This window comes from Glycine soja, chromosome 20, assembly GCF_004193775.1.
Source record: "Glycine soja cultivar W05 chromosome 20, ASM419377v2, whole genome shotgun sequence".
In the NCBI taxonomy this organism is placed as follows: domain Eukaryota; kingdom Viridiplantae; phylum Streptophyta; class Magnoliopsida; order Fabales; family Fabaceae; genus Glycine; species Glycine soja.
This window is the reverse complement of record NC_041021.1, coordinates 41172907-41233854: the sequence shown is the minus strand read 5'-3', so window position 1 is coordinate 41233854 and position 60948 is coordinate 41172907. Positions and strand designations below refer to the sequence as shown.

General features: G+C 31.0%; 4 protein-coding genes across 6 annotated transcripts in view; 1 reads left to right on the top strand and 3 right to left on the bottom strand.

The window, feature by feature from the left end:
* Positions 1-804: 804 nt before the first annotated feature.
* LOC114403434 (probable ATP-dependent DNA helicase CHR12) lies at positions 805-13207 on the bottom strand. Of its 2 annotated transcripts, XM_028366405.1 has the most exons (12): positions 12927-13207; positions 12393-12546; positions 11177-11241; positions 10500-10688; positions 9760-9909; positions 5417-5812; positions 4732-4991; positions 4375-4593; positions 3483-3690; positions 3254-3407; positions 2131-2736; positions 805-1703 (listed from the first exon to the last, which is right to left on the bottom strand). In XM_028366405.1, exons 1-12 carry the CDS (start codon positions 13047-13049, stop codon positions 1006-1008), a joined length of 3222 nt encoding a protein of 1073 aa, XP_028222206.1. In that variant the 5' UTR covers positions 13050-13207; the 3' UTR covers positions 805-1005. The 2 variants fall into 2 exon arrangements, with proteins under 2 accessions (XP_028222206.1, XP_028222207.1); XM_028366406.1 differs by lacking the exons at positions 12393-12546; positions 12927-13207 and having other exon boundaries at positions 10500-10705.
* Positions 13208-14550: 1343 nt separating this feature from the next.
* LOC114402245 (putative methyltransferase C9orf114) lies at positions 14551-19480 on the bottom strand. Of its 2 annotated transcripts, none has more exons than XM_028364749.1 (11): positions 19204-19480; positions 19057-19104; positions 18742-18906; positions 18546-18612; positions 17656-17720; positions 17132-17210; positions 16360-16475; positions 16192-16271; positions 15532-15601; positions 15013-15090; positions 14551-14891 (listed from the first exon to the last, which is right to left on the bottom strand). In XM_028364749.1, exons 1-11 carry the CDS (start codon positions 19399-19401, stop codon positions 14853-14855), a joined length of 1005 nt encoding a protein of 334 aa, XP_028220550.1. In that variant the 5' UTR covers positions 19402-19480; the 3' UTR covers positions 14551-14852. The 2 variants fall into 2 exon arrangements, with proteins under 2 accessions (XP_028220550.1, XP_028220549.1); XM_028364748.1 differs by having other exon boundaries at positions 14551-14915; positions 19204-19479.
* Positions 19481-35115: 15635 nt separating this feature from the next.
* Positions 35116-36477, top strand: LOC114402586 (protein FANTASTIC FOUR 3-like). The gene has a single exon (XM_028365216.1). The coding sequence runs from the start codon at positions 35414-35416 to the stop codon at positions 36392-36394; it is 981 nt and encodes a 326-aa protein (XP_028221017.1). The 5' UTR covers positions 35116-35413; the 3' UTR covers positions 36395-36477.
* A 17207-nt stretch (positions 36478-53684) lies between these two features.
* The window catches only part of LOC114402436 (mitogen-activated protein kinase kinase kinase NPK1-like), an 8702-nt gene continuing 1438 nt past the window's right edge, over positions 53685-60948 (bottom strand). The window contains exons 7-17 of the mRNA XM_028365003.1: positions 60852-60934; positions 59405-59489; positions 59163-59263; positions 58950-58989; positions 57000-57059; positions 56871-56917; positions 56585-56792; positions 56322-56489; positions 55840-56177; positions 55684-55751; positions 53685-54070 (exon numbers count right to left, since the gene is read on the bottom strand). Of these exons, the coding sequence (XP_028220804.1) occupies positions 54000-54070; positions 55684-55751; positions 55840-56177; positions 56322-56489; positions 56585-56792; positions 56871-56917; positions 57000-57059; positions 58950-58989; positions 59163-59263; positions 59405-59489; positions 60852-60934 (1269 nt within the window). The 3' untranslated portion in view covers positions 53685-53999. The remainder of the gene's footprint in view (positions 54071-55683; positions 55752-55839; positions 56178-56321; positions 56490-56584; positions 56793-56870; positions 56918-56999; positions 57060-58949; positions 58990-59162; positions 59264-59404; positions 59490-60851; positions 60935-60948) is intronic.

The following is a 60948-nucleotide window of genomic DNA, read 5'->3' as shown; positions in this document are numbered from 1 at the left end:
TCTGACAAAAACTTGTCGCTTTAAAAACAAAAACAAAAAAAGAAAGAAAAACTTGTCCCCGTAACCTTTGCAGTTAATGCATGGGATAGAAAAATTAATCATAAGAAATAAAGTAAAATCATGTTAATGAAGAGGAAAAATATGAATGACTAAAAACCAATAGTTTTTGCTGAAGTTGAATATTATTTTTTGAAAAGGATATTTTTAAACCCTATTTAGGAATAATAAAATAATAAAGCACTTTTTTTTCGGGGGATGAATAATTTTTTAAATCAAGGAGTGTTTATCTATAACTTGTAATTATGACAATAAATTATGAGTTTGCAAATATGATGATAAACGAATATATGACAATGCGATTTTTTTAATCAATTAGATGAAATTTTATTAATTTTTGTAATTAAATATTGGATAAACTATAATACCTTCCTCTTAATTTTAAACATTACACACCATTCCTTTAAGAAATGAAATTTGTTACTCTACAATTTATTTCAATCTATATAAATCTCTTAATCATTGTGAACTAACTGTAATCGAGCCTTATAGAAGAAAATTTTCCTTTCTATGCAACTTCTAACATTAGTGGCAGTTATTTTTAAACACTATATTGTTAATTTTAAGAAATTAGACAATGAAATAATGTTTTAATTTCTATGCATCATGAAAATTTGAATCATTTTTTCTAAATGTGAAGCAAAACCAAATACACCTTAACATACATGATAATTTGTAATTTAATGACAGTTGCATAGACTATTTTCTCAAGAAAAAATAGTGTAATTTAAACATCTAACAAGAAAATAGAGTATAACTTAACCTTGAATATTTTCTTTCATTAATTTTTTTAAGTCAAATATTGATGTTGCATACTTCAGAGAAGACTCTAGCATAATACATGAAAGTTCCTTATCATTTTTTTTTGTTAGAAGAGCTTCATGCAGAATCATATTCAATAGTGTGCAAAATTCTGGCACCCATTGGCCATGACAAATTAAACTCAAATCAGTTCCAGTTTGCTCTTCCATTTGAAGAATGCCCTCTAGTTTCAGATAATGAACCTTGGCCAAGAAAGCTTGACCTTTTCTTTTTGTGAGTATTCCATGATAACAAATGGTGATTCAAACCACTTCCAACATCCTCGTATGTCTGTTTCAGGAATGTTCCTTCAGGATTGAATCTCTTTGCGGGAGGGGTCACATGGAAACTATCTTCACTTGTTCGCTCATTTTCCATGGGAACACTTTCAGTCTTCAACTCTAAACTTTCTTCTGCTCCTGTATTATCACTGGCTTGTGCAATGCTGTCAGATGAGTGGTGGTCTCTTCTTTTTCCTTTACCTGAAAACTTTGATATGTCTTCCCCATTCTCCACAGCCTTCATCCATTGCAGATCACTTAATGTATCTGCATATACCACTTCTTTTCTTTTCCGCTTTCCAGTAACACCACTGTTGAAATCTTTGGCCTTATCATCTTTGTTCATTGGAGAATACACCCAATCTGGCAATTCATGCTCTTCCATGAGACGAGATCTGTAGTTCTCCTTTTGTCTTCTCTCTTCATCCATCTTCTCAAACAGCCAAAATTCCTCATCTGATCGAGCAGCAAGGCGGTTAATTTCTCTCTCACTAGGCACATCTGTCCCAAGTGAGCTTGTACCTCTACGCATAATCTCTTCTAACATTTCTCTTCTGTCCTGGGCTGCACAAATCAAACGACAAGTTTAAATAGTCTTCATTATTTAGCAATAGGACCCAAGGAGCATGGACATGGTAAAAAAGCAGTGGCGTGGAATATTTTAACTTTCCAATCAAAATTTTAAATCTTCTAACTTTTTACATGTAATAAATGGGATTTTCAAATAAATGGATTATAAGATCAAGGACCACTTATCCATATAATTAGCTCATTGCTCTAGTGACAGTTTGGCACGTATATGTAAAGAATTGTAGGATGAAGGTTATAAAAAATAGGCAGCAATTTGCTGGAATAAATATAATGCTTCTTCAAAAGTGGTGAAAAAATAAACCTCCCCTGCCGGCCTGCCCTCCTCTTTCCACCTTTAGCCAAAAAATAACTGTTGGTAGATATTCCTAGGACAAGACACAAATATAAAAAAACTACAAACCTGTTGAAGTTGTGTTGAAAAGACCTGCCTGGATGACTTTGGCATCAATGCCCATCTTTTGTTTTGCACGCTCTAAAATCACCTCTTCAATTGATCCTACACTAACCAATACAAAAACCCTGACTTCCTTTTTTTGTCCAATGCGATGGGCTCGGTCCTCGGCTTGTTGATCCATTTGTGGGTTCCAATCGCTATCAAAGATTATAACAGTATCTGCTGTTTGTAAATTCAAACCAAGACCTCCAGCACGGGTGCTCAAAAGAAACATGAAGTACGGGGAGTCAGGAGCATTAAATTTTCGTAGAAGGTTGCCTCTTTCCTCAGTTTTTGTTGAGCCATCAAGTCTAAGATACTTAAAATCATGAAGTCGCAAGTAGACTTCGAGAGTGTCCATAAGTCTAGTCATTTGTGAGAAAAGGAGGACTCTGTGACCAGCTCTGCGAAGTTTTGGGAGCAAACGGTCAAGAAGTTCAAACTTACCTGATGCTCTGACAATCTCCTCCTTACGTCTATACATATCATAATCGCCCACGAAGAGGTAGGGATGGTTACAACACTTTCTGAGTTGCATTGTTAAGTTTTGTAAACTTTTTGATTTTCCAGAACCTGTAAAATGCATATTTGGTAAAAAAAAAATTGTTAGCAAGTTCTAAGAAATCAAGCAGTCATACAGGGATCTAAAACAAGTAATGTTACCAGGCTAGGTACATTCTTTTAATAAAAGGAAGATAGCAAGACACCAATAACAGGCAATTGCAAGCCACATTTATGCTGAAGTAGCAAATAGTCATATTTCACCAATTCATAACAAAGTTGCAACTGGTAAAAACATATTAATAAGGGATATATATGCAACTGGGGGGGGGGGGGGGAGATAGGCCGATGACTTATTTCCTGAAAGATGGGCGAAACTTATTCACAAGCATATTGAAAATACAACTGAATTCATGGGTTGAAAACCAGTGAACAAGGCAACAACAGTACAAGATGGGAAAAATGAATAACTTCAGCATATTCAATATTCAAAATCAAAGAAAGTATTTGAGAAAAAAAAGTTGCATTTTATGTGGTTAAAGGAGAAGTGGGTTAGGAAATAATTGGAAAACAAGAAATAGACACATACCATTGTCCAAGCCAACTCTGCCTACATCAGTAACTTGTTGATAATATACTTTCTGCCAGGCTGACATATCACATTTGAGTATGACCTGAGATTTCACAGGAAGAAATTTTTCCACCTCATCTTTTTTCCTTCTTAATATGAAGGGCCTTATTACCTAAGATGGAATGAAACACATCAGAAAGAAGTTGAAAAGAGCAAGAGAATTACAAACTAGAAGAGAGAAATGCACTTGATGTAGACGCCGGATGATCAATAGTTGTTCCTCATCTGTGAGAGAGACATCAACTCGATCTGCAAAGGGGGCATTAAACCAGTCCTCGAAATTCTGAACTGAGTTAAAAATGTTTGGAAGGAGAAAATTAAGCAAAGACCACAACTCCTGCAAACTGTTCTGAATTGGGGTACCAGTCAACAGAAGTCTTCGTTGGATGTGATATCTGCACACAAAAAAATCGAAGAATTAGAGAAGAGAGGATCTAAACCACCTGAAGTGTGGCACCACACTATCCTCTAATGAATTGTGATAACCATTGAACACTTTGGCCGTGCTATATGTTCTGAAATCAATCCACTTTTCTTCATTATATCCTTTTCTTTAGTTCAGTACAGCTGTAGGCTGTTTAAAGTTGTTCTAAATAAAATAAAGGGTTAACTAAGTTTTTAGTTCCTAAACAAAAGTTTGATTGGTCAAGGCCCCTTAACTTTTTTCTATTAAAGTTTTTAGTCCATATACTTTTGTTTGACCAGTCAAGGTCCCTAAACTTTTAGAAATTTCAGTTTTTAGTCCCTAAACAAAAGTTTGAATCCATTATTTTTATTTATTGAATGAGATTTCAGGGACTAAAAACCAAATTTTTCAAAAGTTTAGGAACTAAAAACCTTAATGAAAAAAAGATGAGGGACCTTGACCAGTCAAACTTTTGTTTAAAGACTAAAAATCAAATTTCGAAAAAGTTGAGAGACCTTGACCGGACAAACTTTTGTTTAAGGACTAAAAATCGAATTTCAAAAAAGTTTAGGGACTAAAAACTTAGTTAACCTAAAATAAATGGATATCAACCAAGAATTTAGGGAAGTAAACATATTAATTAATCTGTGTCATCAATAGTGTAGAATCATACCCATTGTCCAAGGTTCTTGCCAGAGCAGACTCATGATTTTTCAACCGATGCCCTTCATCCACAATCAAGTACTGCCATTGAATTTTCTTGAGAAATGCTTTATCTCTCATTATAAGATCATAGTGCGTTAATAGAACATTAAATTTCCCCTCCCCTGACAACTCTTCCTTCATTGCTTTCCTCTCATCCAGCCGTCCATCATAAAGAATAGCAGTGATGCTGAATCAGAAAGAAAAGGAATATGTTTGAAAATTAAAAGCAAATATGATGTGCAGAGTTCACAAACAGAATTATATCCCCTCTCCCCACAAAGGAAGAAGGAGACAAAATAATTTACAATGTCTGCTCTGGGCATACCTAGGAGCCCATGTTGTGAATTCATTGACCCAATTTGGCAGCACAGCCTTTGGAGCAACAATCAAGTGGGGACCAGTAACACCCTTGTGTTCCATAAGATGTGCTATCAGCGAAATTGTTTGTATTGTCTTCCCAAGTCCCATTTCATCAGCCAAAATTCCATTTAAGTTGTTATTAAACAAAGAAAGCATCCATTGGAGCCCCTCTATCTGGTATGGTCTTAATTCTCCACCTTGAAGCATAGACGGTTGCTCAGTTACCTGTAAACAACTAAGTTGGTTATATTTCCAGTGTGCTACAACTTTTATTCAGAAACAACTAATAAGGAGTGAATTTTTTATTTTCTTTTCCTTGATAAAATAAGAACCTCATAAAAACAGAAAATAATACAACAATGCATTTGGAGGATGAGGAATCCTCCTACACATAAGAGAGAAAAACCACAAAGCAAGTAAAAGATATCAATGGAGCAAGGCTGCCATTTCCTCAACATGTGTAAAAGGAAACCCCCTTGAAAGACAAAACGCTTTACACCAAATAGAAGCGAAATATCTAATTCCCCAAATCAGCTTTTATGGTAAACATCTAATAAGGAATAATTTTAACAGAGCCTACAAATTGTGTACAAAAACTTCATTGCATTTTTTCTCCAAGAGGTGCAATAAAGTGATTCACGGATACTTGCCTTTTCTTGAATTGAATGTATGGCAGAGTTGTATTGCCTCTGACCTTCAAGTAAATCACTAGAATCACCATTATGATCAGAATCTATCAAATCTATATCTTCATCAAGAGGTGATTCCTTAGAAACTCCATTCTTAGAAGCATCTGACTCCAGTAAATCAGCTTCAGAATCTTCCAAGGGTTCAATACCATTTGAATATTTGTTGTCCTTTTGACGTTGAACAGCTGCTCCTAAATTTACCAGTAGTTTATTTGTTTCTTCAAGAAGCAAAGTTAATCTCTCATTCTTACTCTCTTTCACCATTCTCATGTAGGCTTCTTGATCATCAGCCTTCAAGGCTTGGAATCTCAATTTCTCTGCCCGAGTTGCCCGTTGCCTTTGCCTTCCATGCCATGCCTGCAAAAGTATTTGAGAAAAATAAGCCACACTAATCATTGGTAACTGATAAGTTATATTTCAATCCACAACGAAGAGCAAAAAATTAATCTAAAATCACGCAGAACTCTCCAAGAAATGAAAAAGACAGCAATAAATTAAATTTTTTTTCATATTTCAGAAATAAACAAGGTTCTGACGAGGAGTAAGAACTTAGCAACAAAACCCAATTATATAACTTGGCAATTAAGTGAGATAAGTGTGTGTGTATGGGAAAGTGATAGGACTCAATCTGATATCCAGAAGTAATAAAACAGTAAAATAACAATTTTAAGATGAAAATGGGAGATATTATTGATGTAAATCAAGTTAGAGTTCAAATGGGATCTAACTTGTGAATTACAATGGATGAACAATGGAAATGAAAAATGCAGAAAACAGGCTAAGCATTTCGAGCTGCTTAGAAAACTCCCATGCAGTTTCTAACTGAATCCATACATGCCCCACTACTGATTATTCCCTCAGCATATAACGTTACAGCCCTCCTTTCTCTCTCTGCCACCTGTCCCATCACACATTCCCCACTAAGTTAGTTACTCCTCTAGTGGGATGATCCCCTACACTTCCCTTACCATGTTTCCTCGTGTATACTATCTGTTGCTTATCAGAAAGGTTATCTGTACAACAACTTATACAACAAATTTTAGAACTGATAAGTGCCAAATATATTTATCCTTTAATCCTATAATTTGGCACTTATCTCACTTTTTCTCTTGCTTTTAACACTTGTTTGGCCTTAATTTTGTTAATAATTGACTCTTTAGACTTAGGTTGTTGCTTTTCAACTATTAGATAAAATTCGTTAAGTTTTGGTCTTCGTTTGTAGGAAAATATGAAGAAAGGAAGTGAAGTTTTGAAGAGGTGAAGAGTTTGGAGCCGTGTCAGTGCAAAAGTGATTCACGTTAGCACAATGATGCCAGAGAGTTTCTGAGAGAAGATTTGACCTTGGCCTATTCCATGTTTAGTACACTCTCATTCCACGCTTAGCAAGGAACCACATGGAAGCCTATACTTGTTTGAAGAACCACGCTTAGTGTGGAAGCCCCTGGAGCTTCTGGAGTCTTTAAAAGTTTGCACTTAGCATGCCACTTATGACCTGACATCTATAAAAGGGAATTCTGCATACTTTATCTGATACTTCATGCACTCCAAGTACAATTCTAGGCAAAAAAAGCTTTGAAAAGGACACGTGGACCTATCACATGGCTTCTCCATCTTCATCCACCATTTCTCCATGGATTTTCTTCATTTTTATGGCAAGGAGTAGCTAGATTCGTAGTTGTTGGGGTTGGATCTAGTGAAACTAACTCATGTACTTCTTGTAAAACCCTAACTATGTTCTCATATTAATACACTACTATATTTCTAAGTTTAATTCTTGTGTATGGCTTGATCATATCCATTTACATGTTTCATGAGTTGATTTGTGGTTGGAAAACACATTTTGATACTAGATCTGAAATAGAGACTTCAATAGATCTAAGATTTATGAACGGATCTTGATTTATTGATCATATTTTATGAATTCCTGTGCTTGATAGAAATTTCCTTATTAAAGCTGTAAGGAATTAGGGATTTAATGAGGAAATTTAACCTCAATCTACCTAAGGAATTAGAGATTGAGAATTGGATGTGAATTTTAGTATATTGATGTGAGTAAATTGTTATGTGTTTGAGAATACATGAGGATTTGTGTTTCATGAAATCCGACCCTGACAATATTTACCATATTGATTTTCAATCATTTCACCACATTCCACATGTTCGATAAAAATCCTAAAAATCTTTAGTTCAATACCTTTACTCTTAATTTTAGTTTTAATTGCTTCTACTTTAATTAGTGTTAAATCATCAAATTCTTTAACCTTCGTTAGCAATTAGTGTCAAATTGACCTAATATTGTGCAAGTCCTTGAGGAGAGGACTTTTGAATACTTATTTTCACTTATACGATTTGGTCCACTTGCCAAATATTGTGAACAACTAAGAGAGAAAAAGAGAGAAGTATGAGATGTAATAAATGATGTATGGACAGAGAAACAAAAAGTGTCATTGTATAAATTGTCGTACGAGTTATTGTATGAATAACACAACACTGTGTGTGTGTGTCTGTCTGTGTGAGAAATACCAGACAGTGTTGAAAATATTGTTGCTATTCTCAAAATTTACTTCTGCAACCCTCATTTACCGCTTTCTATTTCCATTTCCTAACCTCTTCCCCATAAAATCCTTCCAATGTTTTAATCGCTAGCATTTTACAATTTCAACTAGAATCATTATGTCCAAACCATAACTTGCCTTGAATGCTCTCTATGCATTGTTTCCTCCTTGAGATTTCTCTTTAACTTGCCTCTAACCACATGTATACATCTCTCAACAAAGATAGATCATAGATGTGTTGCAAATTACTATTCAATTTAATTCTACAAATTAATTACCAAGAAGAGCATAGTTTGCTATTATTGACTTGTGTTACAACACTAAGGCACTATCTCAATGAATTCTGACAGGTAAGATCCAGCTCTCTGATTTATAATCAAAATTTAAAAAAACTTCAATATTCACTTGATCCAGAATTGTACCCCAACAAGGTAACAAAACAGTTTAGGAGAAATTCAGGAAGAGAGAAGTCAAATATGAAACTAGCACTTGTGGAATCAAATTTCACTAGGTGAAAGTTAATACAAGGCTCACCATGAATAATGTTAGAATAAATGAAAAACATCCAATTGTATCTCAATTATATGTTAAGATTAGTTCCATATTTCATTATTATCTGAATTACCTCCCAGGATTGGCTTTCATATTTCCTTATTATTGACAAGAACCAAGAGAGAACCAATCCACAAAAACTAGCCATTGCAGTTGGAGAGCCCAAGGCCTTTTTAAATTCACACTCAAATCCCATATTTGCAATGTGGGACTCCAGCCCCATACCTTGCAATTGGATTCTAACAATTATCTCATGATTTGTTTCCTATTTAATTAGGATTATGATAGATTATTACTATAAATAAAAGTTAGTGCTTTATGTTTTATATTATATTGTAACATATCATATAAAATCAAGTCAACATCAATCTCAATGTATTCAATCACTTTTATCTCCTTTTTCTCATTTTATACTTAAAACCATATAATTTCAACCATAGTTATTAATTGTGCCCGGTAGTGCCACAATCATGCTGGAGTGAAGCAGAGTGGCACCCTGCCACTCCTCCAAGGGCAGTTGCGTCACACCTGGCTGCTGCAGCCAAAATCATGGCAAAAAGCAAGCGCTACAGCTAGGAAGTGCTGAAAGTCAAGTTTTCCCCTGAAACCAGTGTCGTTTCAGGGATATCTTGGGGGCAAATTTGAAAAATCCACAGCCTAATAAATCTGATGCATTTTATGTAATGAGAGATTCCAAAAGTAGTGAGAAGTTGAGTTAAGGACAGAAACTCCCCCCCCCCCCCCCCCCATTAGTTTGTAAAGTGTTAATTTTTGTTTAGTTGAAGTTCAGCCATAGCTTTAAATTGTTTAAAGATGGTCAGTGTTTCAAATTTTTGTTTAATAACTTAGAGGGAGAGAGAGAGAGAGAGAGAAGAGAATCAACAAGAGAATATTATTGAGTAATTTGATAATTGATACAGTATGTTGAATTGTAGTCTCTAATACAGAGATTGTTATTTATACAACAATGAGACTTCTCTACGAAGCCACCTGGACTAACCAACTCTAACTAACCTACATCTGTCATAACAGACTATGACAGCTTTATGACTGACTGTGTGCACTATATCACATAGGAACACGTACTTCTAATTCTAACACGCCAAAAGCTACATTACACCTAAAGTTAGAAATTTATTTCCCACATAAGTATATATGATTTATAATAAATGAAAAACAAGGTAAGAAATAGTGTACCTGGACACCATCATTCCTCTGTTTTCTCCTCTTCACAGAAGCTTGAATTTGTAATTGGAACTCACGGACAGTATTGAGTATTTCGGCAAAAAATTTTCTTGTTCTAGTCTCTATATGATTTTTCTCCTTTTCTTCTAATCTTGATAGTCTCTACATTTAAGGATCTATATGAGATGAGCAATATAGAGTAGTTTCATTTCATGTTCAGAAACTGGAAAACCATACATACATCAGGAAATAGAAACTGAATCACTACACTACATGTCATGTATATTTAACTAGTACAACTGTCCAAGTATGGCAGATCATCTATAACAGTGTGAATGTGTGAATTTATATTTCCTTGTCTCTCCATATGCATGGATGTGTGAATGTATTCACATGTGTTAGTCTGTCTTTTCAATATGTCAGTCACACTGTTATTGTTTATTTGGAGAAAGAATTGATAAATAACTAACATTATAAAGTTTTTAATTGAAGAAAGACAGTTGCATCCTTTCTTATATTTACAATAAGATAATAATGGTTTTTTCAAGCCAAAGCATAAGAGAAAACCACATAGGAGGCTTCTACCAATTCAAGGAATCAGTGCGTGAATAAGTGAATATAAACTCATTGCATCAATGAAGCCTTAACATCTGCAGATGTAACTATAATCTATGATATCCATGATACGAAAACCAAGTCCAAACCCACAAAAGGGGAGAGGGGAAATACTTATTACTGAAAAAGAAAATTACCTCAGCCTCTCGTTTCTTCCTTAATTGATCATCAGCATCCACAGCAAATGGATCTCCAACACCATACAATGGACGGCGCAACCTCATCATGCCCCAATCAAACAATTGCCTGTCAGGATATGCACACTTAGCATTGAGCCAGTATTCAGAACTCACATCAGACCGAACCTTCATCTGCAACTCTGCCAGCTGCCAGAAAAGAAGTCCTTGCCAACAAGGACACAGTTATTGTCATTTCTCGGTTGCAGTTGATAACAAACAAATGTAAAAAAATCAACTAATTTCCTTACTACAAATTATTTTCAGCTGTTCCCTTCATTATAATAATGAGTAAGCTACCAAGGTGTTGCATATTTTTGGCTTATTATACCAGTCAAACTTGGTCATACTTCAGGGGGCAACAGAAAGAGAGGGGGAAAACAGAAGGGCAAGTTTTTTCTGTCTTGTATCTCAAACAGAAAGCAATTCTGTCTAGCTTCTAATAAAAGAAAGAAACCTATTTACAAAAGTAGACATGCCATGACTTACAATAAGTAAAGGACAATTACATGTAGTACTTATAGTATAAACAATTTAGCAATCAATTTGTGAAAGTTAGACGAGGCTTGCTATAAGCATTGAAGTTAGACATAACTCGCTAACTAAGAATTGAAGAAAGGTTCCAGAATCAATTTTACCTTTAGTCCATAAAGTTCAAGCAAGCACTTGGTCTGCAGGTCCTCTCCCCTGCTTGAAGGCAATTCTGGATCAACACAGTAACACAGATCTTCAGTAAAATTGTCAGAACTCCAACTTAGAGACCACTCCCACTTAATGGATATGGTATGAAAAGACATGTTCAGAAATATCTTAAAGCCACTTGGAAATGCTTCAATGAAGTTTCAAGAGATAACTTTACTTCAGAAGGATACTTTATCCTATTAACCCTCACTAACAAGCTTATCAAAATATAAGGGGAAATTTAAGTGTTGCTATGAAGTGGTTGATGTGTCTTTCTAGGTGCTGAGGTGTAGTCAGTTGTTTGATGCCAAAGTGAATCTGACTATCCTCCTTGGTGCCGCTGATAACCGATACAACCACATCATCCAAATTTGGCAAGTTGACTCAATTATATTATCTAAAAACACTCAATAGGTGATGAGTATATAATCTAAACGAATCTGAAGCAAATATAAACAATGAGATACTTATGGTTTAGCAACATCAAACTTGAATTTCAAGCCATAAATATTTTTAAACTATACTCTACAGTTTATACACACTGATTTGAATTGTTTATAACTTAATGGAAGATTCACAGCAAGAGAAACACACTAGAGCGTAAGAATTTGTAAGATCTCTGGTACCAAATACAATCAGGCAATTGAATTTTTTAATGATTGATGGCATGCAAATGATTCTGTCCCAATAGAATTGATGATTGTGACGAATGTTTGCTTAATGGTCCAGAAAAGAATTCGATTGAATGGTTTGAGGACTTGCTGCCTCAACCCACCTTCCTCTTCTTGATGACACTAATATATGCACGTCATAATTCTAGTTAGTTCAGTAAATGGGCTTGCATAAGCCATACCTCTAAAGCTGATTAGTGGTATAACAACATTATGCAAGCACATCAATCACTGGTAACAAAAATGAAGGAACCATACAACAACAACAACAACAGCCTTATCCCACTAATGAAGTCGGATACATGGATTGCACATTGTCATTGTGCTCAATTAAAGACCAAATCCTCAGATCTTATCTATTAATGACTCTGCACATGGTGTGAGTGTTGTCCACACTAAGGTAAACAAAACAATCACCAAGGAACCACGCAAAAAAAAAATCCAAATTCCAAACCAAGTCAAAACAGAAACAAACATAAACATTTTAACTAGAATCATTGACCTTGAAGCTCATTTAACCGATGCTGAACCTGACTCCGATACCGATTATCCCTTGCTTGCTCCAATTTGAAACCAGACACACAATTTGGACGCTGCTTTGACAGTGCATCTTCAAGATCCGTCATCAAATCCTCTCTGGAAATCCCCCCATCACCCTGCACAACGATTAACAAACAACAGAAACGTCATCATCATCGCACAATTTCAACAAGAGCTCGTAAACAGTAGTGGCATACAATGCAACTAACTTATTCAAACAATCTAGAACCAAACAACAACAACAGAAGTCCGCGGTTAGGTAAACACTAAACAACAACACTAACTTGAGTTGAGTACGCGAATAACGACGAATCCGAAAAGAAAATCAGCGTTACGCAGTGATTAAACGAGTTTCAACAAAGCTGGCGAGTGCATCAAATTCAAATCATATACGAAAAAAAGAAGCGGTGAAATCTAACGGAATTCATCGAGATTAAACGGAATCGGCGAGAAACAACGAAAGAATGAAAGAGGACGAGAGAAAAAGAAGAGGTACATGTTTGTTGCGGTAGATGGAAGAGACGGAATTGAGGATGTGAGGGGGGAGAGGTAGGTCGCGCGAGAGAAGGTTGAGGGCACAGATGAGTGTCTTGGCGTGGAGCTCATTCTCCTTCTCCATGGCGCGAGCAAGTCCCAACGGTCCCTTATTCTTTTTTTCTTAACCAATATTTGAAATTCCCAATTACTCTCTGACTTTCACTCTCACTCACAACACAGACAAAACACGCTCACGCCGCGAGACAAAAACCCTCTCTTCGCCTTCTTTGGTTTGGGTCTGAACGTATTTGGGGACGAATTATATTATATACTACCAACGGGGGCACTCCTTTTTTCCTTTTCTCCAAACGTGCCTCTATATTTCGATGAAAAGACCTTTTCACCCTCTCGTTTTTACATTACCTCTTATATTTTGGAACTTAAACTTTTTTTAAAAAAAACCTGCAATATACGCCGTCTGTTTAAGTATGTTTTACAAAATCATTTTAATAATTAATAATATATATATATATATATATATAAAGTCATTTATTTTTTATAGATTTTGTTTAGTTATAATTATTAAGAATATTTTCATTTTAAAAAGTTTATAAATTTTTTTAAACTACATATATATTTTAGTAGATATAGAAGTTATAAGTTTAACTTAGTGGTAAAAGAAGAAAAAGAAAAAAAAATCATGGATTCAATTCTCCGTTTAAGAAAATATTAGCAATTAACACTTGTCCAAAAAAAAATATTTCAGTAGAGATAATTATGTATATGGTTAGAGTTTCTTTTAAAAGATTCACTAAATAAAAATAATTTATTAACGGATGGTTAATTTATGTGATACATGTCTGGTTTGCATTAAGAAATATATCAAAGTTCGAACCAAGAAAAAACCTTAAATTAAGAAAATTAGTGTCACCATTTTATGATATTATCATATTATTAACAATAACAAAATTACTTTACGGGGAATGTTTCTGTGGTTTTAGACTAAAAATAAAAGAAAAAAAAATCCAATAAGTACAAAATGGTTTTCGTAAAGCTGGCTTGTGTTTTTCGTCAAACACTCTTAATTTTTAATTAAAGTTTATTTAAAAATAAGATACTAGTCCACAATCCGCATTATCAATTCGTGGATTTCCTTTTTTTCGGAAAAAATGCTGAAAATATAAATAGTTTCTCAATAATAAGAGTTTTTTTTTCAAATTTCATTTTCGTTTCCAAAAGATTAAGCAAGCATTATAAAAAAATTAAAAGTGATTTTTTAAAAACAAAAAGTAGTTTTCAAGAGAAAAACAGTTTTTTAAAAATCCTAAAATTTTCTAAGTTGGTTAATAAATGAAATAACAATTAGAAAATGTGTCTCCATGTAAAATTATGTTTGATTTGTTTTGTCAAGTATATCTTAAAATTTGAAATAAGATTCGTGATAAAATAAAATTTTCATCATAAAGCAGCACTTTGTAGTTGTTTTTACCTAAGTACAGGGGATCCTGATCCGTCCATACAGTTCGACTAAATATGCCGTTTGTTGCTTTCTTCGAAGTATGCATCTTTCCATCAAGAGATGCACGTTCAAATTCATATCTGACTCAATTTTAGTTTGAACTATCTTTATAAGGCTCCAAACATAAGGAAAACGCAGAGTGATCGTGAAGCTTAACACAATCGTACAAAACGTTGACATCTATTCCTTCCGATGTAACATGTATTGATGGAACACTACTCTATTTGCATGTTTTACAATCAAGGTAAACAACAGATAGTGTTACAACTTCCAAAAGAGTCTGGAAAAGAATCCTGCCACATAATGGCCACTTTGGGATGAGGCAGAAGAACAATTTCTAATTTGTTTTGAACTAATGCCTTCGTCTCAGTTTCAGCCAGAATTTGGAGAATCAATGCCATATGAATTTTAAGACTTCAACAATGTTCAACACTGGAATGCTCGGCTGATTGGTTCTTGGAAGTACTGAAGAGAGATAAAAATAGCTTCCTATTCAAAAAGATGAAAATTAAGCAGCGACTTAAAACAGGTACACAGTAATTTAATATAAGCAAATTGACTAGGGAAAGAATTAAACAGATAGTACCTCTGTTCGAATTGTTCGGCTCCCCTGATGTGGACATGTATTTAAATATAAATTGAATGCATCCTGTGCCTTTTTTCCCTGCAAATTTTAGGGAATAGAGCATCAAGAAAACTAGTATTCAATACCATAGTTCTTTTTTCCTATGTAAACTCTAAAAAGAGTACATACATTATGAAGATATCCAATATTACTCAATATTACAATCCATGTACAAGTTTGTTAATGCTGAATTAGAATGAAATTAGTACATAAATCATGGTATTAGAACCTAAGAAAGACAAGCATCTCATTGAAAGATGAGCCTGAACAAGTAGAAGGAAACTCTCAACTCTTGATGATATTCAGGATTATGACCTATACAGTATTCCACTTCTTTTTAGTATATCAAACAGATGTGTAACAACAGAAAAAGGCATGTGCTCAAAGATTCTGGCAAATTTATGGAATCTCTGATTGGTAGCAGTCTCACAATCACAGGTTACAACCATGTATAAATAACTAAAAGAAACTATGTAATACCTTTAAGTTGTCATCTTCTTCAATACTCTCTTCCAAGCCAGCCAGTCCACCAAAGGCAATCAATAAATGTCTACCAATTTAGAGAAACAAGCAATTTATAAATGAATTCAAATAAAAAACCTTGCATCATCAGACATAATTCTTTTAAACTTTATATTTCAAATTTAGTCAGTTAGTGAAGCTCAATACAAGTAGGAAGTTACACAGATAAGAAAACCACTTCATACAGAAGCCAAATTTATAATTGCAAAAGTCAATATTATGATAATAAGATGCCATTTTCACAAATTATCGAAGAACCCAATCCTATAGCATTTCCTGGTCATATTGATCCAGATTCCAGATTCCTATATCAATGAAATTTTAAAAAAGAAACAAAATGCCTGAAGGCTGTTATTTAATTGTTGACTTAAAATAACTTTATTGCCATGTGTCTTAGGAGCAAGCCATAGTTTCCAATCCTTACCCCCATTTGGAAAATTATCATTTTAGAAATATATAATGAACAAAAAGAAAACAAATTTGTAGGAAGGGATTTCAAAACGCATATCTTAGAATTATAAGCTCTTTCACTTAAAACAGCAATGAAAAGAAAATTTAAAACCTGCAACTAAGCAATCTAACATTAATTATTTTGCAGCTGATGTTAAAACACAATACCTGAAAGAAGGTATTTCAAGATCAGATGACTTAATAATCTGACCATGCTCAGAGGTACCAATTATAAAATCATATCCACGCTGTCACAATAGAGTTAGGGTGGAACAACAAATATTAGAATAGGGATATTATAAGCCATATTTGTCTGTTTAGGAGAGGGGAAGATACCTTATATGCACAATCCTTAAATACTGCGCTGATATTATGTGCATAACGCACTTGGTATCCCCAATATGTTCCTTCTTCCCTAGGCTTAGATGATGAGATGACCTGGCGTGGTAAATCTAGATGAAGTACAACATTGCAAATCAGCTTAACATATATTGAAGATGTTGAATGCAGTTGGCACTCATAAATGTAATTTCTTCATTAATAGTTTAATATGTAATCAAGGTGCAGAGATTCTTTTTAGGTTCATATTTAACTGAATGAACATGGCAACTTTTTATATTTAAATGTATCTCACATGGATATTTAGTGATCCTCTAGCAATAATACGGGCATCACATGCTAAGCTTAGCAAACTTGAAATAAAAAAAAATGGAGAAATTATGTAATGGATTTTAATTGTAAGAAATATCTTTCAAAACAAAAGGCCTAAATTACCATTTGAGCTAGCACAAGGGACACAAATGAATACTTCAAGATGATAATTGATAAGGATGGGTGGAAAACCAACCCCCCAACAAAAAAAAAAAAAAGTGTCACTCAAATTGAAATTGTTTTTTCAATCAAGAAGAAAATGATATTTTAATTTGACTAACATGAGAGAGCAATACATTGCTGGAGCAAGGGTATGGCATTATGACAATCAGGACAACAGTCAAGTTTGCACAAACAGAAAGTATGGCACTGTATAGTACAATTTTCATCAAGAAAAGATCATCAAACATCTTAAGCAGAACTAAATAAAAAAGACAAGCAAAGATCAATTTATTACCAGAATCCAAATTGCGGTCAGTTCCCATGGCAACAGTAACTCTTCTTCCTGGTTCAAATATTTGGTCAACTATTACATTCTGCATATGTTGTGTACTGAATCAGATCATACACAAACAAACTGAAGCCTACTTAATAGCCATATTAAAAGAACAGAAACCAACCAAAGTGATTTAATCTACAAAATAAAATTAACAATCAACAAACATTACAACTTGCAAATTAAAATGAAAGATAAGGAAAGGAAAAAGTAAGAGAAAAAGGAAATGTCGTGATGGTATTTCTAGACATCATTGTTGAACTTGTGGTCAAATGCCAAAATCCAAACAACTACGTGCCAAGCATGAATCAAAATGCAGATAAAAGGATACATCTTCAGGGAGGATGTCATAAGAAAAATGAAGGAAATAAGGAAGAAGAGAATTGAAAGGGACTAATTTTCCCTCCCCTGCGCTAAATAATAACAAAAGTATTTTAAAAAAGGTAAGCTTCGGGCAAAGTAATCTACAACATGTATGCCCATACCTTCACTAACCCAACATCAACTAGCGTTGCCCCAGAGTTTGAGTCTCTTTCTTTTACTGTGACACCTATGAAGTTATTGCAATATATCAAAACCTGGCCATAGTAACAATGGAGCAGAATAACAAACATGTAATAGCAATGCCAATGATAAAAATGTTTCAGCTTTAACATTTTTTTTTTGTGCGTGAACAGCAAAAAAAAAGTTCGAATAAAGAGGACAAAATGTCCTTTTAAAGTATTCAGAAGGCACCAATACAATAAACATCACCAACAATCTACATACCCATTAGAGAGAGCCAACAACACCGATAACCAAGCATCATCCCACCAAGTGAGATAGAATAATGGATTATTTGTCACCATTGAACTCCATCAAAGACCAAATTTGCAGTTAGAGTAAGGTCCTTCTTAATGGTTTCTCCTAAATTTTTCTTCTACCCTTTCTAAGTGAACTTTCTCACCAGAGCCTTACTTCTCACATGAGAAACCACCTTAGATGAACTCCTTTCATACTCTCCTTATTAGGCATGCTAATACACCTATCTCCCAAATAAATTCATTCCTAAATTTATCTTTTCCTTGTAAGTATTCTCATTTAGCTCAGCATTCTTGTCTCTACTGCACTTATTTTTGCTTGTTAGTGATTCATTGCCAACCATTCACTGTCATAGAACATTTGTAGTCTTATAATTGATTGGTTGAAAATAGAAATATCCTACAGGTTTAATATGTAATCTGCAATCACAAATTACAACCAGCTTGAATGCTATGTGTCACTCAAATTAAAGAACTCAACCAATCCCTGCATAAACCATATATATCAAATCCTTCCATATCTACTGATTACTCCATATAACAGTTAGAAATTATCCTAGAATGCAAAGGCCTACCTTCTCGATATGGAAACCATTCATGTTTGCGCAAATGGTGTGGAGCATCAAGGGGTGGCAACAGGCCCTGCAAACAAAGACAAAGTGCAATACAAACAACTAAAGTCAAGCATGGACTAACACTAACAGTCAACAAAACTAACAAACTTCAGAAAATGCAAGGGAAGAAATAATCCAGTTAATGAATTGTTCCAACCACAAATCTTAGGCTGTTATGCATTGGAAAGAGAGCCTTCCTCAAATACTGAGGTGTCTCAAGATACTGCAGGATTCTCATCAGAAAAGCAGCACCACTTTCATCACCCACATTATCCAGCACGGAATCATTATCTGGGTTACTTTTATTGTCAAACACAACCACCTATGTACACAAATGACAATTAAAACTATATCAGCAAAAAAAATCGCAATAATAATAAGAACTAAAAGATTATTATTATTATTATTATTGTCATTATTATTATTATTAAGCAAGATGTGAAAATGTAGAGAACACAGAAGCTTTAGCAACCTCGTTGATTCGGAAAATGGTTGCGGCACGAGCGATTTGACCAGCCAACTGAAAAGGGAAAATAATATTGGAAAAAGAAGAAGGGGATGAGAAAATGGAAAAAAAAAAAAAGGGCGTCTTTAATTGAAGAGTAGCCTACTACAGTACCCGGGTAGCGAGCTCGAGAGTTGGAACGTTGTCAATGATGGAAGCAGGCACGGCTATGCTAACTGTGGGTATTTTCTTCCTCATTCTCTTTTTCTTAAGTTTCTTCTTATTGTGAGAATCATCGTTTTCGCCATTTTTGGTGTTGAGTTCAGGTTCCACCTCGGCATCTCTTGTCTGCTTCTTGTTCTTCTTCGCCATTCCTAGAACCGGCCTTGCCTTCGATGGAGTTAGAGACTTGTTAGAAAGGTTTTCGGAGCTCCTTTTTGCTTGTATTCACTTTTTAAATATTTATAGTAAATGATAAGTGATTTCTCACTGTTTTAACTGTTACATTATAAGAGGAAAGTTTAATGGTAGATTTTAAATTAGTATCTTAGATTACTTTTTGGTGTACTCTATAATGTTACTTAGAATTGAGAATTTGTTTCATTTTTTTTAGTGATAGATCTCATTTTGAGATTTTAGATAAATTTTTTTTTGTCTCACATGAATCTTATTTTTAAATATTTTATTTAATAATTTGTTAAATTAAATACAATTAATTGAGTAATTAATTTTAATGAAACAATGAAGAAAAAAAATTATAAATATTAAGAAATAGGAAAATGAACATAAATTTAATTTTTATTTATGACTAAATGTTAAAGAAATGAAAAATACATGAACTAGATAATAATAAAAAATTGAAAAGCATTAATGTCAAAGAAAAATTAAATTTCATTATTAGTGTGATTGTAACGTTCCCAAATATCATTTTCTAGATGAATATAATCAACATCAACATTACCATTGAACGTATCTCATTCTTCTTTGACAATCATGTTATGCAATATAATACATGTCAACATTATATTCTTCATTGTATCTATGTTTTACGCACACGATGAACCACATATAATTGCGATGAACCACATATAATTGCGAATCAAGATTTGAGCACACCAAATGCTCGTTTCACATCCTTTTTTTGTTGCTTCTTGACATTTTGTAAATAATTTTCTTCTGAGACCTTGTAGCATTGGTATGATCTTCACAAATGTGGCTCAACCTGGTTGAATACTATATGCAAGATAATACCCAATATTATATGGAGTTTCATTAATTAAATAGCAAATTGTACAATGAATAGTTTCACAAATTAACAAAAATTGAAAAAAAATTAAAATACGATTAAAATAAATAACAAGTCAAGCACGACTCCTAAAATACAAATTAAAACTACCTAGCAAATTAATACTAGATTCCTAGTTTATTCTGATTTTTTTTATAGAAAGGCTTAATGATCTTTGAGTTGACTTTCAGATATTATAGAAATGTCTTAGAATGTCATAATACTCATTTTCCAATTCTTTCTCCCTTAAGGTTACTAGTTTGGCATTGAGAACATTTATTTCCCTCATTGCTTCCTCCACACTAGTCAAATCCACATAATTGGTATATTTTCCTACTCCTTTCCCCCTGCTCTTCCTTTTGGTTGCATTTTGCCCCCATTGGACGAACAATTGAAAATGGTGTGTCAGCTGCAGCATCTTCGAGGTGTTTTTAGATTAGATGATGAAGAATATGTCCTAAATGCAGAAATCTTCGTCCTTTTAGAGCAATTTTCAGTAAACTGCTCTAACCATCTTGGTTGATCTTTCTAAAGTCGCCAAACATGTTTCAAAACAAAATTGGTTCCTTCATTTTCCTTCCAAATGGCATATGCATTAAGCATGACATCGTTATCTGTGCAATCACTTTTCTTCAATGATACCGCTTGCTTGTAATGACCCTTGAATTTTTGCACGGCCAGATTAATTTTTTGACATCGTGATTTCAATTTATTAACTGTTTTTCATGGAGTTTACCTCGAAATTTGTTGTAATTTTCCATGACTCTAAACCAAAACGCTTCTTTCCTTGACTAATACCAACAATTGGGTCGGTTGAGATGTTAAGCCATGAACTAATGAGGTGTATATCTACTTCAACTACAAAGGCAACTCAAGGCTTCCTTTTTGTCGAAGACCCTCCTATTTCCTCAACGACAATCTCGTCTAGCCCAACTTGGGTAGAAAATTGTGGAAATTGCGAACCAACGTCATCATTTGAAACCATCGTAGGATTGTTTGCGAACTTTGATAATTAACGGTAGAAGGGGTATGAGTGTTTGACATAAAATAATTTGGTGGTGGTAGTAAAAAAGGAGGACGATTTTGTGAATTTTGGATCGAAGGAGACATGTTGTAATTTTGTAAATATATATATATATATAAGTTTACCAATCAAATTGATTTGGATTCATTTGAAAAAAAAATAACTGAGTTTGAATTTGGAGAGACAAAAAATTAACTAAGCTTGAATTTGGAATATAGAGGTTCACAACTGGAATACAAGAATGACAATTAGGTGTACAAATTGGTACTGTTTCAACAAATTTACATTATCCCGACTAATTTCGAACATTTGCACTGTACTTTCCAGTTTTTTCTTACTGTTCGCGCTTCCTCCATTCAATTTTTCAAACGTTATTGTGTACACAATAACGATTATTGTGTACATAGTGATCTTCTCCTTCCCCAACATCGTACTTCCTCTCTCTTTTGCCTCTCTCCACCTTCTCCACTTCCTAACACATCCACTTTCTCCTCCTCCCTCTCTCCTGCCTGTTCTACTTTCTTCTGCCCCTCCCCCTCCCCTTTCTTCCTCCTCCCACGGTCTCCCTTCCACCTTCTTCCTCCCTCCTCTTGCGATCCCCTTCCTTTCCACCTTCTTCCTCCCTCCCCCTCTTGAGACTTCCATTGAACTCAAGGTATGTTGTTTTTTTCATTCTTCCTCTTCTGTAAAATTGTTTTCATTGCATTTTTTTCCTTCTTCCATTTTTTTTCTTCTCGCAGGTTGATCTGTTGGTAATTTGTTTTAAGCTTGTGCAGAAATCTTCAGGGTTTTTCTACAATAATTCATTCTCCACCCTGAAGATCTCTACATTACCTTTACTGCAAGATCTATACAAGACCAGATCTTAAGCTCAAGATCATTCTTCAAGATCTGACATTAAAGATGCTCTAAGAGCATATTTATTGATTTAGAACCACTAAGTCATGTAAATCTCATCACATTGTGTCTCTAACTTTTTTATGATTAATTTTATAAGATTCAAACTCGAAATTTCATTCAATGGAATTGGTCTCAATTTTACTTTGACCATCGACTTGTTGATTATTGATCGTGTTTTATTACTCTAAATAATTTCTCGTATTTCTCAATGTTTTCTTTTTTTATTTTTTATTCTACATAATTTTATATAGAATATGATTTTTATTTATTCAATTATTAAAATATAGTAATAATAACATTATATTTATTTGGTAATTATTAAAGCATAATTAAAAAGATTTTTTTTATCTATAATAAAATTTATATTTCGGATTACTCAATTCAAACTTATGATTCTCAAATTCCTCCTTTGTTTTCATTTCACCATGGTCATGCTGTTCATCATCGACTCCTACATTGTTGTGTGTGTCCCTTTTGTTGCTTTCTCTCATGTCGCCCTTGTTGGACTTTCGCTAAGCTCCCACATTATGTGGGCCTTAGGCTAAGACCCATCGCCACCACGAGAAGGTGCAATGCGGTAAAGAAGAGGATGGAGAGAGAAGAGAGTAAGCGAGGGAAGAAAGGTAAGATGGAAACTTTACAATCTTTGGGAGTGCACAAAGTAAAAGCGAAATGCATAAAGCAATTGCCAAAGTCTTAAAGTTGTTGGTGCTCAACCCGAAATGAAGCCCGTAAACTCCTCATTCCCCAACAATCACCGGTTACAAAGATAATGATATACAAGAGGCTCTTTATTTTAAATACCATTCATTAATATCTCTTATTTTTTATATTTTTTTCTATCACATAATAAATTTTATAATAATTATATTTTTTCTTTTTCTGGACGTTGGATATCATAAATTTTATAATAATTATGTTTTTTTTTCTTTTTCTTAACGTTGGATAGCACATTGAGTATCTCTTAAACATTTTTCTATCCCCAATTCATATAATACGGTTTCCCACTCAGCAAAAAATACCCCCAAATAGAAGTGTGTGGATCCTCTCTCTAGTAATAGGAGAGAAATACACACAGCCTTATGAAAATTTGTAACCATTTAATATTTTTTTTATCAGCTTTAACCATTTAATATGTCTGTGGGTATCTCTCATATTGAAAATTTTCAGTACCAGGAGAGGATATATACTCCAAATAAAATCCAGTAAAATCACACGCACATTTTTAAGACTACCATTGCATCCAATTGTAAAACAAGGGAAGGGAAGAAACTTCCAAGCCATCCAATTTAATCAAGCACTTCAATCATCAAACACACAAGTTTAGGGACAATGAGCTTCTTTCATCGTACGTTAAATTACTCATTTGATCTCTGTAGTTTCACGATTTATATATTTTAGTCCTTATATGAAAATAGTTTTTTTTATCCATATAGTTTATATTGTAACTATCTTTTAGTCCCTATAGTTTAAAAGTGGTTTTTTTAGTTATGTATTTTAATTTTCTTTTAGTTTCTATAGTTTGAAAGTGATTTTTTTGGTCCCTATAATTTGTATTTTAATTACCTTTTAGTCCTTACTATAATTTTTTTATTATAAATTATCTTGTGATAAATTAGTTATGAATTAGTTGCTAATATTTTAATAATTAATTGTAATTAATAATATTACTCATACTTTGATGATAAAGACTAAAAATGAATTAAAATATAAAATATAAGGACTAAAAGAGAATTAAAATGTAAATGATAAGGATTAAAAAAATTACTTTCAAATCATAGGATTTAAAAGAAAATTAAAATGTAAACTATAAAGACTAAAAAAATCACTTTAAAACTATAAGGACTAAAATATACAAATAATAAAACTATAAGGATCAAATGAGTAATTAAACCTTCTTTACAATTATTGGTGTTTGGTAAACATATTTTTTGAGATACTTCAGTTTTTTGATATGTTACTACGTAGATTTGTGTATTTTATTTTATTTTTCTTAAAATATTTATTAAATTTATCTTTTACTTTTTTATTAAGATATTTTTATATTTTATATTAAACTATTTATTTTAAGAACTTAAAGGTTATGTATTAATTATATAAAATAATTTTATATCATTAATTAATCATAAATCATCATTGATATAACTTTTAATAAGTTATTGTAAAAATTAATAAAATTATTATACATGATAGTTTATAATTATATGATGATGTAAAATTATTTGATAATGTTGATATATAATTGTCTCTTATTTTAATTTTTAATCATTATATTATTTATATTGTTCTTTTTTAAGAATGTAAGAGTATACTTCAGCATATTGATAATCAATTAATATTATATACTAATATGCAATGTTATTTTAAAGTACACAATAGTATTATTATACTAATCACAGAAAATATGACGTATACTTTTATTTTAATTTAGTTTCTTCTTTCTCTTAGCCTTTACGTTTGCTTATGCCTCAACCTTTTAAATATCAGAAAAGTTAATGCTTAGCTATGTCCAGTGCTTGCATGCAGTTGTTGCAGAACATTAGCCATTTATTGATTGATAGTGGCAGTCGTTAAATTGCTGTCCTCGTCAGCGCAATTCCTAATTGGCACATTAATACGTCACATGCAGTTCATTTAGTTCATTGACGTATGCAATTTTTCTTTTAAAAATATCGAAACTAACATTATTTTTTTTTACTGTATATAAAAACATCTATTAATACCACTCTTCTGAAAACCAGACCGCATGGGCCGGTTCAACTAGGGATCACGTGTCTGGTCTCTTATTTCCTGAAAATTGATACATCTTTAAATTATTATCGGTTGAAAACAGGTAAAAATCAATAAATTTGGTGAATTAACCAGTTTAATCGGTTTCGCTTAATTTTTTTTTTAAAAAAAAACCTTTAAAACGACATCATTTTGATTTAGAAAAAAATAAAAGAAATATTATAATTTATGATACTTTTAAGTTAAGTTTATTTTTATTATTATTAATTTATGCATATTATGTTTTTTTTTATTTAATATTACTAAAATATTATATTAAAATTATATATTTTATTAAAATTGATTCGATCCCAATTAAATTGTTGATCGTTGAATCAGTGTCTTTCCTGGTTTGATGACCAGGAGAATATTAATTAATATTATCTACGAATCCACGTAAATTTTGACAGCACTTTTTTTTTTAAACAATAAAGCAAGAAATATACATATTTTATCATTTTCACATTCTAACTTTAACCGGGAAAAGGCGCATATATGATATATATTATTCATATAAAACAATGTTCATAAAATATCTATGCATGAGTCGGCCGATTTTGTTGCTTATGGGTTATGATATGATGACTTCTTTAAAAGAAAATGTCCATGACATCAACCTACACATTCTTGGAGACAATTTGCATTGTCATTTTCACGGACAATATAAGAATTGAGTTGTTCATGACTTCATCTTCCGTTGAGCATTAGTATATTTAATGAGTGTTCTTCTTATTTCTAAAACGTATGATTTAATTAGGTAAAATGAACTTTAGTCGGATGTTACTTTCCATAATCAGAATTTCCCTTCGGATTAGATAAATATTGGGTAAAGGCTTTACTTTTCCCGGAAAATTACATATAGATCGTGGGTCTACGATGAACATCATGGACGTCATTTAGTTTATGGATTGGACTTTTTAAAAGTGATTACTTACATTAAAAGATTATGTAACGATTACTCTCAATCACTAATGAAAAAAAATCAATGATCAATATTGAATGTAAATACTTATCAAATTATAAAAGATCAATATTGCATGTACCCATGCTAAATTAACAACGGGTCAAAACAATTTTGAAATTTACTTTAAATATGTTTTTAATTACTGTAAGTTAATTTTTTTATTTTTGATTCATGTAATAAGTTTTTTTTTTAATTTTAGTCTAAGTAAGATTTTAACTTTTTATTTATAATTCCTATAAATTTGTGCTTACTTAAAAAAACATAAACTTACAAAAAAATAATAAATAAATAAAATATCTTATAAAGACCAAAATTAAAAAAAAAACGCACACTTATAAGATCTCAAATTTAAAAAATAAAAAATACTAACTTACAACATATTTAAGCCAAAATAACACTCGCCTCTCAAAGAAGTGCACCTCACAGTTTCTTTTATAATTAAGTTAGCTAGCGGAATTTTTTATTATATCTATGAAAAAACAAAAATAACCTGAAAAGAAAAAGCCACCCCCCGCCCAAAAAAAGAGAAAAAAAAATGTTTCATTCCTAACAAATTCATTACGAATTCATGCCCATAAGATGTTCATTCCTAACAAATTCATCTTCATACCCCATAATTAACAGTGTGTTTGGGAATATGTTAGAATTATGTTCAATGGAAAAAATATATTTTTCGATGCAAAAATTACACAGCAACGGGAGCGGGAAAAGAACGCACACACAAACACACTCTAACTTCGTAAAAATGAGTTGTAAAGAAGAGCATGTGCCAAGAAAAAATATTGATCCATGGAGGAGAGGTGGATAAGAGTGTTGAGCTTAATTAGAAAGATAACTAAAGTACAAATGATTGAAAAATACATAAATCTCATATGGACTGTCTCAAACTTTAGAATATAGTTTATATATCTGTTGGACAACTCCACTTAATATCAATTGATTTTAAGATGAAATTTAATGTTATACATTCTAATATGGTACCAGAGGAGACTCTAACTCCTGGAATCTCGTTCTTCACAAACTAATTATTTATGCAACTGAAATTTTTTGACACACATCTACTGGGCATATGATTTTCATATGCGGTTGGAGATATTGGCTACTGAATGAATAGTGTTTTTAAAAAAATGAAAACAGTCAATTAACTAATTTTTTATTAGTTGTAAAAGGCCGGAAAAGCTCAAACTGACGTTTGATTGCACAGGCATTGAAAAATATTGGGTCATAACCTGAGAAGAAAAAGCTCAAAAAAAGATTATACACAATTGGTGTGATGTATACAAGAATCCATTCCTATTTCAGAAATCAGAATAACGTTGGCCCAAGTGCGCAGTTGTGTTGAATTTGTAAATAATTGTACGTCATCCACTGATACAAAATCGAGGGTACGTCAATATAGCTTTCCCTTGAATATATACATAAAGAAAAAGACCCACAGAATTGGATTCACTTAAATAATATTTCAACTTTTCCCATCTCTCTTCTCCCTTTTTCAGAATTAAATTTTCAAAATACAAACCGGTGGTTGCGCCGCGACTGCACTGCATCACTTCATTGCAATACGAATACCAGCAAGAAGCAAGGTCAAAAAGAAGGATATATATATATATATATATATATATATATATATATATATATCACACGTTCCTTTTACTGTGCATGTGTGTGTATATAATTGCCACCAGATGCGAAACTTCAGGAAAGATGCTGTACTGTGCAAAGGTAATATAGGTGGTTTTGTGACAAAAAAAAAAAGTGATGGGTTATTCGAAGTATGCTAATGATTTAAGGGATGAAATGCGATATGCATGTAATGTAAAGCAGCTTGAAACATAACACAGATATTCCGACCCTTGGAAATTGATGAGCTTAATTAGTGTTCCATGATACACACGTACATCGAACTAGCGAATCATCGATCCAATATTGGACCAGCTTTTAAATATAATTTATAAGTTTAAAAATGTTTGTTTATTAAGAATTTTAATTACAATGTAATTTATATATTTAAAAGTATTTATTTGTCATAAATAAACATTAATTTTGTAAATTAATATATATATATATATATAAAAGAGGGATATATTTACTCCAATATTTAATGGTAATTCTTTTCAAACTATTCCTCGTTTTCATTATTTTTTTTAAGATCTAATACTTAAAATTAATATTAATCTTAAGAAAATAAATAATAAAAGTAATAAATAACTCTAAAAGAAAAGGTAAGTACATTTCTCTTGTGTGTGTATATATGTATAAGGATTGCTAACCTATTCCCATGTGTTAGAGTATGTTAATATACTGCTAATTTGAATGTGGGTTCCACAGAGAATCTGATTATCAATTCTATGATATCCAGGAATCAATAAGAAACCTGTTGCTGTTGCACGGAAGCAGCTAGCAAACTCGATCGACCGCTTCACAAATAGAATATTTCGCTGATATTTATAAATGTTTCTTGTCTTTCTCACCGCCACCTTGTTTCCCACCACTTGAAAGCTCAAATGCAGGAACTCCCAATGAACCATATTCTAGAATATCAAGATGATAGTTAATATATCTAAGGCAGGTAGAATGAACATGTATTAATTAATGATGCATATGTGTACGTGCAAGTTGAGTCTTGGTTAGAACTTAGAACTGAATAGCTATTTGTTGTGCAGTGCTAGTCACTGTCTGAAAACATAATTAATCTTTAATTATTATGTTTATAAACCATTTCAAGGGCTCGAGATGTACTTATGCAATTAGCAATTTGATCAATGACCACTAGTTGATTGACATGTTTGCATGGTTTAGGTAGCAATGTCACTATGTTGTTAAGTGTTACAAAGGAGAGGGCTTAAACAAACTAGAATTATTAAAAGGGTGATCGACACTCACATGGTCAAAAAGGTAGGTGGGGGAAAAAATTCGACTTTGTTTCCTTGCTTGTTTAAGCTATGAACTGGATTCTCTTGTCATTCCCTATAAAGTTCCTATTATTAAAAGATGATAAATTTATGGTGAAACAATTTGAAAGCATGGCTAACCTTAGGCGTCAATTAATTAAGTCCAAAAGGATATGACGTATACTTTGTCAATGATTCTCCATTTCAAAAAAACAAGACTAAAGAACATACATTTACATATGGATTCTGATGCAAATATCATCCTATCACTCTCTAATCAAGTTGTCATGCCTAGCTAGCTACCTCCCTATAGGTTTAAGCCTTTAACAGGAAAAAAAAAAGACAGACACTCAAATTGGTACTCAGATACGAAATATTTTCTTTGTTCTTTTTTCTTATCAGATGGCGGACATAATAATATATTCTTGTCGATCGAGTTCGCTAAGGGAAAAACTTTGGCATCAAAACACGATGTTTAGAAGTACAAATAGTTAGTGAGCTTTTATGTATGCGTGTTTGTACGTGTATATGGAATGTGAGAAAGCTATATTAGCCAAACTCATGGGTATATATGGTCAAGATTAAATTTAGCTAATTAAAAATAATCTTAATATTTTTCATGCATATAAATAGTTAAGATTTTTTTGGTCTCTGCTTAGACTCTTCCATGACAAGCTGCCTAGCTATATGTACACACACAAAAGTAAATACGATGCTTAGTGTTTAGGTTAATGTATATGCGATATACGTTTTAATTTATGTTTCGCTGAGTTTCATATTATGCTAATTAAAGCTAGCAATTAGTGCACTGTAAGCAAATCAAATTCTGGTGCCGGTATATAAATTAAGATGCTGATGCTTTGTACATAGAGATTCTCTCCATGACGAATCAACATTAGTTCAATTCATATGAACGCTCTTTCAATACACACCGGGAGGTAGCAAAATTAATAACTTAATGTCTAGCTAGCGATAGTGGAATATCTCTGTCATTTCTTAGGCTTACCTGGTGTAAAGTGTACACGGTAAACTATTAATTAAAGTTAGAAACTTAAACGAATGGGGGCAATAAAATTTAAGAGTCTAATTTTGAAAACTCTGTCAATGGATGTAAAAAAAAAGTCATTCAATAATTATATATTATCACGTCATTTACGATGTTTAAAAAATATAGGAATCCTTTAAAAAAAAATCTAGGAATGTACAGTCTTTTTTTTTTACATTACATGACAAATATTTTATAAATTCCTAATTTATTACACTTTCTGCAAAAGGAATTGTGCTTGAGCTTAAGCCCAGTGCCCACGTATGGACCCAAAATGAGATATATTTTTAGTATAAGAATCCAACATTTTACTGTTAATCTTCAATACCTGTTTCTTGGGGTGGGCATGAATTTAATTTTTAAGAATTCAATCCATATCTAATTTATATCTACTTAAATGGATTGAATCTTAAATTTATATTCATATTTTTTTAAAAAAAATTTGAATTTAAGATTTAATCCATTTAAGTGGATATGAATTTAATCTTCTATATCCACTTAAATATTATAAGGATTTTTTTCTTATAAATTTTAGTAATTAAATGCTTAAAAGTGAAAACTTAACACTTGTTCATTTAAGAGTTATTTTTAACAGATTTTGATCAAGATTATTTTTGATCAATTTTGATTAAGGTATTTTCGTCCTACTTCGACCAAGACAATTTCAATTGACATTGACCCAAACATTTTTAGATCGACGTCAACTAGGATTATTTTTCGTCTAATGTCGATTAGTGCATTTTTATTCGACGCCAGTCAATGATGTTTTTGGTCGATTTTAGGTATGATTATTTTTTGGTTGAGGTATGTTAGGGCTTTTAGTCAATGTCGGTCGGTGAGATTTTTCGATTGACATCGACTATGATTATTTTTTAGCCGACATTGGTTAGGATTTTTGTAGCTAACATCAGCAAGGTTTTTTTTCTTGTCGATGGGTGTCATTGATATTTGTTTGTCAACATTAGTTGAGATTATTTTTTGGTCGATGTTGACTAAGTTTTTTTGTTGACGTTAGTTGAAACTATTTTTTTTATTTTTTGCATCACCTAGGATTTGTTGGCCAATATCAGTTATGACTATTTCTTTTGTCCAACATTAGCTAGGAATATTTTTTTGTTGACATCAACAAGGATTTTTTGATTGACATCAATTAGGGAAATATTTTGTCTGATGTTGGTTGATGATGTTTTTCGATTAATGTCGGCCAAAAAAATCATAATTGACTTTGACAAAAAATAGTTTCGTTTGACGTTGACCAAAAAAATCTTAGCCGAAAGGAAAGGGAAAACTAAGTATTTTTTTGTATAAATTCAACTACATAGATACTTTTAGTTACATTCTTCTTACACTTTAGTTTCTGAATAATATATTTTATGTCAATAATTTTTTCATAAGTAATCATCAGCAAGTCCACATATATATATATATATATATATATAATAGTAAGATTCTGTATATTTATAAAAAAGATAATCTAACTATAATTTTTTGTATAAATTAAATTGTCCAATGATATTATAGGAAATGTAACCTATAACAGTATAAGTTAATCTGTTAGATAAGTAGATAGAAATACAGAGAAAGAGCTGAGAGACAGAGACTCGATCTTGAGTTGATTTTGGTTTCAAATATTAAAAAATCCCGAAAAATAAAAAGAGGCAGCTTTGTATCGTTGTTGCCAGTCCAGAAAGAATAGACGACAGAAATTGAAAGGGTGATTGTGTCACGGGGAAGATCTGCGTCAAAAACTGACAACCATAATAGGACATGAAGATAATCTAAACAAAAATTGAAGAAATTGAGCTATAATTCTAAAGTCCCTGACAGCTCTTACCTTTGCATCCTTCCCAGAATGCCCATTTTAAGTTTTTTTAATACTTTCCATTTTGAGTCAGTACTTGACTACTTGGCTTTCTTTATGAATGAAACTGGTGGGTTTGCATGTTACCATAAAAAGATGGCATTTGGTATCAAACACACGTAGTTAAAACTTATATACAACTAAGGAATGCACGATTTCAGCTAAATTAAAATAATAAAAGGAATGCAAAAAGAATTTGTCAGGAATACATTATTTTTATTTATCCACAAAAGCCTACAAAATAGGTAAAGCTTGGAATGCCAATGAGTTTTTGCAATTTAAATATAAAGCAATATAGTTTGGCCTATATAGTTATTATTTATTCAATGTATAGATTCTTAATTTGACTTGCTTTTTAATTTTTAAAATAAAAGCATCATATTTAAATATTAATAAGTTATTGGTTTAAGTGATTGATCGACTTAAGTAAAGTTTTAAATTCAAGTTTTATGAGTGAAAAAAAAAACATATTTTAAAAAATTTTCACTAAAAATGATTCAATAGTTTCTCGACGAAAATTAATTACCTCCAACAATGATGTGGACGTGTGTCCAAGGTTAATCTTAACATTTTATACGCTCATAACTAGACAATAGTCAAGAAACTTTTGTGTAGAAGTATTAAAAAGAAAAGATACACAATTTCATTAAAAATAATAAATTTTATTACACAAAATATTTTCTTTACTGATAAATACAAATATAAAATATTACACGTAAATAAGCATTTGATTGTTTTCATAGAAATCGAAATTTTGTTACCTTTAATGCTAGAAGAAGTTAAATTTTAGGAATAAAAGAAGTTTAGAAAAGCTAATAAGACGAATTGTTGCTAAAAGAAATTGATTTTTTTCTCCTCGTACTATAGTTGTTTGGATATTTTTTGGGTCCTCTTTGGCATAAGCCTTGGGCAGTCACAAATCAACACCCAGGGTTGACCCGGCCTGCGTGTGCACACAAGACTAAGGACCCGTTTATTTTGAGCTCATATAAATAATATTTTTTAATAAAATAATCAATTTTGTATTTTGTATGCGTTTGTTGGCTTGTGCACACAAGATTAAAGATCCATTTATTTCAAGCTTATATAAAAATAGTTTTTTGATAAAATAATCAGTTTTTTTTTGTTTTTTTATGTGTTTATCTAAACTATTTTTATAAAAAATATTTTTTTTTGTTTTTTTGAGGGGTAAGTCTTTTCTTCTTAAAAAAATCACCTTTTCTTTTTTAAAAGTATTCATTTTAAAACCATTTTTAAAGTTTTGAAAACAAACTAGCCTTGAGTTAAGAGCGTGGGTGGGAATAGTATAATCTAAATCCTCTAATTAGTCTTTTTCTGTGTGTGTAATGCAGATTTATATATTATGAATTTATACTACAAGTAGTAATAGATCATGAAGTATTAATTTTTTTTTCATCATATACTGTTTGTTAGTGTAAAATCACAATGTTTACATTAATGGATTAATTTTCGTAAGATAAAAGTCATACCAACAAAAGCAGTCACTTAAACATTTTTTTTATCAGTAAATAAATAACCATTATTTTATGTAAGATATATGAGAGAGCTCCTGAGAAATGTTCACGCTGCACCTCATTTTCATCATACCACCCAAATTTAACACATATATATTTAATAAAGAACTCAATCTCTTAAAATATTAACTCGTTCTTTTCTCCCCTATTTCTTTAATCGCTGTTACAAAGGGTGTGTGTGAAAAAATATTGGATTCAACATAACCTCATTTTTTTCCCAATCCATCATGATACTGATCACTTCTCCGTTTTGAATTTTGAAATGCCTAAACTGGCATTTGGTGCCTTGTAAATAGCAAACCAATCACTCACAAAATTACATTTTCAGCTGTATCAAGAAAATAAAACTACTGCATAAACTTTTTTCAAAGACGAAACCTGGACTAGTTTTGAATTTAATTTTAGGAATATACACTTCATATGTGACAAACAACTAATTATTATATTTTGATGATTGACAATTAGAAGCCCTTAATTTAAAGTTTGACTTTTTAAAAAAAATGAAAATTACATCTCTTCTAAATACATGCATTTCAAAATAATATCACTATATTGGTCAGAAACAATGATTTTTTTTTTATAACAAAAAAAAAAACTGATGTGAATGCCACTAAAACTTGTATCCTAAGCATGTTGAGGCGTGCCATGATGAAGGAATTTGAATTTGTTTCACCATGATCGACAGAACATGTCCTCCTGCCGCGTAGGACTGACTGTTGGGTCTATCCCAAAATTTCGAACCCTAGGCAAAAAAATAAGGCCCTGGGATCCTGTTTTTGTGGCTCCAGATTTTCCCAAAGCACAATCATTGTAGCAGGAAGTCCTCAAACATGTACCAAACACCCCATTTGAATCAATCATAAATTCCTGACGGTAAATCGGTAAAACATTGATTTTTTCATTTGCCCCATAAGATTTTGATCATCATTTTGCATAAAGAGGGGAAATAATTAAGCAGTTACCATTTTTTTTCAAAGGCTGCGTGCTGATGTTTCACTCCTCCTTTTTAACTTTCTCTGAATAAATTAACAATCAACCTAATGTTGGCCCTACATGGTATTAAAACCCTAGACAAAATTCAATGGATGGCCTTCAAAAATAACTTCACAAGATCCTGACTATAAACACAAAAGATATCGCTATCAAGCACAAATATGAGAATCCATGTGTGTTCTGGCCTTTTGTGACTTTCTTTTGGAGAGGAAAAGTAAAAAAGCTGGTTATTTTGCAGTCAAATAAAACCATCCTTCTCTCCGATTTTTTTTTTATTTCCACATAAGGGCATCCTAAAAGCCCAAACTTTTGCAAATTTAAGATTGTGAGCAAGAAAAATTCTATATAAAAAAGTTATTATTATACTAGATAACAATGATAGGTAGACATAGATACTCAATCATATAAATTATAAACACTTATTTAACATCTCATTTATTTTTATAATTTTTATTTTAGATTGTTTCATATTACTTATCATCTCTGATTCACAAAAAAAATTATCATCTTTATACTTCTATCTATTCTATTTTTCTCATCTCTTGTGACAAATTTAAGGTAAAAAATATTTACAAAAATATTTATACATTATTTATCAATAAAGTCCTAATCAAACTCAGTTTGATGAATTGCGGATTCAATTTTTAATAACTGAATAATTTTTGTTGACTTTTTTTTATTAACGTATAGATTTCCATAAAATATTATTCTATTGTGTAACATCACGTCAGAAACAAAAATACTGTACTACCAAAAGTGAGAAATCTTCTTTTTTCTCATTCACTTCTTTTTTTGTGTGTATTGTGGTGAAATAAGAATTGTATATTTCAAGTGGGTCAAATGGCCCTCCCTTCCCTACTTCCCTAGGACACTTTTGGGGACTACAAATTCATTCCCACCCTCCCTCTCTTCTTCCCATGCCAATGCCAACCAAGTCTTCCATTCTCTCACTCTCTTTGTTCCTCCCTCTCAATTACTTGCTTGCAATACTCTAAAACGCCGTACTCACTTACCTGTGCTTCTTTTTTTCACTCCTCACAAAACAGAACACTCTGTTTCCCCTGTTTTTCACTTCTTTCTTCTTTTTCCACCTTTGAACATCTCAACAAGCCACCACATGGCTGCAATTGTACACCACGGATTGCAGTCACACCTCGAGTCCCAACACGCCGAGTCAATAGCTCTCAAACTGAGGCTCCCTTCCTCAAAACCACCCCTCCCTCAACTCATCGATTTAGCCTTCAAACCCTCCTTCTGGGATTCAAATTCAACCATCAAACCCCACAACGAAGAAAACAACAAGTCCACACCCTCAAACCCCAACTCTTGGAGCTTCCTCGAAGCTCTCTCCAACATCACAAAAGAACCATCACAGAACCAAACCACCTACGTGCACCCTCAGCAGAAACGCTCCTCGCTGAGCCTCAGCCCAAAGAGCCTCCAACTCTGCACCGAAAACCTCGGAAACGAAAGTGGCAGCGACAGTGGCAGTGACAGCGATGAAAACAGCATTGACATGCTTTCTTCATTGAACGGGAATTCGGGGACAAGGGAACAAGCCCAACAAAGGCAACCTCGTCAACTTTCGACAGCGAAGAAAGCGAAAACCCAGAATTTTCCACCCCCTTTGACAACGATAAGGGGATCTGACTCTCTTCGTGTGAGACCCCACCGCGAAGATGGACGGCTAGTAATCGAGGTCACCAGGGTCCCACCTAGTCCCTCGTGCTTTCATGCTGAAAGAAGCCATGGCCGCCTTCGCCTCTGCTTTTTGACAAACCACACTCCAAGTTTTGACACGGAAGCAGCAGAAGATGACGTTGAAGAAAACGAGCCATTTGCCAATGAAAAAGAACTCGAAAACGAAATAAGTGGACAAGTAAAAGATACCAAAGAAGAACACGAGGAAACAGAGAACGAAACAGGGGAAGAAGAAGAAGAAGGGGGGGAGGAGGAATGTGTTGCATGTGGGTATGTGGAGAGTGATGTTATTATCATGGAAAAGTACGAGAGGCTGAGAAGTTGCAACGAAGGTGGTGACCACGAGAACTATGAATTTTTAAATTGGAGTGAGCCACGTTTGGTGGCTACTTCGTAAAGCTAGTTTAGTTAGCTAGCTACTACTACCTTGAGATTTTTGTATCTCTATTAATAAAAAATTTACATTTGTCTTTTTCCCAATTTCTCTTTTTGTCCTTTTTTTTTTTTTTTTTGGTGTTTGCTTTTACGTGATGAATCATTTAATTCCCCTGTTTTTCCATAAACTATGGTTCTGGTCGGCAGTTATTATAGTTACTCTGTTTCCGGGACACACGCGCAGAGGCGCGGCTTGTTTGGGAGAGTTTTTAATTTTAAGTGATTCAAACAAAAGCCACGTTTTGAATACCCGAGGTGAACGCAGGTTAATTTTGTTTCCATGAATGGATGTGTGATTCTAAGAATTTGAGAAAAGCGTTGAGGGGATGCTGTGGATATTGGGAAAGGAGACAAGGGTTGTTAACTTGTCATTAGTAGTAGAAAAACAGGATGGTGAAACTGATAAATGTTGGTGCAGAGTGGGTGTGGATGTCGCTGTATCAGTGGAATCTTATTGCCTGATAAAGGAAAAATAAATAAAGACCCAAATTAGCATTGGGGCCTGCTACTAATTTGATCTACACCATGTATAATAATAAAATAAAATAAAAACAACAACCATAGAAGAAAAAGTGGTCAATATAAAAAAAAATTATATCATCATATAATCATAGTCATATATATTGTAAAACTTACGGGTATTCAAAACCAAACAAAAGCTGTGTAAACCGTCAAAACAATTAAAAAAAACAAAAAGAAACTGCTTAAATAAAAATCCCTAAAATTAAAAAATCTAATAAATGATATATTTTTTGTTTGATTTAATTTGTAAATCTTGTTATCAAAATCAAACTAAATCACATATTAAAATTATATTGATGTTATTTAATAGATATTTATCGTTATATATTTAATATTATTTTAAATTTATAATAATTATAGTATATGATTTATAGTGTACATTTTTCTATAATAAATTTATAATATGTGATTTTTGTTATGGTAATAAATAAATTTATAATATGTGATTTTTGTTATGGTAATAATAACAGAGGTAAGTGTTTTAATAAGAGTGATTGCAGTGCATTAAAAAGTTGAAACAAAGAATGTATGGCCTTAACTTTTAAAATTCATGTACAATCAACACGTGGACAACCATAATGTAGGCCAGATGATTTTTATAATATATTTGATTGATTATTAATAATTTTATTAATTTTTTTAATAAAATCTACCAATTATAATTTATTATTGGTTAACTATATTTTTTTATACTAACAATATATAAAAGTTAAACTCAATTAACACGTTAAATTATTAGATAATAAACCTTTGACGTAGGTAGCCTTTTTCATTACACTTTTAATTGCTTAATTAGTTTAATATAGTCTACTTACTAATTAAAACAATTATTGTGTTAATGACATTATAAGAAAGGTACATATTTATTATTTGTTTTAAATATTTAAGTAAGATGTAATAATGTATATTTATCTTTTTATAATAATGAAATATTCTTAGTTACTCTCTTAGTATGCAATAAGTATAGAGATGTTTGGTCCAATCGTGTCTCGAGGTAAACTAATAATGAGATTAAAGGGGTTTCACTCAGAAAACAAAAGCACCTCATTCATTAATGGGAGAGTCCCCACCAATGCATATTTTCAGAAGGTGGCATAGAAGCTTTACTAATTTAATTGGGTACGCACAACACCAGGTTAGTTTTACCACTTTAATCAACATAATTGGTATCCAAAATAAGTAAATAAAAATGATATTCTCTGCCACGTAAAAAAATAATATTATAACATTATGTATTTTTATTTTTGTGAAAATTTGTTGTATTATACACAAATTTGTGGGAAAATTTAATAAATTGACTTAATTAGATACAGAAACAAATCCCACAGAAATATAAAAAAGGAACTTTTGATTAATAATCACGTGCCATCGAGTAGTAGTAGTCTGAAAAGAAAATTGTTGTTAAAATGACTGTACAGACTCTGGCTAATTCTACGGAGTATTGTAATTAGTTTTTAATTTTTTTATTGTTTAAATAAATTTTTTTAATGATTTTTTTATATTCAATAAGATATTTTAATTAATTTTTTTCCTAGTTGAACAATTGTTTGACATAAATAATTTTTTTTAGTAATTTCTAATATTTTATAAAATGTTAATTGAAATAATATTTTTTAAAACATTAACTTTTAATTTTTATATATATATATTTTTTTTATCCTCAATATATTTATGTTATTTTTTTAAATAAATCATGATTTTATTATTTTTTTGTTATATTATATTTTTTAGTTAATTTAATAATTAATTTTATTAAAAATTTATAAATAATAAGATAATTTTTAACTTTCAATTACTAGCTAACTTTATAGCTTCTAATTCATTTTTCAACTAGTTTTATCAAACATAATCTTAATAACTTCTAGTATTTTTTTAAACGTTACCTTTTAATTTTTTATAATTTCTTTTATTTTTATATTTAATATGTTTATCTAATTTTTTAGTTATTCTTTTTAAATAAATAATAATTTTTTTATTTTATATTTTTTAATTATTTCAATAATTAGTTTGATCAAATATCTATAATTTAGTAAACTAATTTTTTAACTTTCAACTACCCGTTAATTTTTTAATTTTGTGCTAACTTTTTAGTTAGTTTTATCAAAATTCTATATTGACTAATGACATGCTTGTTTTGGATTTTGTATATATGATCATTGTTTAGTTAACATTCTAACCAAGTAATCAACAACCACAATCCAAATAGTTGCCTAACAATTAACTTTTCGAAGGTACTCGGTATCAATAAGCATTGAATTAATTCAAGTTGTTAGGTAGAGTCGTGTAATGGTGTGTTTAAATTAGCGTTCAGTCAACATTAAAGATCCTTAAGAGAAGAATTGACGTTTAATGTGTTCAAGAAAGTGAAGAAAAGAAAACACTCAGACTTATAATAAAAAAAATTGAGTTTTAACATAACTACAGTTTTAGTCAAAAATACATAACTACATTTTTTAATTAAAAAAACATAACTGAGTTTTTAGATATTCACATATTTTTTGAAGGTATCATTTGATTTGAAAACTTTCAATCTAGGAAACACCGGTAGACACGAGATAAAGTTATGACACAAATATAGGTACGACACAACACAATTATTAATTTAAAAGTATCATGATTCTTAACTTTCAGTTACACAAAGTAGGCATTGCAATTTTTTTCCCAATGTTGTCTACTATATACCATGTATGAATTAATTTACTTAAATATGCGTGCAAATGTTATTTTTTTATATTATTAAATGAAAAAAAAAATCCATATGAATAGTAGATATTCATGGGTAAACCCTTCCAAATGATTAGATTTGAATAATTAAATAAGTACTTATGAGTAAAATAACTGATTTTATTTCTATATCTAAAAGCTTAATTGAATCTCTGGTAGCATATTTAAGAAACCCAATCGATGAACGTCTTTTTTAAAGTATAACACGTTATTCCTTCTGGAGTGATATGGCATGAGATGCACCATCAGTCTTCTGGTAATGAGAATATTCGCTAATAAAGAAAAGCTAAGCTGGAAAACAAGTACGTATAGAAAGGAGAAACTGATTTCATTACATATTGTAAAAATAAATACAGGTGGAAAGTGACATAAATGAAAACCAAGTACCAAATTAAAACATGAAATGTCGGGAACAAAATAATGCATGGTTTACGTCATAGGATTTTTTTTTTTAATTATAAGAGTTTAAACATGCAACAAAATGGTCTCTTAAGTCGGTTAAGTTAGTTAAATTACATAACATAAACTATTAATGCATGAGTTGTACTCGGCCCTATTATAAGCCTCCTCCCTGAAAAAAGAAAGGCTTCCAACGTAGTTTAGTGTATCAAGAGTTTTAATTTGTTTTAGAATATCAACTTTGTAAATAATTGTACTTAAGATATAATAGTTAATGGCTTAAATAAAGGAAATATTTTTTTATTAACTGATTTTTTTTTACAATTTATGAAAATGTATACAAATTAAGTGAGGTTCACAAAATTTTAAAATTCAATAAATTTCAATCAATAATAAAATATGAGTTTAAAAAATGTATTAAACAATATATTATTAACATTTCTCCAACCCAACAGTTATCCCATCGATAATGCACTTTTCTTACCACTTAAGTTATATTGGACCTTTTCTTTCCGAGAAAATTTGTGTTTCTTAATTTTGGTCTAATGAACTCGCTCCATAATATCCAATCATATATAATTTTAGGAAAATGCGATAAAAACATATAGCACTTTAAAGAGAGAAATTGGAGCACTTTGAAACATTGAACCTTTTCCCCCCCCTTCTTTTTTGTTAAGGTGTGTACTCCTTTTCCTTTCCTTGCTTTAATTTATACTTTTTAACATGGAAGATTTTGGTGGCTACAACTTATGTAACTTGTGTTTATCGAATGCATATTTAATTTAACTTATTTTATAAATATAATTGTTTGTTTTTAGTAATTTTAATAGAATTTTAGCAAAATAAATATTTTTAAAAAATACTAATGATTTGTTTGATGGGAAAAACAGAAGTAAAGGAGAGAAAATAATTGAAAAAAAGAAGAAAAAACATTTCCTTGTTTGATAGAAGGGAAAGGAGAGTCTCGTATCAAAATTTCTCAAAGTAGGAGATTTAGCTAGGGGTGAAGATGCGTGATTCCTTTTTTTTATATAATTATTTTTACTGTTAAATATTTTTTATAGATAATATAAATATAAAAATTATAAATATTTTTTATTAAGAAAAGTTAATGTAAAAAATTTCAATTTCTTGGTTAGTTGTACTTTTTATAACTTATTTATTATTCACCTTTTTATTCATTTAAACACTGGGAAAAAACTTTTTTCACCTTTTCTCTTTTTCTTTTTGCTCATCCAATCAACATATTTTTCATCTTACTTTTATTTTTATTCTCATCTTATTTTTCTTTTTTAATGGCTCATCTTATTTTTCTTATTCTTCTTCCACTTTTTTTTAATAAAAAAAACAATTTAACTAAGGTTACAGAAACTCACTAAAAAAAATAGACCTTTAAGACTTAAAAAATACTTACAAATAAATTGCTTAGAATCAAAATCTTTACATCAAGAAGAGATTTAAACTCATGACTTCAAGTTCAAAAAAGCACTTACAATCTTCTTAATTTATTTTTGCTCATCCAATCAACATATTTTTCATCTTATTCTTATTTTATCCTTAATTCAAACAAAACATAAGCAAATGTAAGAATGTTTTCATTTTTTTTGTTTTTTTACATTATTAGTATGAGATATTCACTAATTTTATTGATAATTATTTTCTACTAATAGTTAGCTACCTTTAGTGGATCTTCCATTTAAATCATGTTTTTTATCCATAAAATTTAAATCTAAAATTTTATTTAAGAAATTTAAACCCAATTTCACTTGGGTACAAGACCTTACAAGAATCTCTTTATTTTTTTTAATTACTCATTTTGACCGATAATAAGTGACCTTCTTGGTATTTTTACAAGATCAATAAAAATTAATAAATAGATATAATAAAATAGTAATTATACAAAACTAATATATTATTATTAATATTATAATGAAAATCTAAAATAACATTTATTAAAAAGTATAAGTGAAAAACATAATTAATACTACATTAAAATCCAAAATAATACTTATTACAAAACAGAAGAATCCAAATCCAAATAGTTAAGTAATTATGTAAGGTCTTATTGCATTTATAGGTGAGAAAATATTTTGTTTAATGATATAATTTGTGTTTGATTTTTTTGTGTGGAAAATTCTCTTAAACAGCAACAATCATACATCATGAATGAAACTAATCTTTAATGCAGTAGGCTAGAAAACATCCACGAACTATGATGCAAAAATAAAATTATGAAACTAAAGAACATGTATTGTTTAGACACAGATACTTAAAAAGAAAAAAAGAAAAAAACCTTGGACGCGGTTGCCCTGGCATTGGGATATATAGGCTGTTGGGGTGTGTGATGAAGTATGAATAAGTAATAAGGCCGGGTTTCATTTTGGTGAGTGTCAAATTCATGGCACCGATCTTAACAAGATTTGATTCAATTCTGCAGTTAGTACGGCAAAACAAGCCCTTTTTTTCTCTCTTCTTTTGGCCAAAAGGGGAACTCACTGCACTGGTCAAGGCAGTGTCAATGCTGAACTAGATCTTATCCCTTTTGAGATAACTCAAAGTAGACCAATAACTATCCTCAAATGGGGACTGTACACCCACATAACTAATGGATTCGTATATCTCTGACGTACCAATTCGGGGACCCCCAAATTTGTAATTCTGAAACACAATCCCCTCTTTGATCTCGCAGCTCCTTGTTCAGTGTTCTCAACATGTACTATCTGATTTGGCAACACTTTGATTTTGCGCAGGAACTACTTTTTTACCACTGTTTGTAAATGTTTGGCAGCTGTTAGGATTTTCATTTATAGTTTTTTTAACTTTTATTTTCAACAAATAAATTTTTAAGATAAATAAAATTTTAGAATTTATGATTTGAAGTTATTAACTTATTTTCACTTTTTATCCTCAGCAATTAAAGACAATAACAGTTATTATGTATAGCTTTATACTCTTTTTTGTAATTTTACTATAAATTAATAAAAAATACTTATTACACAATTTAAATAAATCAAAAGTCAATTTTTTTCCCTAACATCTTTAAATATAAAATTTATTTCATATGTTTAATTATAACAATAATAAATTATAAATATAACATTAAATATAGTCCGACGCAACCTGCCATGTGTTTATATCTAGCTTTACTAGCCATTATTATATTTTTCTGTACATTTCTTTCTTTTTCATGACACTCAAAAGCTCTAACACATTAACTTTTTTTAATTATATTTTCTCTTTATTTGTATGAAATTAAGAGTGCCGAAGCACCACAATTGGTAAAGAAATTCCTGTTATACAGGCACCTCAATACCTACCAATTATCTGCGACACACCATATCATTTTTTCTTCTTCTGGAAGTTTTAAGTAACTATATTCATCTAATTTATTGTAAATGATGTGATATATAATAATGAGACACTAAGTTATTCTTGAAATCCTCATTAGCATAATAAGAAGTGAGACTTATTTTACTTTTAGGTGTGATCCTAATTCAACTTATAAATCAGCGAGTTCATGTAGATCTATGGAGTATGGACTGATTATGATAAAAAAAATATATGATTTAGTCTTTTGTTTACCCTACTTAGGGCCAAACATAGCTTGACGTAATCCATCTTTTGTTCGCTCCCTTCCCATAAAGTATTTATCCATGACTCATAAGGATTAATCTAAAAATAAGATTACTAAAACTTAAATTTTAGGAAGTTTTAGGTCCATAAAAAAATAATAAAAATATAAGAGGATATATTAGACGCATGCTAATTACAAGAGTGAAGTTCACTTTTCATGAGAAAAAAATATTTAAATGAAAGTAAATAAAAAGAGGAGTGAATATTTGTTGAAGTAGATAGACTTAAATAAATAAATAAATATATATATATATATATATATATATATATATATATATATATATATATATATATATATATATATATATAGGGGATAGGAGGATTATTTATTGTATAATGATAATTATTGACATTGATTCTAATTAGTGGATATTTTAAATTATAAAAATGAAATGTTATAACTATATTTTATGTTTTATAGTTGAATAAAAATAAAATAGTATTAATTATTACAATAAACATTAGTCCAATATATATTATTTAATTACTCTCAGATTTTATTTATTTATTTATTAAAAAGTAAAGTATATATGGATAAGATTTTAGTATGTAATTTAGTAAAATAGGTATTACAGAAATGAAAATTAAAATTATGGTGCACTGTAAGTGTATTAATAAATTAACAATAAATAATAGTTTGTTTGGATTAAAAGTGAAATAAAATTTTTTTTATAAGATATTTTAGTTAGTTTTTAATTTTTTTTATTAGTTGAAAAATTAGTTTAATTGTTTGATAAATGAACTTTTTTTATTAGTTTTTAACATTTTTTAAGATGATACTTAAAATAATATTTTTAAAATATTAATTTTTTATATTTATTTTATTTTTATTCTTGAATGCTTATAAGATTTATTTTATAATTCTTTTTATTTAAGAAAAAAATTATTATATTATTTATATAATTTTATATTTTCAGTTATTTCAACAAATAATACGTTATCAAGCACTTATAATTGAGTAAAATAATTTTTTAAAAGTTACTAATTAACTTTTCAGTTAATTTAAAAAAAATAATCATAGAGAATAAAAAGTCAAAGTTAATTAATAAAACCTAAAAAAGTTATAACCAATAGATACTCTTTTCCCTAAAGAAAAAGGTGGTTGATGGGTGACGTGGGGGTGATAGTGTGGTGGAGGTGGAGGTGGGTCGCACGCATCCAATTACTCACATGTTTGTGCACCGACCTGTGCTGTAGTTTAGGTCATCCTCCTGTCTCCGTACGCTCCTCTCATGTGCAAACTTTGTAGTACTAACAATATTCAACCGACATAGAAAGCAGTAACATTACTCCCTCCAAAGTTCCCAAGCTCATGCTTTTTTGTCTCTTCCGTCATCAACTATTAAGTGTGCATGTCTTTCTTCCCAATAAATCATGTATGGTAGTTAATAGCCCCAACCAAATGTCAATCTAGGTTGCTAATTAATGTGTCGGTAATGCCGTAATGCATTACTTAAACTTCCCAAAACTACTTCCAACAACTATATATAGAGTTGGACATTTTGAATAATATAAAAGTGATGAAAACTAATATATATATTAAATTTTAAATTGAAAATGTCTAATTTGCTTATATAAACATATATATAATTCAGTCATACAGTTCACGACTAGTTTATGGCAATGGTGCAACTAACTAGGTAAGAAATGCCATTATATCAAAAGTCGAGTCAATAGTGCAGTTTTTTTTTTTACCCAAAAGGGTTTTTTTTTTCCTTTTTTTAAGATTATTTTTGAATTATTTATCAAAAAGAGATAATTCGTAACATGTATTACGATTTTTGAGTTAGAAGTCATAATACCTATTTTATGACTTTAATTTTTTTATTTTACGACTTGAAAGTCATAATATTTTTTTAAAAAAAATGGAGTTACAAAATTATTTATGATTTCACTATAATTTTTTTATATTTTATGACTGTGAAGTAAAGTTTTTTTTATTACCACTTCAAAGTCATAATATTTTTTTAAAACTTGAATGGCTAGGATTGGTGCATGGAGAGGAATGGACAGTCATGGAGGCCAGTGAAGTCCACTACTTCACTATTTGCTTTTTTCAAATTTTATAATATTACATATTATTATATATTAGAATATTGTAACTCTAATTATTATTTTAGTGTTTAATATGTTAATAAGTTATATTAAATAAAATACTATCTAAATTTTAAATAAATAAAAATATTTAAATAAAACAATATTAAAAAGATATAATATATTTTAAATGATAAAACATTATAAAAATATATAACATAATAAATAAAATCATAAAAATATACAACATATTAAATAAAACTAATAACAAGTAAAATTAAAATTATTTATTTAATAATTAAATAAATTATTTTTTTTACAATTTTAAAAAATTGAAAACAAAACAAAATTAAAAAAATTGCGTAAAAAATTAATTATTAAGAATACCCCTTTTGGATAAAAGAAACCGTATTTTTTTTGGTATTATGACTTAAAAGTTGGAATATTTTTTTAAATTATTAAGAATTTTTACCCAAAGGGGTATTCTTAATAATTATTTTTTTTACGCAATTTTTTTATTTTTTTTGTTTTTAATTTTTTAAAATTTTAGAAAGCTTTATTTATTTAATTATTAAATAAATAATTTTAATTTTACTTGTTATTATTTTTATTTAATATGTTGTATATTTTTTATGGTTTTATTTAATATGTTATATATTTTTGTAATATTTTATTATTTAAAATATATTATATCTTTTTAATATTATTTTATTTAAATATTTTTGTTTATTTAATATGTTATAACTTATTAACACATTAAATCCTAAAATAATAATAAGAGTTATAATATTTTAATATATAATAATATGAAATATTATAAAATTTTAAAAAATAAAATAGTGAAGTCGTGGAGAGGAGCCTCCATGACCATCCATTCCTCTTCATGCACCAATCCTTGTCATCCAAATTAAAAAAAAAAAAATATTACGACTTTGATTTTTTTTTACACTGAAATCATAAATAATTATACAATTTCAGTTTAAAAAATATAAAAAATTAAAGTCATAACACAAACTTGTAACTCAGAAGTCATGACTTATCCCTTTTGATAAATAATTCAAAAATAACCCCATTAAAATACAAAAAAAAATATCCCTTTTTGGATAAAAACCCAATAGTGCAATTTATTAATGGGAATTAACATGTAGCACAGTAGAAGAGATTTACCCTTGAGCAAGAAGATTCTATAAGTGCAGGGTTATTAGAAAGTGCAGGGTTATTAGAAACGTATAATTACATATTTATCATAATAAAAAAAATAAAAGTTTAATGAACATTTTTCTTATGAGTGTGTAATTTAAAGTAAATAAATACACTTGTAAAGCAAAGAAGTAAAGATCTAAGAAGCAAGAGTACTTTGTCCCTGTCTATTTTTAAAATACTTTTTATTATAAAAAATTTAGAGGGAGGAGATGGTATATATGTCAGTTTAAGATGAAAAAAAGCCTCCAAATTAATTTAAAGAGTGTTCACAAAAAAAAATGCATTTACTCCTGTCATTTTACCTTAATTAAAGAGATGAGTCTAGAAGTATCCAAACTTATAAATTGAATTTTAAGTATTTTAGTTATTAATGATGTTGAGATGTTTAAGAGAAAAATTAATAAAAAAAATTCCAAATGCAATGTTTTTAATAGACTTGATTTTGATAATTTTTAGGAGAAAAATAAAGGGGTAAAATAAATTAAATTTATCTTATAAATTAAAATTAATTACAATTTAACTTTTAAAGAAGTTATATGAGTTTTTTTTTTTTTAAAAAAAGTTAAAATATATAAGTTGATTTTAACTTATAAAAAAGTTTGATTCATTTTAACTTTTTATTTCCTCTTTTCTTACAACTACCTAGTTTGAAATTTTTTTAAAAGGAAAATGAAATTTGTGAATTTTATAAAAAAAAAAATCATAGAAACACTTGATTAAAAATATTAAAAAATTAAAGAACTATTAAAGTAAACAGTTGTTGAGAAATTAAAATTAAATACTGGTTATAATAGAAAAACTACAAGTGAATATGCTGGTTTCTCATATATAAAATGATTTTTGTTAGATTTAACTAATTTAAAGTGAACAAATTTGTAAAGTAAAATAAAATAAAGATATAAGAAGCACGAGTACTTTTGTGTGTTGTCTAACTTTTTTTGATTTTTTATTATATTAGTTCAAAATGAAGAAAGTTTTCGAACTTCAATAAAAAAAATCACATTTATCTTAAAGATATATGGAAGTTGAAACCTGTAATTTATCAATTTTTTATGTAGATTTTTTAAGAATTTTGGTTATTAATGATGTTGAGATATTTAAGAGAAAATTCAAAAAGAAAAATAAATGCAATGTTCAATAATATGATTATTTAGTGTGTTTTAGTGTGTGTGTATATATATATATATATATAAAAGATTTGCATGGATAACTTTTTTGTGAGGCCCACGTATATTTTGCATTCTTTAATATGGCAGAAAAAGAATAGACGGAAAATTGTTTTTATGAATCTTGTATTTCTTATTGTTTTACCTAGAATCTTTTAAATATTTTTATTATAGTGAAGGTAACAAGTTGATTTAGTATTTCTATATTTTTTTTTATTTTTCTCTACAAAACTGAGCAAAATATGAAAATGCATCTTATTAGACAATACCAGTACTATAAAGAAAATGAAAATACCTTTTTTTTTCTTCTTTCTATTATGTTCCCTTCTTTAATGTGGAAGACATTCTTGATTTCAGCTTTGTTTGTTGTCTTAAGTGGACCAGTCAATGTCCCAATATCATGAGTTCATGACGTGGTCACACGGGGCTGTCTTCCCTCAACTTGTTTTCGAACATAGGAGATCTCATCCCGTAAAATTCATTTCAAATTTAGCACTCTTTCAAATTTTTTATAAGACTCAATTAATTAATTTATCTTGATTAAAAATACTTAATTCAAATAACAATATTAAACTTATTTTAAATTTATATTTTTTTTAAATTATTCTTAATATTAACGAGACACGCTTATTTTTTTTTCCAAATATTTTCATTGACATATTATTCATTTAATCTCTCTCATTATTATATATTTATTGCTTTAATTTTTATTAGATGTGCATGTGAAAAGGTAAAGAAAGTAAAGTTAGGCTTCCAAAAAAACTTAAAATATTAATGTATTTGCATACTATAAATTAAACTTAATTTTTTATATATATGACCGAAATCCCTATTTACATAATATATTGATTACAAAACCTAACAACTTGTCACGTTAACTTTCAATTTTTAACAAAGTCCTGAACAATCACATCAAGTAAAGCTCTAAAACTGCTGATGCCATTGATTAAACCAAACACAAATATAAAGATAATTTGTGGGCTTGAGAATCCGTTAGCTTGGATTAAAAAAAAAATCCCTTTTTTTTTCTTCCTAAAAAGGGTACCAAGTAGATCTATGCAATCCACGAAGTCATTGGATTTGATCTAATCCATAATTTCAAATGTCAACTATTATTATTGCGCCATCTGTAAAACGAAATGACACAACTGTTAGGAGGCCACCTGAATGCACATCACAATGGATTTCATAACCTATTTGCAAAAGAAACAGCTGTTTTTCTTGTTTGTTAAGCATTAATTTGAAAGCCTTTTTCACTTTCATTTATTATGTGCAAAAGAAATAAACACTTTCTCTTCTTATCACAAAGTTTCTAGAAAGCCAATTGTGAAATAACACCTACTTTGGCACTAAGACAAAAGATGATTAAAAAGAACGAACAACTTAATGCATGTAGGCAACTTCATTCTAACTTGTAAGTTTGTATTGATTAATATTATTACATTGATATTTTCCACAAATTGCTTTCTTTGTTTTAGTTTTTTCATTTTTCAGTTTGTTTAGGTTGCATGGATGAGCTTTTCCACAAATGGACAATTCAGTGCGGATATGATGTTATGCAACTTTTGAATGGAAAATGCACTTCCATTCTTAATTTTTAAATGAAAACAAAAATGTTTTATGATTGAACAATACAAAGAATGATTAGTATGAATGAATCAACAGAGGGAATGGGTCGCGCTTTGAATAATTTTTTTCGAAAGGAGAAGAGAGATTGAACTTTGCAATGAAGATCCTTTCTCCATTCTTGGTGGGTCTAACCTGCTATGGCGTCACCCAACAAAAGGAACATCATTTGTCACATAAGCATTCCATCATTTTTCTTAGTTTAGAACTTAGACCCCACCACTAAATTCAACAACCCATGGACACAAGCACACACTGCACCCACTCAAATTAAGGAGACAAAAATGGAGAAGTGAACCAATGATCAATCGTTATTTGGCTATGTACCACATCATGTCCTTCATGAATTTATATATCCATATAGAAAAGTGAAAACCCATATGGAACATGTTCAGTTTGAACATATTAGGTCCAATTAAGAGACTTCCAGGCTTCAATTGGTAGAGTGCTTCAGTTGTTTGGTGATGGTGGAATTACATGGTCGTTTAATCATAAGATAAGGTGAGTTGAATGGTTAATTATCGATAAAAAAATCACAAGTTTTATTCCTTCTACTAATAACATTAATTAATATTCTAACAAATTAATATTTCTCAATAAAAAAAGATAGACCGAGCCAAATGCGATCACTTGCAAGCACTCCAACCTCAATTAAACTATTTGTTCAAATGAGAGAGTGTAAAAGCTTAGGAGAGATAGCATTTATTGGGGGAGAGATTCATTGGTTAAATATACTGGGGGAGAGAGTGTAAAAGCTCAGATTTTAGAAAAATTAAATAATTTTTTTTTAATAAAAATTGAAATACACAAATTAATTTTTACTTATAAAAGATGTTTAACTTAATTTACATTATTATTTTCTCCTCGTACAGATTATTACTCTTGGAGAAGTGTATCAGATAACAACAATACGAGTACCATAAATTCATTAGTATTCATCATTATTTCGAAGTACCAAACAAAAGTTTTGCTCCAAAAGGAAAAGGAAAAGGAAAAGGAAAAGGGTTGGATCTTTTTTTTAAGTTTATCTAGCATAAATTCATAAGGCCACTGTCTTTCGCTAACAAAAATGGATAAGCTCGCAGCCATATGAGTGTGACGGTGCAGTGTGGTGCACTATCAAAACCTTATTCTCTTAAGCAGAAAGCTACACGCATGTGTTATATACACACGCTCATGCATCGCTATCGTTATTATTAGTGTGTAGACCTTGCTACAAATACGAATCCTTCTTTGGATATGGTGGATATAGTACCCACAAATCTTGGGGATATCTTGCTGATTTTAATCCTTCCACGTACAAGCAATTGGACCACAACATGTCTAATTCATCTCTTTTGTTCGCTTTCAGATAATTCCATTAATGACTTAAGAGAGTATTGGACAATACATATAACCCAAATATTTTTAGTCCACAAGAAAGAAACCTAGCTGAAAAACTTGCAATGTGATAAAATTAAAGAGAGGACCAAACCAGCATAGAGACAACTTTCAATCATACCCATCATTGCTCTAAATATAAGAATCTCACGTGTGTATATAATATGCCCTTCTTTTGGGATTCTATGGTTTGGTTTGTCTTCAAAGAACAATAATGCACGTAACATGTAGAGTATATAAGATCAAGTATATACAGCAAAATAAAGATATTGTTTTGCCATGAAAGAAGGCTAGAGATTGGCAGAGATACCAAGTCACTTGTTATGTCCAGAAGAGTGTCTTCATGAGAATCATGGCACGTTAATTTCACAATTTGGAAGCAAGATTTTGACAATCGATGACTATTTGTCTATTTCCTTAGAAACATATTTAAAATGGTACACCTAATATTTTAAATAACGGCTGTCGGTGTTCCAGCATTGCAGATTCTGCGGATCAAAATTTTAAACCTTACGTAAACCTATAGCATATTTTAGACCGTATCCAAAAGATTTTTGAGATTTAATTTGTAATGATCTTTATATGCTCTGTTTTTTCTTTTTAGTTATTTGCTAATGAATATTCTTGAGAAAATAATGAAGCAATTTTGTCTTAGGAATGAAATTTCTAAAAAAAATGCGACTCTTGAACATTTTATAAATATATTTGGTTTATTATCTTTTTAAAGTAATACGTTCACTGTCAATTATTATAAAAAAAATCAGTAAATTTATAATTTATTGTCACGAGAAAGTTTAATTTTCACTTTTTACATTTTAATATTATCAAGAATATTTTATAAGGAATATTTTATTATTTTCTACAAATAAGAAAATCTTGTTTTTTGTAAAAATTCTAAAAACATTATATTTTTGTTATTATATCACTTTTACATGAATGGGAAAACACTCCATGTACCAAATTCCACTATGGTAAATTAGTAATATGTTCCTAAACTAACGACCCAAAAAAATTTTGGACTCGGGAATCAATGTAGACCAACCTTTCATAATAAATTTCATTTCTACAATATATTAATCTCTGAACTACTGCTTGAAATTTAAATAACGGTGAATAAAACCCACCGAAAAGGAGGTGAGTTTCATAAAATTAACAGCCCAAATTTTTTGTTCTTTTTGGTCTCCCACTGAAAGCAACATCTTTTTCATATTTATTAATGTTAATTTCTCTCTCCCAATCTAGAAATGATATTTTTCATGCACCTTTTCATAATCATGTTGATCCACCAAGAATCCAGGTCTTTCACGTTTGGAGGTTTTCTTTGTCATAACCCAGTAGAAAAAGACACGTCCACCTGGAATCATCCGGCGCAAACATCTTTTCATTTGGTTTGGCCTTTTCTTACAACACAAAATTCAGCCCCTCGTTCCCAAATATTTTCTTTTCAATCATCTGCTTCCCTTGTTTTGGGGGGGGTCCTGCTGAAAACTTTGATCAAAACAGTGTAATTGAAAAATATCAAGGAAAAAGTGCATCTTTTGCTATTTTTTTGACCTCCACGACCAATGTGAAACGGGATTTATAGATCCCAAAAGATCCCCACCATAATTTCACGGGAACAAAAAGAACTTATTGTGATTTTTTTCCATGGAAAATGAATGCAAGCAGGGTCCAATAACATAAACTGTGCTTAATTTGGGAGGCACATAGACAAATCAAAGGATAAGCCGCAAGTAGTAACATGGCAATTCAAAAGTCAAGCAGCCCCTAGCTCCTTCGTTACCCACAAAAATAATTTCCTTGTAAATAAAAGTCTCTTCTAAGTCAAAGACGTGTGTAGCACATTCTCACGTTTTTTTGCCTCACAATAAATGGAAATAACTATGGTGTCGGGAAGTAATTTTTCTCTGTTTCCATGTGATTTTTAACCTTCATTCAATTGAAACCAAAAGTCCAAATTTGATTTTCAATTAAATGACATTCCTTTGTTTTTTACACGTGAACTAAAGGCACATATCTACATTCAACTCCCCCTTTCCCTGCTTAACGACTAGCAGGAGTCAAGGAATTTTTTCCTCTGATTTTTGTCTGTTGACAGTGGTTTCCATATGATTCACAGGGATATGGCTTTTGGCCATTCAAATGTGCATCATAGATGCACATGCACTAATAGGGACTTGAATCAATTGCATTCAAAGTCCTGAGTTGAATTTAAACGTGGTGACATCCCTATCTCTTCGTGTTTTAAGGGTTTCGATCCCACCTCACACTATCACTCTATCAAGCATTATTATAAGGCGAAAAGGGTTTGGTTATGACAAAGACCTAAAGAATGCATCTTATAATAATTTATTAAAACACAGGATAGAGTGGTAGTCTTGTTTTTGTTTTACAGGGGAAGAAAAAGAATACCCACAGCTTCTGTTATTTTGCAAGTCAAAACACCTGTTAAATAGTAATTACTAATATACTAACCTTTATAATCACGATCCTCAAAAGTGTTTATCCAGCCAAAATAAATTAAATAATGGCAAGCACACAAACATTATTTTATACTCAAATTTGTACTCGGTTAAATTTTCTTTGCTTCTTTCCATTAAGAGAATATTTTTTATACATAATACACAACTCAGTACACTATATGCATATCCCCCGCTATATTACATTGAATTGACAAAACATTCAAAGAGAAGGAAATCAATATACTGCTAATTTTTCATTTTTCTGCTGAACCAATATTTCCTACTCTTTGTTGCAACATCTAATTTGATGACATTGCAAGATTACATGACTTCTCCCAAGGAAAAACACTTTCTTCTCCCTGCAGGACAATGCCAAGATGAATAAATCAGTAGCCTGGAAAAGCAAAGGGTGGATCCATCAGTCTCCATAAAATTTACGATCCTTTGGAGATGTTATCTTCCCTCCAATTCCGGCCTGACGCATCATCTCTGAAACATACTTTACTACTGTCATGTTTCTAAAAAATATTCATATTTTAAAATTCATATAACTAACAAAAATATATAGGGGCATATCTAGACCAAAACAAAAGCAATAAAGGGAATAAATTAAGAAAAGATTTAAATTCAGAAATAGTTTAAAATTAATTTTACCCAGCATAAAATTCAAGGTAAAACGTCATGTCATCAAACTTTAATGTACAAACATTTTCCTTGCATGTTGCGTTTCAAATAGAATATCTGGATTTGATTTTCTAGCAAATCTAAGGAAAGAAAATCAGCCCAGACGATTCTTTTCTAGCAATAAATAAGGTACCTACTTTAACCTTTAGACTTTTGGCAAATTACCTGCTAAAGTTTTAATTTTGGCAATTTACTTGCGTCAACTTTTATCATTTATTCATCGAAACTCTTTCCCAACTTTTGGCAAATTACCAAGACTCATACAAGGGAAGCATTTTTTTAGAAGAAAAACTAAAGATAATGACATGTTTTGCTAAGATTGATGAAAATAGTATACAGCTAAAGTGCTTAAAGTTCAGATGGGTAATTTACAAAAGTAAAACTTTATGAGTAATTTGCTAAAAGAGTAAAATTGAAGTGAATAATTTGTAACATGACATAAAAAGGATAAATGCTGAAAAACTGCTGTATTAGCAATTAGAGATCCATTCATGATGATAATAGTTACAGCTAAATGCTTAAGGTTCAGATGGGTAATTTAAAAACGTAAAACTTTAGGAGTAATTGCTAAAAGTGTAAAATTGAAGTGAATAATAGCTAGTAACTAGGCAAAAAAAGATAAATGCTGAACAAATGTTGTATTAATAATTAGAGATCCATTTAAGACCTATTTGAGTAAGTTAATCCATAAACACTTTTAGTAAAAGAAAATAAGAAGAAAAAAATGAAATGAACTTCTCCATAAACTCAAATTAGTTTATGCATAAGTTAATTTGTAAAAACTCTCTCATAACAAGTTGGAAGGCTCGGGCAAGTGACCACCTCCAATTGGTGTTATGCACATCTAGGAGAACTATATACCTAAAATGTAATCAGTTCCAAACTGCAACCTGCACTCCTGCAGATGGGTTGGTTACTAAGGAACATGAATATTTCTATTTATGTCCTCTAATATTTTCCATCAAGTTTAATTGTACAAAATTTTCTAAACTTTGTACTCTAGGCGTCTCTTGCTAATTTAAACTGAAACTGTGTTTGGACCAACCTTTAGGCTAGAAGATAAAGGTCCTTAAACTCTCAATGAGAGATCTATGGGGCCAAGTCCAAGTCCATCTTGTTATGGACGTTTCCAAGTTCTGTGGCAATGTCTGCCCGTTCTCTTTGCTAAGAGATAGAGTGCAGGGTTTACTAGCTCATCTTGCAGCTGACCAAATAGCAGGAAAGGAATCTATACTCTTTCAAAATGACTTTAGTATATCCATACCATAAACATTTTATAATCATGGGGACCTGGTATCTGTTAACCCCTAAGACTATATTCTAAAATGGAAAAATACACCAGTTCTCATCCTTCAAAAGAGAGAGAAAAAAAAAAGTAAACTGCATTTTATAATTGCCAGAGAAAAGAGAAAACTTGCCTCGCTTCCATTCAAGCTCTTCAACCAATTCTTCCTTCCATTTCCTTTGCCTCTCAGAGAAGCTTGAGCTGCAAATGAAAATATTTTTAGTCTTCAATTTCTGTACACCGGTAGAATAAATAAAATTGCAGCCATTATCAAGCACCAGATACATACCTTACACTAGATGATTCCAGCTCAGCATTATGAAGAGTCTCCTTTGATTGATTAAGATCAGATGGTTGAATTTCCTGCAAAGGTCGACAGTGAGCACCACTAAGCTTTGATCGGTATTTGGTATGACTCCCACCAGGGCTTGCAACATTAGCACTGCCAACCATTGAGAATCGTCTCCAAGCCTGACTAGCTGACCTGCCTATTGATGATGTTACATTTGAGACATCTGACATAACTTTACTCTTGGCAACTTTGATGGGAGCTGGAGCAATGGCTGCATTTGATATGCTACGGAATTCTTCATAAAGAGGTGTTTGGAGCTTCTTCAGTTCAAGGGCCTAACGTAATTCATTAAAAAAATGTTTCTAATTTTAACGGTGCTAGATTTAAACAAAAAGGTAAACAAAAATAAAAAGGTAACAGCCATTGAATAATGCTATATTGAAAGTCAACAGACATATGGTCTCATATTAAAATATAACCTTAGCATCCAGGAAGTCTCTAATTTTAGACTCAGTAACTTCATCATCATCTTCAGTTCCTAGAGCCTCACTTGAAAATGGCAAGTTTGGTCTGCTTTTCTCCAAATATTGGGTTTCATCAAAATTGCAAGGCCGGTCATCCAAAGGTTTGCACATAGGATTGAAACTCTATTCCAGCAAATATATCAGCTCAGTGTTAAAAAATTACTAATCATGAAATGAAACATCGGAAACAGTGGACAAACAGAAAACAAACTTGGCACCTTCATATCATCAGAAGCCAATAGAGATTTCGATTTTACTGATGAATCAATGAAAAAGTCATCTTCATCCATCTCACACATGTCATCATCATTGTTGCTTGCTCTCTGGTAGGAATCTGCTTTATGATACACAGTTGAGAATTGTATGCTATCTATCTGACAAACATCCTTTAAGCCCGTGCAAGTTGATCCCTGGACAGAATCCAAGCTGCACAACCAATATGGTATTCCTAGTTGATGCTCCATACCCATGAGAAGTTTCACAAACAACAGAAGATATACTTACAAGTTTCTAGAGTTCATTCCATATGTTGCCATCTTATTGCAAGAGTCCTGACTTAGGAAAAATAAATAGTTCATAAAAAGCAAGAGAAGTTATGCTTGCATCATATATACTCGCAATGTGGATACTAACCCTGATTGAACTGCGTAATATTGAATAAGATCCATGATAGTTGCAGGTGATGAATGGATGCTGCAGATAATAAATAAGGCAGAATCACTACAAAGGAAAAACTAAGTCAAACAAATTCAAATGTATGTTTCACAGTTAGTTGTTAGCTTAGTTGTAATTTATAACTGTTCTACCTTTCTGTTAACTTCAGTTGTTGGTGGTTTGATGTATATTTAAATCAAAACCAGTTCATTTTTACTGAAGTCTATTAACAAGAGCTTCACTTTCTCTCTAAGTTCATGAGTTTTCTCTTGATTGCAAACCTTGATATGGTATTTAGAGCATATGAAGGAGAAAATAGGTTATCGATGAATACTCAACACTAAGTTTAAGGCAGATGGAAGTATTGATAGGCATAAGGCCCATTTAGTAGCTAAAGGCTACACACAGCAAGCAGGTATTGGACTTTTTGGAAATCTTCTCACCAGTGAGTTAACCACTGCTAGAATTTCACTCTCCATTGCAGCTCAGAAAAATTGGTCCAAGTTGCAACTTGACATCATCAATGGGTTTCTAAATGGTGTTCTCTTTGAAGAGGTGCATATGGAACTCCCTCTTGGGTAGCATACTAAGGGGGAGAACCTAGCTTGCAAGCTCAACAAATTTGTTTATGGTCTCCAACAAGCATCAAAACAATGGTTCCAAAAGTTCTCCCATGCCATCGCCAGCTCAGGTTTCATTCAATCTAGTGCAGATCACTCATTCACTACAAGATCAAGTTAGAACATAGTAATTCTACTATATGTAGATGGAATCATCATTGCCAACCCCAATGCTTTACTAATCTCCCAAACCACCACCATGCTCCAAAACACTTTTAAGTGGAAGATGTTGGGTGATCTCAAATTCTTCCATGGTTTAGAAATTGCCAACAAAAATGCACCATTCAGCTACTAGAAGAAACTGATTTTACATCTGCTAGCCTGCAAGCCTACCCATGGATCCCAACCTTAAACTCAAGGGGGTGCACAGGTAGGCTACTTAATCAACTATTGTATCTCACAGTTGACAGTCCTAACGCCAGATATCATCTTTTTGCTGTGAACAAACTTAGCCAATTTATGTCAGCACCTCAAACACCACATTTGCAAGCACTGCTTCATATTTCACAGTATCTTACAGCCTCTCCTGGTCAATGCATTCTATTTCCTTCTCAGTCCGCCACCAAGCTCACTGCTTATGTACATGCTGATTGGGGTAGCTTCCAAGTGACAAGGAAGTTGACCACATGGTTCTGTGTGTCCCTGAGAGGTCCTTTTATTTCTTGGAAATCAAAGAAGCAGGCCACAGTAGCCAAATCTTCTGCAGTGGCTGAGTACAGGTCTCTTGCATGCTTACCAGTGAGCTACTTTGGATTAACAACCACCGTTCATTTGAGATTTCCATACCATCCATTATGGTGTTATGAGAGAATAAATCTGCAATACAGCTTGCCACTAATCCCACTGCCAACAAAAGAACCAAACATGTAGACATTGATTGTCATTTTATCAAGCACCATATCATTTCTGGATTTCTGAATCTTGTATACTTACCTTCTCAACAACAGCTAGCAGATGTCCTCACAAAAGCCCTCCCTAGTGCCTGATTTCATGAACTCATATCCAAGTTGGGTATTCTGAACCTTTACCTTCCAACTTGAGGGGGAGTTTCACAGTTAGTTAGTTGTTAGCTTAACTATTAGTTATAATTGTTCTTCCTTTCAGTTAACTTCAGTTATTGATGGCTTGATAGATATTTGAACTAAAACTATATGTAATCACTCATTCAGTTCAATTGTTACCGAAATCAGGAGAGCTTTACTTTCTCTCTGAGTTCACAAGTTCTCTCTCAGTTACAAATCTTGTTAGTATGGGATCATAATTGACTATCGTATAAGTTGGGAAAAGAGGGGGGGAATTTGCAAAATACCTGTAACAATTCTGATGCAGAAGGCCTTAAATTTGGTTCCCTGTCACCATAAATTGATGCATAGTGATTAAAACTCAAATTATCTCATTCATTAACACTCTCAAGTCTCAACCTAAAAGTACTGTACACTGGCCTTTTCAAAAACAAATGTAGTCAGAAATCAGAATAAAATAGTCATTGTAAAGAAATGATAAAAGCATTGTATGTATTTACTTGTGGAAGCATTTCAGCAAAAAGTCCTTTGCCTCAGCAGACAGATGTTCAGGTATGGGTGGATGAGATTTAGTTGTCCCGATATAGAAAAGAGCTGAAACCTAAGAAAAAGAGAAGTTTAAGTGAAACTGAAAACATGCCAAAGAACCAATTACATGATCATGCGCTCACACACACAGATATCAACTGATGAAAATCAACGGTAAAATTAGATTACTATGTTAGGTGAGGCTTTCATGTACCTCCTGGGGATACTGTTGACTCCATGGAGGCTTTCCTGTGGCCATCTCTATCACAGTGCATGCAACACTCCATATATCAGTGGAGCTAAAAAATCACGAGTTAGATTCTGTCCCAAGAATGGCTTATATCTCTAATCAAATCTAATGACTGAAATGAAGAAAATAGGCTCATGCTAAAGTTTATGACAAATCATCAAACATTATTCCCTTTGTTTCTTAGTTAAGATTTTTCCATAATTTAAACAAGCTTAATGAAACTCACATAATTTAAACAAGCTTAAATAGGCATACAAGTTGAATCTTATCTGTTTACCAGGTTTTCACTGGACCTTTTGAATGCCTTGGCAATGGCTGAAATTTACATGCTTCTTAAAGAAAGAAAGACATAATTGACTCTCTTAATTTAAAACTCCAATGATTTTTTCTCTCAAATTCATTTCCAACAAAATGAAAAAAAAAAAAAAAACCCCTTCAAAACAATACTTCATGAGTCAAACAATTTAAAAAAACTCAAACCATTACATATAGAAGCTTAATCCAGAATGCAGATCCTTAAATAGGTTATGTGGTGATTAGGGGAGGGTAGTGGAGTCGGATGTTCGTAGTGAAGAGTGAATGGAACATTAAGAAGCAAGTTAAGGCCTGTATGGCTGTATCTACCTTCTGGAACAGGAAATATTCCATTGGACATCAGAGTATAGCAAATCTCAAAGGAAGAAGTAATGTGAAATATCAGTTAAGATAATTAGAAATTAATAAATGAATGTCTTATTAATATGAAAACAAAGATAGGTGTAACAATATGGCTACTTAATATAGTACATCATCAAAGTTCTCAAAACATGCCTTCGTTGTTCATCCTAAGTTATGTTATTCTATTAATTTTAATATGTAAATAAAGGTCACTTAAATATCACTACTATATCTTTTATTTTATTGTTCAATTATTATGTATGATCTGTAAATTATTTTGATGTTTCTGGTAGGCCTATAAATGAAAATCTTTCATGTGTTATGTTAATAAGAAAAAGGAAGCCAGATGTGGTCCACACATTATTGATTGTACCAAACCAGGAAAATAAATCCATAATAGACTAACTTTTGAAAATATATTTGTGGCTTTACAAGGAGGACTATACAGGTTTCAGCAAATAATTCAATGAAGTAAAAAATGACAAGCTTATCTCTTAAAAAATGATAACCTTTCTAGTTTCCTGATAACTGAATTAAAGTTTGTAATTCCTGTGACAAAACAGTGCACCTCAATATGAATTGTACAATATGAGAATTTCCCTATAACTCCATGTCACAACAGATAAATCTTTCCTTTCTCTCCATATCATACAAAAATATTTTTATAGAAACATTTATTATGACAAATAAACCTTCAAAAATACTTGATTGTGCCATTATGATCAATTTTTATTACTGTTAGTCACATACTTACATTGTATGTCCTGTCTGTAAAATAACTTCAGGAGACATCCAATGTGGTGTGCCCTTCATTGACTTTGCACCGTTGATGGTAGCCTATATAAATCCAT

What these genes read in the sequence shown, in the direction of transcription:
- LOC114403434 (XM_028366405.1), bottom strand. Translation starts at nt 13,049, where the DNA reads ATGGAGAAGGAGAATGAGCTCCACGCCAAGACACTCATCTGTGCCCTC. An exon ending in AGAGGAATGATGGTGTCCAG is followed by an intron (nt 5,813 to 9,759) that starts GTACACTATTTC and finishes ATACTTTTGCAG; the next exon opens with GCATGGCATGGAAGGCAAAG. An exon ending in TTCACAACATGGGCTCCTAG is followed by an intron (nt 4,594 to 4,731) that starts GTATGCCCAGAG and finishes TTTCTGATTCAG; the next exon opens with CATCACTGCTATTCTTTATG.
- LOC114402586 (XM_028365216.1), top strand. Translation starts at nt 35,414, where the DNA reads ATGGCTGCAATTGTACACCACGGATTGCAGTCACACCTCGAGTCCCAA.
- LOC114402245 (XM_028364748.1), bottom strand. Translation starts at nt 19,401, where the DNA reads ATGGCGAAGAAGAACAAGAAGCAGACAAGAGATGCCGAGGTGGAACCT. An exon ending in TGACCGCAATTTGGATTCTG is followed by an intron (nt 16,476 to 17,131) that starts GTAATAAATTGA and finishes TACTTCATCTAG; the next exon opens with ATTTACCACGCCAGGTCATC. An exon ending in AAGAAGATGACAACTTAAAG is followed by an intron (nt 15,091 to 15,531) that starts GTATTACATAGT and finishes TAAAATTTGCAG; the next exon opens with GGAAAAAAGGCACAGGATGC.